Source organism: Protobothrops mucrosquamatus, unplaced genomic scaffold (genome assembly GCF_001527695.2).
Source record: "Protobothrops mucrosquamatus isolate PMUCROS unplaced genomic scaffold, P.Mucros_1.0 scaffold_13, whole genome shotgun sequence".
Taxonomy (NCBI): Eukaryota; Metazoa; Chordata; class Lepidosauria; order Squamata; family Viperidae; genus Protobothrops; species Protobothrops mucrosquamatus.
In genome coordinates, this window is record NW_015386089.1 from 865,663 (window position 1) to 937,751 (window position 72,089).

General features: G+C 43.8%; 2 protein-coding genes across 2 annotated transcripts in view; both read left to right on the top strand.

Annotated features, from left to right (window-relative positions):
- The first annotated feature begins 17,554 nt into the window (after positions 1–17,554).
- CFP (complement factor properdin) lies at positions 17,555–44,064 on the top strand. Its single transcript, XM_015826375.1, has 10 exons — positions 17,555–17,660; positions 24,127–24,277; positions 26,387–26,553; positions 28,548–28,718; positions 30,023–30,220; positions 31,021–31,194; positions 31,750–31,938; positions 33,688–33,799; positions 37,047–37,186; positions 43,173–44,064. Exons 1-10 carry the CDS (start codon positions 17,579–17,581, stop codon positions 43,175–43,177), a joined length of 1,389 nt encoding a protein of 462 aa, XP_015681861.1. The 5' UTR covers positions 17,555–17,578; the 3' UTR covers positions 43,178–44,064.
- A 27,901-nt stretch (positions 44,065–71,965) lies between these two features.
- Positions 71,966–72,089, top strand: part of SYN1 (synapsin I) — an 88,323-nt gene continuing 88,199 nt past the window's right edge. The window contains exon 1 of the mRNA XM_029286349.1: positions 71,966–72,089. This exon is cut by the window's right edge and continues 28 nt beyond it. Coding sequence (XP_029142182.1) covers positions 71,966–72,089 — 124 coding nt within the window.

Here is a 72,089-nt window from a genome sequence, read left to right on the forward strand (position 1 = left end):
ATTAACCAGAATGCTCTCCTACAAGAAAGAAAATTAACGGTGAATAGGCTGCAGTTCCTCACCAAATTAGACCTTCCTTCCCTACAGGGCAGCAGCCATCTGCTCTTTCGCATCCAGCACAACAGCTTCCCTGGTTGTGTTGGGATTACAACTCCTACATTCACGGCCGGCTGGAGATTCTGTAAGTTGTAATATCAATCACATACAGCAAGCACCAGGCAGGGGAAGAGGAGGAAGAGGCTGGTGAACAATAAAGGGAATGACGAGAATGGAGTCAGAAAGCAGAAGAAATGAACGCAGATGCAAGGTCAAACTGCCCAAGGCCTCCTAGACTCTGGGAATTTCATTTCACGGACTCCTTCGAGCCAGCCTTGCCCTGTGGCCAGTTCCTCTTTTAAAACTTGGTCCTCCTTTCGGAGTTTTACCCAACTTTGGAATCCCAGTCAGGCCACAAGTGGTCCTTCTCCCCAAAGAATTTTAACGAGGGTCAGGTTGCCTGAAGAGCTTTCCTTCTTAACCCCACTTTTAAAGGAGGCTGAGTTGGGGGAGGGGGGAGATGGCAGGAAGTGAGAGACCACGCAGCCATGTCCTTCTTTGATGCAAATCATGCATTGCAGCAGAGTTAAGTAATGGAGTTACTTAAGTATGCACTGGTTGTTGATACAGCATGCCCTTCATCGCAACCTGGGATTGTTCAATTAATTCTAAAGCCCTTGACATTAAAGCAAGGCGAAATGGGCTTTTGCATGGACGATCAAATAGATGAGAAGCAACTATATGCCCTTAAAAATCAGAAGAGGTTGGCTAGGCATCTTAGCATGGTGTGTGTGTGTTGGTGGGGGGAGAATAGAAGGCGGGGCCCCCAGTCATTATTGTCCCTCTCTGCTGCAAGGATTTCTTCTAGCACTCTTCCCTCTAATTCGGCTGCCCTCCCTGCTCTGACTTTCCTTCAGGAGCTCTCTACAGAGAGATCCCAGCTGGGCTTTCTTCAATGCCAAAAAGGGAGCCGCTTAACAATTACCTCAATCTTTCCCACAGCCTTTCCGCTTTCTGTGCCTGTGGAAGAACGGCTCAGGCTAGTTCAAATTCTTAATTCAGAGAGAAACAGTTTGTAAGAACAAGCAGCAACTCCAGGGCTATGTGAGGTGTTGGACCATGCAGGCGGCTTAGGAGCTAAACAATTTCCCTGCATATTGTCTTGGGACCAGGAAGTAGAGTTGGGGATGATGCACCAGGGGGAATGAAAGACCGAGCAAAGGAATGGCCAAAAAAGCACCAAGGAAGCCCAGAGGAGCTAGAAGGAAGATGCTGGGCTCCAAATTAGAGGGCTGAGAAATTAGGTCAGCGAGAGGACCAGACGAAACGGAGAAACTTTCCGCCTAGCTGCTTCCCCCTCCCACCTCCTGCATCCCGTCTCCCCCAGCAACTGCATCCTTCAGCAGCGGCATGTGGTACCCAGAGGCTCACTCACCCGCTTGCCTGTGACTGAGTCGGGCTGTCTTCCTCTCGCTGGGGGTTGGTGCCCAACTCCGACTACCAGCTGTTACGCTCTGAAGTCCCAGATCCAGGGAGGGAGGTTGTAGGGAGAGCGGCGTGGGGCCGCCTACTTCTGGGAATGACAGGCAGCTCCTGATGGCCAATAGGGAGACGAGAGCCGCCCAGATGGAGAGCACCATTCGGTGAGGTGGGCAAAGTACGGGGATGATGTCATGATGTATGGAGGGGATGAGGGGAAGCGGTGACTTGGGTCCCCCCTCCCTTTTTTTCGGGGAAGAGAAGATGTTGCAGTTACTTGCTGGAATGGGTGGTGGGGTGAGCTGAATGTCTTTGGGCACCGGGTTGCTCTCTTGGGTAAATGGATCTATTGGAATTTGGCAGGCTTCCTCAACTCTGGCACTCTCCGGATGGGCTGGATTGCAAACCTCATTGTCTAAGAGGGGTAGGCGTTCACCCAAGACAATTGGAAGGCACCAATTTGGGGAAAGGTTGGATTTGGGAACAGCAAAAGAAAAAAGAAAAAAAAAAGTGTGATCCAGAAAGGGCTGGATGCTTACTAAGAATAACAGAAGGGTTACCTATGTTAGCGATAGCTTAGCTTTTAAAGGATACAGAAGATGCTCTTTCTCTGAGAACAAACTGTTTAAGAATAAAAATGATTAAAGAAGCTGTGTTGAACTCAGTAAAACTTGCTTCTAACTTAACCTGCCCGAGTGTGAGCTAGGAATCCCAAATGAACCTGGGGCCAGGGAAGAGGGTGGAAAACAACCAAAGTGGGTCTTCAGATTTTCCTCACATTTCTATTATTTTACTCATATCCTAACTTCTCTGAAAAAAGGCAACGATTTTGGAAGTATAACGGGAGATAGACTGACAGATAATAACTGATCCAAAATTGCCCAGGGAAGTCTGCCATGCACTGGGGGCTTGGCTCTACTTCACCCCATATCACCTTTGCATTCAGCAAGCCCATCTGCATTGCAATTTATGATGAAGAATTCTTGGAAATATCTGAGTGCTAGCATATTCTTATGATGAGAGTTCTGTGTAAGTGCTTGGAGAGATTTAGATCAGGGATTTGACTATCAGAAACATTATCTGGGAAGAGAGCGTACTCTATGCCAGTGTTTCTCAACCTTGACAATTTTAAGGCATGTGGACTTCAACTCCCAGAATTCCACAGCCAGCAATGCTGGCTGTGGAATTCTGGGAGTTGAAGTCCACATGCCTTAAAATTGTCAAGGTTGAGAAACACTGCTCTATGCTAACAAAGACCTTGATTAGGACACTGTTCAATTTTAGAAACCGTTCCAGCAACTGTGAAATGTACAACAGTGATGGGGTTGGAGATGATTTCATACAGATGACATCAACATATTTTGATGTTTCTTTGTCCTTCTGTTGGGGCTTCATAAGAAGGTTAGGTTTAAGGTCTGAAACTCCTGGGGTTATCCAAGGAGCAAGTAGCCCTGCAGGAATTGGAGATATGAGTAACTAATGCCAAAGAAGTCCTTGGCACAAGCTGATCAAAACCATGTGGCACAAAGCAGGGCTCCCCAACCATTTGGGGACAGTGGGAATATTTCAAATTTTAATAGCATGTCATAACGCTCTCACAAAATGGTTGCCACAAAGCATCCATTTAGTGGCAGGTAAACTGATGAGGTCACTCCTTGCTGCCTCCTCTAGTCCTCTTAGATGCTCTCTGAAGTCCCCTCAGCTACCTTCTTCCTCTTTTGAGCAGGAAGGGCACATTTCCAAATAAAATGCTAGGCTGCTGTCACTTACCCTTTTTAGTTTCTAAAAATACTTCTGGTGTTCACACGAGACCCAGATGCATTCTTGGACGTAAATCTTTCTGCAGATGTTGGCATTTTGCTTCTTAGCGTGCTAGCTCCCCTTTAATTTTTATTATTATTGTAATTAAAACAGTTTAAAAAAAAATCAAATGGGCCATAGAGCCAGAGATATGACACAGAATATATTAAGAGGGGTTTTAAAATATGGATTGAAAAGGCTATCTTACATGAAGTTAGGAAATGAAATTATATACTGCTGCTTAAGAATGCATGATGATGCTCTGATGTTTTTAACTTAGCATAATGACTAGTAATAAATGACTGTGGAAGGTTTCAGGTAAAATCCACAAGGGACCTTTTACATGCAAAGCCAGGTACTCGAGTGTTAATCTAGCAGTCTACTATAATGCCAAACTGCAAGGTCAAATGGAAGAACGGTACAGAAGAGTGGTTTAGAAAGTTCTCTCAGGTGCCATACTGGGCTGCATAGCTGGAGGTGTTCTGTAGGCGCTGTAGCAGCAGTCAGATCCCTTCATCATAAACATGGAAGCATGGTTTAGATCAGAGGTCTCCAAACTTGGCAGCTTTAAGACTCAGTATGGCTGGCTGAAGAATTCTGAGAGTTGAAGTCCACAAGTCTTAAAGTTGCCAAATTTGGAGACCTCTGGTTTAGATGCTGGTAGGAAAAGGACACCTGAAGATAGAAAGTTTTGAAAACCATTGCTCTAAATCCTAGTTTCTGGAATAACCAGATATCCTCAGATGGTCTACATTACAATATCCATCAGCTAGATCTGGAAATTCTAGATCTAGATCTGGATAAGGAACAATCCTTGTTACCTCATCCAGACTACTAGCTAGGAATTATGAGACCTGTAGTCCACTAGACCGGGAAGGTGCTGAGTTTTGGTTTTTTTTTTAAATAGAAGGATATATTTTTATACTGTAAGAAAAAAAGGGGTTGTATTTATGGCTGATCATTGTCTGCAGGACTATATTTTATATTGCTAAGTTCTCTTCAGTGATTTTTTTTAGTGTTTTTCCCTCTCCCTCTCATCCATCTCTTTTTATTCTTTCCAACTCAGAGGAGTGTTGGAAATAAATTATGGGATGGGGTTCAAGACTTTGTTATCAGGACAGGTCCCTGAAATCAGAACAGAAAGGGACACTTTTGACATGTGCATGTCTTTGGGATGGAAACTGAGAAAGGCAAAATCAAGTTTGGGAAATGGGCCAGGTTCAGACAAAATCCAATCAATTTTTATTAGGGTCATAGATCATCACAAAGAGATGAGGTGGGAAGAAATATAAAACGTTAAAAGTTATATATAGATGTAAATATGAATGGCACAAAACATGCAAAAAGGGAGAATGTAAAAGGAAGGATGGGAGAATGAGGAGGGCTGTGAAGGAAAAGATTCTAGAATGAGGGACCACTAAGCATCCCTAGGGGGGAGCAGCTGATTCCTCCATTCTAAGCCTTTCTCCTTCCTCCTCCTGTCATGTGACCCAGGGCAGAACTGCTTCTGAGGAGTTGGGAAGAACAGCAGCAGCAGCAGCAGCTGTCCTCCACAGGTATTCAGATATGTATTCTGCAGCATGTTTTGCTGCTCTTTATCCAATATTTTATGTGTTTATGAATCTAGATAAAAACAACTGAGATGATGGCTGCCCTGAAAATAGCTCTGAGATTAAAACATTCCTGAAGGTCAGTCTGATTGAATGCCTTAAAGCAGGGGTCTTCAAACTTGGCCCTTTTATGACTTGTGGACTTCAACTCCCAGAATTCCTCATGCTGGCTGAGGAATTCTGGGAGTTGAAGTCCACAAGTCATAAAAGGGCCAAGTTTGAAGACCCCTGCCTTAAAGTGATACCTTATGCTAAACTAGATTAGGTGAAGGACAGGAGTCAATAGGTAGACTATTTCAGAGTTCAGGACCACCACAGCAATTCAGACTTTCAATATTATCCAACAAACCAAGACTGATAGCATTTTGCTCAGCTCTGGCAGCTCTGAGGCTCCCCCTTGGCCATGCAACGCAGGCCTTATCTAGGTCCCAGCCTAGAATTATTAAATCATCACTTCATATCTGGGATTATCTATTGTTTTTCCTGGTAAACCAAGAGGGTCCTCCTACTGTATCGCAACAAAAAAGAGTGTGCAAATCAATGTCTCTTTTCAGGCAACCTGGTCATGTGATCTGCTCTTGGGTTTTGTCATAAGTCTGGACTTTACTCAGAAATTTACTCATGCCCTCTTCCTTTTGGTAACTGTCTGGTACTCCCACTGCCAGTTCACTTCCAGCATTTACCTTCTCGGCGAGGATATGGTCTCAAAACAAAGTTAGAGTAAGTTAGTTCTGTGCAAGTTAGCTCTGTATAAGGCTACTCTCTTCTCTTTTGCCCAACTGCTCCCACCCAAACAATCATCCATAACCACCCACTGGGGGAGGGGAAGAGCATGCAACTTAAATCCTGCAGTGCAGTTTTGCTTGCCTGCCGCTCATCTCCAGCGATGCAGCCTGGTTCCTAACACACCGAGGACCGATCATGGTACCAAGGATTGGGGACTCCTGCTTTACAGAGCCTTAAGAAGTTTTGTGGAGGAACCCCTGTGGTCTTTCCCATTGTACCTCAATGCAATAAAATTAGTGCCATTTTTTTCCCTGTCATTGGATCCCCAGCCCACGAATAAAGCAGATTTAAGTCATCCTAAATTATACTTGTGGTAAAGAACAATTTCTCCCCTTAGTGGATGGCATCAAAGAAATGTCACAAACTGCCTATAACCTGTTATGCTTCGCCATGCCTTATGGTTCTTAATGGTTTAATGTAAGCCTGAATTGCTGGACTGGAGGAATAGTGAACTGGTGCAACAGTCTGAAATAGTGCAACTTTGAACTGATGGCACCGACCTCCCTCCAACTGCCTTTCAAAAAAACAAGAGAGGCTTTGAAAACTGCATCTGTTGCATACATAAAGAAAGAAAGGGGAGTTTGGGAGAGATATCCTAAATAATAAAAAAAAATATGCGGCTTGGGGTTCAACTCCTTTGTGACTCTAGTCCAGGGGTCCCCAACCCCCGGTCCATGGACTGGTACCGGGTCGCGGCATGCCAGCAACCAATTTGCACAAACAAGCAAAGCCACAGGATGTAGGCAGCACACAAAACCACACCACCTCCGGTCCGCGGAAAAACCTCTCTCCACGTAACCAGTCCCTGGTGCCCAAAAGGTTGGGGACCTCTGCTCTAGTCCCATCAGCAACTTTATTCAAGTTCTAACAGAAGGGAGTTTAAGAAAAAAAAAGTCCAGGAAGGACTCTAGAGCTGATGGATAGAATCTTGCAGTAAGATCTGAAGCTGGAGGACTTCAACCTATCCTATGCCAAGCACGCAAAAATGGCAGTGGTTTCATTCTGCAGTGACTCAGAATAGACAGAATGCTGGTAGAGTTTTCTGTTAACCCAAGGACTTGTGGACAGCTCAGCGGTGGAGAACCCCCACCCCCCCAAAAAAAACTAGACAGAAACATTCCCAACCCCAAGACTCCTTGTTAATTTCAAATCATTTTCTAGTGGGATCTAGTCAGTTTTGCTTCCTAGTCTAATGTTCAAGATTTCTGGGCCCACATAAAATACCAGGAACCTTTAATATTAAATTGAGGAAGGGAGAGGGGAATAGAAAGTCATGCAAGAGTTATTGTTCAGAGTTATAGTGTAACTGCAGAGGAGGATTTGGACACGGTCCAATGGTCCAAATCAGAAATGACATAACAGCTGCACTCTTCCTTATGACTACCTCCTGGCAGCAAATGACATCAGCACTTGGTGCCCTCCAGATGTCTTTGATCTCAATCTTTTTAATTCCTAGAGAGGAATAATTCCCAGCATGCTATCTGAGAATCATTATCATTGAAGTCCAGCTGATCTTAAAGATCTCCGGATGAGGGAAGGTCTGGGTGGAATTTAATAAATAGAACATCAGCTGAATCTCGAGGAGAAGGGCTTTGCTCTGAGTGCGACATTCACACACGCTTGTAATTGCAGTGTAGGTAAAAAAAAAAATCTGTCACAATCCGACCTGGCAGGTAGAGCTATTGCACATCACTTTGAATTTAATCTGCAAAAGTGGAGACAATCATCGTGTTTCATTGGAAGGCATGGAGTAAAAGTTGAACTTTTCCTTCAAATGCTAATAAAACAATCTAAAAACTCTTCCACTGTGGCCACATTGTTGCAGATCTCTCTTTCCATGGCTCTATGCCTATAAAATGGGAAGTGATGGGGTGATGGAGGAAAAAACCTGGATCTTCTCCATGTTTGTCAGCCCTTCGATATTTCAGTATAATTGGGAAATACTGAAGATACCAGAAGAACTACTGGTACTCTATTATTAAAGGATATGATGATATGATGACAGAATATTGGAAGCCTGACAAAGGCTTTCATTTCCCCCATCCCTTATATCCAAGAGAATCTCTTATATTCAAGACAGGGCAATCTGAAGTTCCCTTCTCACTCTCTTCTAAGTTTACCTAATGAATTTCTTTTTTGTGGCCATCTCCATGCTTTTTCACAATGTTCCAGAGTTTCAATCTTTGCAGGAGTGGTTGTAATGGTCTGTGAGAATTTCCCTGAGAGGCAGGAGGAGGAGGAGGAGGAGGAAGAGGAGGAGGAGGAGGAGCCAAAGAGATGTGCTCTCAGATTTATAAGATTTTGTTACTGTAACTTTACAATAAAGGCAGCGTTAGTACTCATGGTTAGTCCTTCTGGTCTAGACTACCTCTAAGGCAGTGGTTCTCAACCTTTTTAATGCCGCGACCCCCAACCGGTCGTAAGTCGAGGACTAAACCGGTCGTAAGTTGAGGACTAAACCGGTTGTAAGTCAAGGATGAAACCGGTCGTAAGTCGAGGACTACCCAGCCGGTCGTAAGTCAAGGACTTTCCCTGCCCGGGAGTGCCGCGCATGCCTGGTTCCGCCCCCTGCGCCAGTTGAGGCGTAGCTGGCAAGCGGCAGAGACGGAGCAGGCCAACCACCAGCTGGCCCAGCCCAAGGGAGGTAAGGCACCCGCCGGAAAAGGGGAAAAAAATGGCGGACAAAAAAATGGCGGACAAAAAAAATGGCGGACAAAAAAATGGCGGACAGCCTTGCTTGGCGACCCCCGTGAAATGGTTGATCGACCCCAAATGGGGTCACGACCCATAGGTTGAGAACTGCTGCTCTAAGGGCTGACAATGGTTTTCCTCTGGATAGTGACTTCATGCAATCCAGGAAGTATCCCTGCTTCCTGACTGAAACAATTTCCCCCTCCCTGGCTGGTGACACAACTGTTCTTTGGCTAGCAAAGCAGTAGACAGCACCAGCAGCTTTCACTGCCTCATACTTCCCACCATCTAAGCAACTATGCCAGAAGAAAGGGAAAAAAAGGTTTTAGCTTTTCTTTGGACAGATGTGATGATGTGCCTCTCAAATGCTTGGAATAGCCCTTTATGCGCTAATATTCATGATTATCCTTTCCCGCCCCTCCATCAAATGACCTCAGCCTATATACAAAATACAGTATGACTCAAAAACTCCGTATCAGGCTAATTTGGGCAGCTATCAGAAACACGGTTCTTGCTGTTGTTGTAACTTGCTCTCCGAGGAGGTAAGATTCTACAAATGGTTTATATTTCTTCAAGCCTTCTTTTTTTTACATTTCCTCTGTTACTTTCACATTCTGCCTTTCCCACACAAAAAAATGGGTATGGCAATAAAATACACAAGAAAAATCCCAATAAATACTACATAGAAAACAGCAAGCAAGCTGTATAGAAAACAAATCAGTAAAAGCTTAACTAGAAATATCATTACATAAGAAATTTAGGTGATCCACAAAGCGGTTTAAAACACAGAGTTCCCTTTAAACCCACAGAAATTTGAGGATTGGGATGGTTTTGAACATGCCATTCCCAGTAAATATGGTGAATTCGATGGTTTGCCATCTCCCTCTTGTGGACACCCATGGCAATTATTGGCTCTGCTTTTCAAATATATACTTTTTATCCCCTATTACCGGTACAATGGTGGCGAACCCATGGCATGGGTGCCAGAGGCGGCACTTGGAGCCCTCTCTGTGGGCACATGTGCCGTTGCCCCAGCCTCCCCTCCCCCTGTGACCCCCTCCTCTCCAGAAGCCCCACTGGAGGAGAGTCGCCCCTGAGCCTGGCCCACCCGGAGCAGTGCAGCCAAGGACATGGCAGCCAGGCAGCGTAGACAAGACTCTGCCCTCACACCCCATCATGCACAGTTGATGCTGCGGGGCACGGGCAGAGGGCGTGACCGCCATAGCACTGCTGGGCTGCCTGGGCGATCTGCGGCAGGCCCTAGAGGCGGTGAGTGGCCCTGCGGGCAGGCGGGGCGGGGGATGGGGGGCGGAGCAGGGGCAGGGCAGGGGGTGGAGCAGGGTGGGGCCAGTTTTTGGGCACTCGATCTCTAAAAGGTTCACCATCACTGCCCTATTATGAGTACGGTATATTATTCAAGTTGTGTATGCATTGTATAAAAATATTTAATGATATGTGCTGATTATTATTCTTTCACTCCTCAGACTACTTACTGCAGACAAAAAAAGTCATTTGATAGGATTGAAATATCCACACAAGGTATGATTTTCCATAAGAGCTGATCTTCTATTTATACTAAAACCAGTCAGGGAGTTTTATGTTGAAAAGAGACATAAATATTTAGGTCTTCAAGCTTGGAAAAAAACACTCTATTCCCTGTTCCATTTGCAGTGGAGGTGAGGAATTCAATCACAGTAATTATGATTTCTGATGAATGGTCTTGAATAGAATAGAATAGAATAGAATAGAATAGAATAGAATAGAATAGAATAGAATAGAATAGCTTTTATTTGGCCAACTGTGATTGGACGCACAAAAATATTTGTCTCCAATGCAAATACAGTGTACATACAAGTCAGAAGTGAATGGCATAAAAAAACTGATTCATGTCAGTAGACATTGTATTCATTTTTGTCTAATAACTCTGTGAAACATTGAAAGAAAAAAAATCCTGGTTAAATCAGCCAATGTTTTCCCACAGATTTTGAATACATTTCTGGAATAGATATGCATTCTCTACAAATTGTACAACTCTGTTTGCTGTGCCGAGTCACCCATCCTTTAAAAACAAAGAAGTAAGGATGACCTCCACAGGTACACAAAGATTTGGGAACGCAACATAAAAATTGTGTTCATTTATTTTTATTTTATGTATTCAATTATAAAAGTCTGGGCACCCTGTAGATGGCAGCACAGAGGGTTTTTTATTTTTTAATGCAATACAGTGATCATCTGAAGTTATTCAGCTTGGTAGCCCTAAATGAATTGATAATTGGATTACATGGATGATTGTGGGAATAATTGAGCATAGAACAATTCAATACTAAAAAAGACTAGCATGGAAGTAAGAGATCTTCCAGCTAGGAGGGTTTTAGTTTTCCACTTTAAGAGATCTTTAACCTCATCTGGCACGCAAATTCATTGTGGCTCTTACAAATCTTCCAGGAAATCTGTGTTTTATTCAGGGAAAAAGAAGGCAAACATTTTAAAATAGATCGAAAGTGTCATGACGTACAGTATCTTTCCAGTTTCTCTCAGAGATCCAGAGAGGCCTGAGACATTGCTAGCCTAGAGCTACCAGGCTGTCTGCCACGGAAGACTTGGGTGAGTGGAAGTATCCGTCTGTAGCTTGTAGATTGACAAGTATAAAAATGTTGGGTGAGTTTTGTTCTGGTTCTTAATGAAAAAAAATTTTTAATCATAAGTTTAAGACTTTTTTTAAAATGAAATAAATAGCAATTAGCTAAGTTTTAAAAATTGGACACTAGAGGGAACTAAAGATTTTAGTTAAAGGAGAAAAATACACAAGCTTGATTAACAGCTAATTAACTGGCATGTATAAAATGATGAAAAACACTTTAACATTGAAAATATTGAAGGACACTTTTGAAAAATGGAAACAGAAGTTATTATCAATAATATTAACAGCACTGTTTGCTTCTATGGACAGAGTGTATCCAAAAGATGTTGTGAAAAAATGGCAGATAAGGAATAAGTTTTATTTGACAAGACAGAGACAATATCAAAATAGATTCCCAAAAGGCAGATTATGAGAATAATATGGAAAATGATGTTTTTCTAGACATAGAAAAGAAACTGTTGATGTTTTAAAAATCAAAAGAGAAATACAAATAATAAATCAAGAGAGTAATTGGATAATTCTTTTATACAGTATGAGATTTACAAAAGAGCTTTATTAAAGCTTTGAAGAATCTTGTGAGAAGGGACAGAGAAAAAATGGAAAAAATCAAATTCTATTGCATTATTGGAGTTGGCTAAAGACATTCACTTTTTAAAGGACATTAAATTCACAAATCTTATGTTCTAATCACTTTTGCAAATTGCTTACTAGCCATCTTAAAGTTATAAGAGAACTTTAGAATGATAAGTTTAGCAAGTCATTAAATCAGTTTTATCTTCAACTCTGAACAAAAGAAAAATTAATTATAAGCTTAGAAACGTAAATAATTTGAAATAAAGAGCCAAAAGTCTCAATAAATTTGGAATATTGACTATATTATTTACTATAAGATTTTGGAATTAATTATAAAAATAAATAGCTACTTGTTGGAAACAGATTTACAGTATGTTATTCTTGGCTATTGAAAAAGATATGTTATTTTATTATTTTAGAAACTGAACACTAGAGGGCACTAAAGGCTCTAAGCACAAGGGGGTGGAAAATAAAAGTCTGTTTCTAATATCAGTTAATACAGAAAACTTACCAAATGATACAAAAAGTTATAATATAGGAAACATTAAAGAAGATATTTGAAGAAGGGAGCCAGAAATTAGTAACTACAAAATCCACACTGTCAGTATTAATATCTGCTTCTCTGAATAAACTATGTCAGTGGTGGCAAACCTATGGCACGGGTGCCAGAGGTGGCACTCGAAGCCCTCTCTGTGGGCACACACACCGTCTCCCCGGCCCTGCCTCCTCCCATGGCCCCCTCCTCACCAGCAGCTCCCCCGGAGGAGAGTCGCCCCTGGGCACGGCCCACACGAAGCAGCACAGCCAAGGACATGGTAGCCGGGCAGCCGGGGACAAGACTCCACCCTTGCGCCCTGTTGCACACAGATGATATTGCGGGGCATTGCCATTGTCAATAGCCTTCTAGTCAATAGCAATAAAGTGTCATGCTCATGTAATGTTTTCAACATTAAAGCTGTGGCCATTGCCCCCCCCAAATTGCCTAACCCATCATGAGCATCCTTGTTCTGGATTGAATTTTGGAATGGTGATGGGGACATCCTGTGTTTGAAGAAGGTTTATTGAATGCTGGTGTTCCTGTGTTTTGTGTCCCATTGTGATTGTCGGTTTGTTATGGCTTCCTCTTAGAAATATTAGTTTGGGGGAGGGGAGAGGGAGAGAGAGAGGGGGGGAGGGAGGGAGGGAGGCAGAGCAAATAGTTTCACCTAGCCAAAAAGAGAGAAAGGATCTTCCAGATGCCTGCATTAAAATATTCTCTGTCAGTCCATGAGCTGTCCCAAGAAGCGTGCCAGCACAAACTGTGCTCCCCCATTTTGCCCCAATAAGCAAACTGGGGAATGGAGCTGTCCTTAGAGACAAGGCTTCATTCCCCACCCTGTAGGTGCCACATGCTAGTGGCAAAAAGACTATCGCCTGCTCTTCTTCTTTTTTTTTTATTAAAAAGTTTTTTATTTATAATACAATTAAAACAAAAATGGACATANCTGTCCATCTCTGCACATGATAAAATTTTATACAGGATTTCTTCTTCCGTTGGAATTCCCTTATTCCTCCAATTTTGAGCATAAACCAATCTGGAAGCCGTTAGAATGTGTAGCATCAAATAGAGTATGCCTTTGTCATACTTCTGCGTTGTTATACCTAATAGGAAAAATTCTGGTTTTAACTCTACCACTCGCTCTATCACCTGCTCTTCTTAACAGGAGGTGCGGATAGCTGCGGTCAGAGGATGGTAGGCAAATGCTAAGAATGGCAAATTTAGGCACTTGCAAAGTTGCTTGTTTGAAGGGTGGCAAAGCACTTAGGAGAGGGGGGGGGGTTTCTTCTGCAGGCTATGCAGGTGTACCTTCCAGCCTTCTCAGGTCATCGATACATTCACCCAGGAGTGTCTGTTTACCCTTTTCTGCCAGAGGTCCCTGCCACATTGCAAGAGGGCAGGTCAGAATCTTGTAAAGCAGAAAAGCAAATTAAATAAGTAGGGGGAGGAATTACCCAGTTGTGTGCTGTCAAAGAAAAGCCTCTTAAAAGAACGGAGAGTTCTTTGTCTTGGCTGGGCCCTGGCAGTGATGGGTCTCACCCCACCAACATTTGGGCAGTGAATTATTCAGGGGGATTGAAACTCTGCACCAGGCAGCCGGTATGCCGGACGTTTAGGAAGGCCAGTCTGTATAATGCAATATACATGGAAGTGTATGAAAAAACCCCTATTTCAGATGAAACAACTAAGGCCAGCCTTCTCTAGCCCACACCTCCAAATGTCTTGTATCAACTCTCATCAACACCAGTGAGCGCAACAATATTCATAGATTGTAGCTATTGTGGCTCAAAATATTGGAAGGCCAATGCTGTGCGATCCACTTGGCTATTTTCATTACAGTCCTGGGGAAATGCTTTTAATGTTAACATAGGAAGTCCTGTTTGATCCCCTTTTCTTCCTCATTTTTGTCTCCCTCTGGAGCAGCTTTGCCTCAACTTTTTCTCCCAGGTGACCATAGCTCTTTGAGTTTATTTACGAGCCAGGATTCTTTTACCCTCTGTTATTTAGTTTTCTGTATCTTGGATACCCATTCCTGATAAAGAAGCTGAATTTCTATTGTGGTTTCTGGGAATAGCTGAGTGGCACTGGTTTTACCACTTGCCTCTTCACTATGCAACATGAGGAAATAAAAGAGGGAAGCCAAGCCAAGTTAAGAGGGCGACAGATTTAACCTCTCTTTGCCCAAATGGAAAATAATGGGGGCATGTTATTGCTCCTAACAAATTCACTTATTAATTATTTTGATTCTTAAGGAATCCATATATTATATTTCCATATTAAGGACTGGAATCTCTGTTCCAGTTCTATATTCTCTTTTTCCACATCAAAGCCGTATGCACACTCAGGGACATTGCAACCCAGTATGCAAATTGTGTGCCACACGAGGGTGTTATGTGGGAGGGCCCAAGTTTAAAACAATAAATAATGACCGAGTGTGCATGTACACAACTGGAATATTTTTTTTTCAAAAAAAATATATTGATTGGTGGGCAAGTGTGCACGTGCATGGCTAGAATATTTCAAAAATATTTCGGATGGATGTTAAGTGGAATTCTGCAGAAAGGCGCTTTGTATGCCATTTGTGATTGTCCCAGTTGGCTTCTGACAAGCATGGGGGAAAGCCGGATTTGTTTAACAAACACAATTTGCTTAACTAGAGTGATTTGCCTAAACAACCGTGGCAAAAAGGTTGTAAAATTGGACATCTCACTTAAAAAACACCATGCTTAGCAATGGAAATTTTGATCCCAGCTGTGGTTGTAAATTGTAGTCAGACCCCTGATTTGAAAGAAAAGCAATCCAGAGAATTGCTATGGCAGACAACAGATCTCTTTCACAAGGCTGCTGTAGTTGTATCTTTAACCCAGCCTTATTTTCAGATCTTACCAAATAAATATATTATCTTCAAACTGTATAGAGCAGAGCTTCCCAACTTGGATCAGACAACAGTTCTTGCCATCATAACTTCCAACTCTCCACTCAGGAATTGACTAGGAATAACAGAATGGCAGACTTTGAAAGGACCTTGGGGGTCTTCTAGTCCAACTCCCTGCTCAAACAGAAGACCCTGTATCATTCCAGACAAGTGGCTGTCCAGCCTCTTCTTAAAAGCCTCCAGAGATGGAGCACCCACAACTTCTGAAGGCAAGCTGTTCCATTGGTTCCACTTAGTAAATGTGGTCTTACTAAGACTTTACAAAGTGATAATAATACTACACTTGATATTGATTCCATCCCTCCGTTAATTGGCTCTTTTGGCGGCAGCTGCACACTGCTGGCTCATACTTAAGCGATTGTCCACTAAGACAGAAAAGATCCCTCTCATATTTATTACTATCGGTATTGAGCAAGGTTTCACCTATACATTTGGGTTTTCTTGCCTAAGTGTAAGAACTTACTTTTGTCTACACTGAATTTCATTTTGTTGGATAGGCCCCAGTAAGGCAGGAGGACCTGGGTCATAGAGCGAAACGTGAAACTTAAATGCATGTATTACAGTCATAAGACAAGACATGAGTTATAAAGAGGAACATGAGTTCTAAATAAGTGTATTAGTTAGAAGGAGAACAAAAGGAAATGGAAAGATGTCAAGCCCCAGGTTCAATTGTTGGTCGCACAAAGGTGTCAGAATTGCTGCTCGGCTCAAGCTAACCACATAGGTCTTTATGTCTCATCTATAGCTAACCACAAGTATGCAAGATATGTTAGCTACGGAAAGGGGGGCTGTATGCTGTAAGGGGGCTGTGATTCGAAACAACCAATCCATGTTATCAGTTACATTTCCGTGTTTTGCTGTTTCTGACGAGAATATATAAACTTGTGTTTTGTTATGAAAAGCTGTTCAGGTGTGGCTACAAAGATAGTGCTCTGAACCTTTGCGCAAATAAATCAACTTCTTTTGATTCCGTGGTCTGAGTCCTGTGATTTTCTGCAATCCCAGTGTTCAAGTCTGTTGAGATCCATCTGGATCTTGGGCCTGTCTTCTGTGGTGTTGGCTATTCCTGCCAGTTGAGTGTTGTGTCTGCAGATTTGATGAGTTCCCCTTCTATTTGTTATTTTGCTGCCCCTTTAGGGAGAAAGGAACTTCAAGGGGCAAGGAAAGGAGGGAAGGGAGGGAGGATTTATCCCGTTCCTATCTTGGGGTAAAGGGAAAAGAAAATAGAAGTAAACTACTACTTCAGAACTGAAAAACTGCTGGTAGTAACCAGGGTCACTTGGCATAGAAAATAATGTCTGTTTGCTGCCATATAATGGTTCCCTTGATCTGTGCAGTCCACTCTTAAGCCATACAAGCTGCTGCCAGATTCACTGTGGCAAATCAGACATTTATGGTACCTTCTGCATGCAAAGATGGTGAAGTCTGCAGGCTCTGAGACCAAACTTCACCTGGGAGGAGCTTCTACTCATAGACGGAGCCAATACAAATGTGATGGGAGTAAAACAAGTGTGTTGCAATTATGAAGATATCAGGTCAGCATGAAACTTCCTCTTAATGTTACCAAGAATTCGTACACTAGTAAAATTATTAATACAGGCTGCATGTCTTCCCCCCCCCCCCACTCATACAGTATATGCCTGTTCAGCATTATACATTTCCTTTTTCATAAGAAGTAATCTTTTGGGCAAAAAAATCAATATTTTTCTTTGCCAAAATATAAAACAGAGACAATAGTAAAAATGCTGAGGTAACTGTATTTCCCTTTGTATGTCAGTGTCAGATAGTTCATCAGGAGGCTAAATTTCCGTTAGTTGACAAATTCCAAGCAGGTCAGGGTTGTAAAACCCTTCCTGTCCATATCTAAGGACTGGCAGATTTCTGTTAATGGCAGAGAGGAATCTTCCAGATGGAAAGTTCAAAAAATACCGCGTAAAATGGGACAGTGACTTCATCTTTCCATCATTAACGGATTCTTCTCTTTGGAAAAAAAAATAGATGGAAGAAGCAGTGGGAAAGTACAGAAGGGTCTCACGTGGAGGACAAGGACATTTTGATGCTCTGTAAAATGTTGTGAAGGAGGCAGAACGATGGTATAATTGAGGTCTCCTATGGAAGCCCTGATTTGTGGGGCATCTAAAGATCAGCCAGACTAATTACAGCAGTTTTGAGTTGATCAGAGTAGAAGTTTCATTGGAGGCAGAGAGGCTATTTCCTGTTACTGCATTTTAGAATATTGACGATCTTATATACTGTGCATGCACTGTTTCTTTCTGTGGACACACACCAGAACTCCCTTGCAACATCCCTGCAAACTGTCCACTGTCCCTGGCCAGGACTGGCCCTGCCCCTTGCTATAGTATAGAGGCTTCCCAAAAGAGAGATCTTAAAACCTCAAGATGTCCCACCTACCAGGGTGGAGTCACACCCTTGCTGCTCATTTAAAAGCCTTTCCATTGTTCTCATGCTTCTTCCTGGAGTGAGAACTCATGATGGGGACTCTGGGGTGGAAGAGGCTGCAGTTCCTCGTGATAGTATGCTGGTTTTTTGTGAGCCTGGAAGTTCCTACAGGTAAAAGGGGAGAGGGAAGAGAGGTCAGGGGAAGGGTTTTTATATAATAATAATAATAATAATAATAATAATAATAATAATAATAATAATAATAATAATAATAATAATAATAATAATAATAATAATAATAATAATAATAATAATAAAAAAAAAATAAAAAAATTGGAAGGGACCTTGGAGGTCATGTATCCAACCCCCTGCTCAGGCAGGAAACCCTATACCATTTCAGACAAATGGCTGTCCAGTCTCTTCTTAAAAACTTCCAGTGTTGGAGCATTCACCGCTTCTGGAGGCAGGTTGTTCCACTGGTTAATTGTTCTAACTGTCAGGAAGTTTCTCCTTAGTTCTAGGTTGCTTCTCTCTTGGATTAGTTTCCATCCGTTGCATGCACCTGTGACCTGTATCTTTAACATCACATTCAGAAATTAAGCCCCTTACCCTATTCTTTTCCATCCTTGGGGGGAAAACTTTATATCTATGTACCGCCAGCTAACAGAAGCACAGGAACAAATCCAAGTTTTAAAAAGCAGCAGCCCCGATGACACTTTGCACTGGTTACTAGTTTTCAGTTGCCATAGCAGAACTGGTGTACTTTGGATTAGTTCCATTGAAGGCGGGGCTTCAACCAGTGTTTCCTCCTATACAGCTCCTGCCTGATATGCACCTGTTAAATAGAGGGAGAAAGGAAAGGAAAGGAAAGGAAAGGAAAGGAAAGGAAAGGAAAGGAAAGATTTATGTGGGGGGAGTCCTTGGTGCTTGGTGCTCTCTGAGCTTGGTTGTTTTCTTGCAGATGTTTCATTACCAAACTAGGTAACATCATCAATGCTAGAGATGTGCTGCTGTTACCTAGTTTGGGTAATGAAACATCTGCAAGAAAACAACCAAGCTCAGAGAGCACCAAGGGCCCCCTCATTTCAACCCTGATCTACAAATATGCTCCTTTAAAGATTTATTGATACCCCACCTTTATTATGTTTATAAATAATGAAGTTGTGTTATTTTCTCCACAACAATAACCACCCTGTGAGGTAGACTGGGCTGAGAGTGACTGGCCCAAAGTCACCCAGCCCACTTTCATGCCTAAAACAGGACTAGAACTCATGGTCTCCTGATTTCTAGCCTGATGCCTTAACCACTAAACCAGGGGTAGGCAACCTTGGCTCTTTTATGACATAGCTGGCTCAGGAATTCTGGGAGTTGAAGTCCACGAGTCATAAAAGAGCCAAGGTTGCCTATCCCTGTACTAAACCAAACTGGCTCTCTGTTCAAAGTAGAATGCTTTTTGGAGGGTAACTTAAGCCTGCAGGAATGAAACTTAGGCTAAAAACCACAGTGAAAAATATTCCCATGGAACTTGAGATGTCACCTCCAGTTGCTTCCCACGGATATATTGACTCTTTTTAAATCTCTTAAGAAATTGGATTAATAGTTTTAGGTGAGACTGATTGCTGCCCAGGCAGAATCGATGCAAAATCTCTTTAGAAGTACATAGTTATTTAAATATCTATTTTTAGTGTAAAAAATCTGTAAGGCAATCATATCAGTTGTTTTAGACTGCTGTATCTGCACAGGCACTGAAACTGAAAAATAAGACAAATTATTCTGAATTATTATCTGAAATATCTAGAATTGTAGCCAAACTTTGTACTATAGCAGTGGCAATTAGATTTTCTGAACTTGGCTACTTGCCTAGGGATGCTTAGCTGAGCCATAAATATTTTTTTAACAAACACACCTATTATGCACTTTTTTTTGCTTTTTAAATTTTTGTGTGTGTTTGGTCTGAGATCATTATGATCTATATTTTAATAGGCTAAAGTAACAGATATGGAAGAGAGTTTAGACAATATTAAGAAAGGCTTTTGTCTGTGAATGGAAACCTCCTTATATAATGTTATTTTTTTAATATGATATTTATTGAAGGTTTTTGGAAAAGGAAGATAGAAACTAATAGAAACTAATATAAAGTAACAACAAGAAAAGAAAAAGAAATAAAAGAGAAAGCTAAAAAGTATAAGAAAGGGAGAAAAAGTAAAAGTAAAATAAAAAAGGAAATGGTACAAAGAAGTAGTTTCTGATTTTATAGCAGATATAAGTACAATCCTTACCACTTTCTATAGAGTAATGGTCTCCAGCCTTGGCAATTTTACGATTTGTGGACTTCAACTCTCAGAATTCCTCAGCAGCCACAAATTACTTCTTTCAATCCTGTCTAATCATCAAAACATAAACCGTAAGGTCATTTTCCCTGGCATTAGGTATGCTTCGTAATTTCTGCCAGTCAATATTCCTTGGCTGATGGGATCCAGAGCATGCCCATCCAACTGACCAAATTGGATGGGGAGAAACAACTAGGAGAAGATGGTCCCTGAGGTAACCCAGTCCCAAGCCATGAAGGGCTTTAAAGAAGACAACCAGCACCTTGAATTGCACTCAGAAGCACATTGGCAACCAATCCAACTAAAAAAAAAAGGTGTTACATTTGCCAAGTATCTGATACCATTTGCTATCCATCAATTTTTCATCAATTGGATTTTCAAATGCTCTTCAAGGGCAGCCCCATGTAGAGCAGGTTGCTATCACCTAGATGGCAAGTCACGAGGGCATGAGTGACAGCAAAACCAGGAATGGCCACAACTGACACGCAAACAAAGGGCGTGCAAAAGCCCTCTTAGCCATGGCTACTACTTGCTCTTCCAGTAGAAGCTGTGAGTCCAAGAGGACCCCCAGATTGTGCACCAGTGCCACGCCATTGAGGAGCAAAGATAGAAAAACCTTGACACTGGAAGGCATAAATACCCAAACCTCCACAGTCTTACTTGGATTGACCCAAAGCCCATTGTGCCCCATCCAGGCCCCATGCAGCCTCCAGGCACTGGGACAGGACATCCACAGCATCGCTCAGGCAGCTGGGGTGGTAATAGAAAGTTGGGTATGATCAGCATACTGATCACTCTAAACTGTCAAAACACCTCACCCAGCAACCTCATGTAGGTTTTAAATAAGAAAGAGGACCAAGCCCTGCAGCACCCCACAAAGTAGGAGCTGTGGTCTGGACATCCTCCTCCATCAACAGCAGCTGGAATTGACTTAAGAAAAAGGAAGAGAACCAGTGGTGGGATTCAGCTGGTTCGCACCAGTTCGGCAGAACTGGTAGCTAATTTTTTGTTGCCCAGGCCCAGAACGGATTTCTGGAAGTGGCATCCACACAGACAATTGGCTGTTCACATATTTGAATCCCACCACTGAGTGTCACCCACTCCCAAGTTCCAAAACTGCTTCAGAAGGACACCATGATCAACGGTACTGAAGGCCATTGAGAGGTCAAGAAGAGCAAGGATGGATGCACTACCCCTATCCTTCTCTCCAAGAATGTCATCCAAGAATGTCATCAATGCTGTCTCAGTCCATACCCTGGCCTGAATCCTGTTTATTTCATTCAAAATAGCCTGCATTTTTCTTGATTTTTCTAATTTTGCTATCATGTTATACAAGCTAACCTCTCATTACTGGCATGCAGCCAAACCATTCTTAAATCAATACATTTACATAAACTATTTTTGACTTTTAATTTCTTTTTACTTTCTTCTTCTTCTTGTGCCATATCTGTTATCGGATGTTGGCGATCATGTTGGCGATCCTGTTTTTATCAGCAGTCGCACGAAAAAGTGCTGTTGAGTTTTGTCCAAACCAGTCCTTTAGATTGCTTCTTTCTATGCCAACATTTTATTTAGTCTCCATCTAAAAGAATTAGATTTTCTTATCAAAACCAAACTCACAGGATTATGATCTGAAAAACTCTTCATAATATCTCTATTTTAGAAACCTTAGTAGCCAAATTCTTGGAAATTCAAATTATGTCTTTTATTGAAAAGGATTTATGTCTTTCAGGAAAATAGGTATTTTCTCCTAAACTGCCATTTTTCTGTCTCCATATATCAACCAGCTCTATGTTGTCCATCAAATAATAATAATAATAAAAAACTTTTGATAATTTGCCTAGAGTAACCTTAATATTTTCCTCAGAATTTCTGTCCAGTTGTGGGAAATTGCTACACCCCAATTCCCCATACAACATGTGTATAATGTTAGATAGAACTGTAGGATTTCATGTTAATTGGAAAGGCTCTCTAGTAGTTCAACTAATATAATTGGTAAAAGTCTGGCAACTCACTCTATTTTAAAGGTTAGTTAAAGATTATTTAATCTAATTCTATATTGGGTAATTTTATTATTTATTATTTATCGGGTTTACAGTTTATGAGGAGCAGCGCAATGGCTCAGTAGTTAAGATGCAGGGCTTGTCGGCTGGAAAGCCAACAGCCCGGGTTTGGGACTGAGCGCCACATGGATGGGGTGAATTCCATTACTTGCCCCAGCTCTTGCTCACCTAGCAGTTTGAAAGCAAGCAAATGTGAGTAGATAAATAGGTACCACTTCAGTGGGGAGAATGACCACGGAAGGGTCTTCGGAGAGCGCTGGCTCACAGCCTTGAAATCGAGATGAGCGCTGCACCCTATAGTTGGCAACAACTAATGGAGTAAAATCTGCAGGGACTCCTTTCTTTCCCTTTCCTTACAGTATACACCACTGGAGCCAACAGAAATTACTCTTGACAATAAACAGTATAATACACTATGAAGTTCTTATGAATATTTATTTTTTGATTGCGACATTAGCATATAGCCTTCCAGCAAACAAATCATAAGTAGTTAAAGTAAGGATATCACAATGATAAAAATTACAATCCAAACCCATTATTTGAACATTATCTGTTTTTTGAACATTATTTGTAGAAGAAAGTCCAATTAACAGGAACTAAAAAGATAAGTGGGTGTGTTGTGTTGGTAATGAATTACAAACTTCTGAGAATATAAAAACCTGGTGCAAAAGTGTAAACTTCCTGCTTTTGATTCAGAAATATATTTTTCCCGTGTTGCTTTTTTTTATTGAATGCAAGCTCTCCTCTTTATTGTCTTGTGTTATCAGGCAACTGTCAACAACGTAGAATTAGGATTTATAAATTGTACTCTGGAGCTAGCTTCCATAAATCCCACCTCGAGATCTTCACCATCAGAAATAAAATAAAGCATGATGAGGTTTCATAGATCAATGTCTGCTTCCTTAGGCACATGAAATGTTACCCTTGCTCAGCTGACAAGGGGAAGGGGAACAACGGATGCATTGCAGAGACATGTAAAAAGCGCAGTTGGTGAGCATTCATTAAAACTGAAACATCATAGCTATCAAACGCCTGATCACTGCAGGAATGAGGGCAACTGTGATTCTGCTAAGAAGACCCTAATCTGCCTCAGGCAGGTGGAGAAGGAAAGATAGAGGACAAGGAGCAGAGATCTTCTGGTCCATTTAAAAAGAAAGGCCCAAATGGTGTAGTTTGGAGCGGTTGAGACTAACCATCATTTAAATCCCCCCAAGTACTCAGAAATGTTCCTATCTTAGTATCTTCTGGGAACTTAAACATGTTCAGCAGTTCGAGACGATGGTGATAACTGGAGGGTAGGGAGCAGTAACGGTAGACTTTCCCTTCAGAAGTTCTTCCTAGACCTCCTCTTTTGCTTGGAGAACAGAATGGGTTCTGCCCGTTGGCCTTCCAGTGCCCCACAGGGCAGTTTTTCAGCCTTTAGATCGGCTTGTAGGACACCATCCCATCACCAGAATGGACAGAAAATTCAACAGCCAGTCAAGCAGGCTCCCAAATGAGAAGGTTTTTATATCCTCTTCTGCAACTATGCCTCTTGAATCTACTCCTTCATTCATAACAAATCTGGTCCTTTCTGTTTGGTAAAGCAAAACGTGAGGCCTTGGGTTATTCTCCACATTGATAATCTGGATGTCTATGGAGAGCAAGATCCAATCTGGCTCACACACTGGGATCGCAGAGGTTTTGCCTTCTGAGCTTTTGGACACGTGCCGGAGCCCCGAGAGAGAAGTTCCCTGAGAGATAGGCTCCAGCACAAATCCGAAAGCTTGGAAGGCAAAAACCTCTGGTCCCGGTGACTGGCCCAGATTGGATCCTGCAACGTTATTGTGGGACACGTATATTTGCCTTCCTTCGCCCATGGAGAGCATTCAGATGGGACTTGTTCCCTTGTATTTTTTATATGTCTATTTTATTGGTGTCCTAGGTAAATTGCTTTTTAAAAATGCAGGTATTTGAGCAAAACTGACACTATTGGTTTTGAATGCCTAACTGACTAAGGGACTAATTGCTATTGCGGACAAATAAATGCTCATGTTGAGTATAGTTATGAAAGGTAGAAAAAGGGAAATGAAACAATCACTTTAAGAAACAAGCATCCTCTCAGCTTTCTGATTTTTATTTTGCTGTCCCCTCCTGTCTCTTACATCTTCCTCTGGACTGTTCTCATGTGGATAAAAATGTGTATCTCTGGGAAGTGGCTCTCTGTTTGATCTCAGCTGATCTAAACTGGGCTCCCTTTTTCAGAGGCTCAGAATATTCTGTGCTACAAAATCTTTGACGAAACCTCAGGGACCTGCAGGAACCTATTGGGAGGTGGAATTTTTCAGGAAGACTGCTGTCTAAACCATCAATATGGTTTCCAGGCGGCTCCACATGAGCCCTGCCAGTCCTGCCGGTAAGTGAAAACCCAACAGTTCTAATTAACTACATTTTTGGCATGTGCTGCACAAATGGTCCTAAGCCTCCTTTCTTTGAACCCTCCAAATATTGTTTGAGTGCTGGGCATCTTCCCTTAGGATTGCTTATCCCATCTCCTGTATAGGAAGAGAGGCTATAGGGTAGCCGCAGGTAGTATGCATATCGCAGCATGCCGTTCTCAACTGCAACCCTGCTGTCTCCAAGCAGGGCTAAATAAGTTTCTACCCAAAGATTCAAAAGCTCCTATTGGTCACTGACAACAATATTCCATCACGTGCTCCATTGACAGAAGTGTTTAATTTATACCCAGGCTTCCTGTTTATACTTGAACCACCATTAAGGGCAACTTATTTAAGAGCCCTGGTGGCAAAGTGATTAGAATGCAGTATTGCAGGCTAACTCTATCTACAGTCTAGAGTTCGATCTTGACGGAGCTCAAAGGTTGACTCAGCTTTCCAACTTTCCAAGATTGGTGAAATGAGCATCCAGATTGTTGGGGGCAATATGCTGAGAGTGTAAACCAGACATGTCAAACACAAGGCCCAGGGGCCAGATGTGGCCCGCGAAGTGGTTTCATGTGGCCCGCGAAGCCATGCTGGAAACAGTGAGGGAACGGCCCCCGCTGCCTTGGCCCTGGCCCAGGCCGGCCGGGAGCCAGTGTACAATTTTGTGACGACCATCTATGCCGAAATGCATTCAGTCTTAGCTCCATAAGGCCATCCAGAAACAGCGAGGAACCAGCCCCTGCCGTGTTGGCCCCACCCCCTGGGTGCATGCTGGGGAGGTGTCACCCTTTGTGAGGAATGAAGAAATGCACCATGCCTTGGCGCTTGCCCCGGTCCCACCCCCTTCTGCCAGAGACCCTCAGATCTGTCCCACTCCTGCCCAGACCCTCACAGGCACCCTTGACGCGAACGACGTAGAGCTGGCCATGCCCACCCAGTAGGCCACACCCACCCTGGCCACACCCACCTGGCCCCCCAAGGGCAACCACAATGCTGATGCGGCTCTCAATGACACCCCTGGTGTAAACCACCCAGAGAGTGCTGCATAGCACTGTGGGCCGGTGTACAAGTCTAAGTGCTATTGCTATTATTTCAATAAAAATGTGGAGTATAAACCGTAACAAGAATATTGATGCAGTTAGAATCAAAACCCAAATTAAAATCAGTTATTAAAATTAATTAAAATGGTTAATTTAAACTTTGATCTGTGTCCATGAATCACGCTAAGCCAGGGTTTTTAAACGATGATTTACTGAAGCCATTATGAGCCACAAGTATCTGTAAACCCAGACTGTATAAGGCAGTTTCCTACATTTCAATATATTTTTATTTAATATATTTTCGTACTTATAACTTCCAGACTTTTTTTTTAATTCTCCCTGCCTGTTGTTTTATCTAGCACTGGATTTGGTTAATACATTGATCAATATATTGCTTTCTCTACGTCTGAGTATAGAGAAATACCTAGAGAAACAAAACATTCTATTTTAATTTCAGATTATCCCTTCTAAAGAATTGTGACAGTAGATTTAACCAAATGTTGTTCTTGTCCATTGAATTAACACTCTGGCAATCACCTCCTCCTCCTCCTCCCACTCCCACTCCTCCACCTCCTCCTCCCCCCCATGTTCTTTGTGGAATTATGGAACACAGATATAAACATACTCTTAGATACAATTCCTAGTTAAGTTGAGGAATATGCTAACAGAACATGTCATGATGATCAAAAATTTGGACAGCTTTTTGACAGATTAATAATGGTTAAGTCTACCCTAAGTATGAGCTTGCTCATATCTTGCACTCCTTGGAGGCATCTGGATGGCAGCCACTATGGGATCAAAATGCTGGGGGGGGGGGGAAATGGCCCTTTCCTCTAATCCAACACAGTTCTTGTTGGCTTGTATTTGGATCCCACTTCTGAAGTCCCTTAAGTATTTCCTTTGCTGTTAGGAAACAGGATGCTGGGCTAGATGGACCCTTGATCTGATCTAAGGGAATCCTTCATGGTTGGATTTTACATCATGGGGAAACCCTGATCCAAGTCAGTTATTACATCCCTCTTTGTTCTTCTTTTCCTATAGTGAAGCTAGGTGGAATGAATGGAGCTCGTGGAGTGCGTGCTCTGTCTCCTGCACTGAAGGTGTGCAGCGACGCAGTCGGGTGTGTTATGGCTCCCGTGCAGGGACATGTCCGAGGGATACACGTGAAAGGGAAATGAAATCCTGCCTCCTGAAAGAGTGTTGTCCCGGTAAGCATCTTTCTCTACTCTTGATCTTTGTCCTAAGCATGAAGCTAGAAATGAGCCAGGGTCATTTCTTTATCCTTGCATGACCTTGAATTTTGAGATTTTGGAGTCTTATGAAGTAGGACTCTAAATTAGCTGGCCGTGTTACCTGTCCTAACCCCACCCACCACCACCACCCCCGCCATTTTGAGTGATATTTTGAGAATTTCCCCCTCCAAAGCACCACCTGAATACTTATTCATTTAGGCCGTCTTGCTTTTCCGCATTAAAAAAAACAACAACAGAAGTTGTGGGGGAGGTGTGTTTGTGACATCACAAGTGTTAGTTTGTCAGCACCAATCACAATCAACTTTTAATGCCATGTTCCAGAATATTTCCTTTTTTCCTTTTTGGCAGAATGTACCCTGTAAAGAAAAAGGTACATGTAAGTTGGATTCCATGAGGGTCCTTCCAAATTTAGGCACTGGAGGGATTTTTGTCTCTCGCCCACTTTAGTGGCAATGGCATCCTATCTGCCTAAAATTAGATTCTCACAGTAGCTGCAATTTTACATCCATGTATCTGGCAGCTAGTCCTACTGAGCAAAACCTGGGCTTGTTTCTGAGCAACTGGACTGGACACAGTCGAGCTTAGTTTCAAGCAGACCCACATCTCATCTCATTTATTTGAAATATAGGTAATCCTCAGTTAAGAACTCAAAACTGATAACTCTGTCACGAAGCAATGTGGTTGTAAAGCATAACGTCATGTGGACCACGCCAAAATTCAACAGTAATTGTGGCAATTTCAGGGGCCATCGTCAAATGAATTCCACGTGGTTATTAGGCGTGACATTACGTGATTTGCCGTTTGTGACCTGTTGCCAGCTTCCCCACCGACATTGCTTGCGGAAAGCTGGCAGAGAAAGTCACAAACGGCAATCACGTGACTGCTGGGATGCTGCAACTGTTGCAGTTGTGAACCAGTTGCAATCACTACTAGAGCCATGATCTTGTGACTAGGGGGTCACTGTGATGGTTGTGAGCACTGGTTGTAAGTCTTCCCGTTCAGCACCGTTGTAACTTCAAATAATCACTGAAGGAGGGGTTGTTAAATGAGGACTTAGATAAGGACTTAAATAAGCTTAAAACATTTTAGTTAGATCCATAAATAACAATAGCACTTAGACTTATATATCACCTCCATAGTGCTTTACAGCACTCTCTGGGCAGTTTACAGAGTCAGTGTATTGCCCCCAACATGAGTTCATTTTACCGACCTCGGAAGGATGGAAGGCTGAGTCAACCTTGAGCCCCGTCAGGATTGAACTCCCGGATGTGGGCAGAGTTAGCCTGTACTAGGGCATTCTAAGCACTGTGCCACTAGGGCTCTCAAAGAGATAGATAGTCAATGTCTGAGGCACCCACTTTCAGCAATAGTGGATAATACTGGCTTTGACAGAATTTCTATAGTTTATGAAATAAAGTTATTAATTAACTAGAAGGAAGAAAAACACCACAAGCATTCTTACTTCTTCAGGTCTTCAGCAATTATTTTGATGGGCAGAAAAACAGGAGACAAGTGGTGGTTTTGGTTGGAAGAGATAGCAGGCTAAATTGTTTTTAAAGAGAATTACAATAGACAATTGAAAGCAGGCAAACAACCTTTTTTGTTTTTGTTTTTCAAAAAATTCTATTGTTTTCCTTTAGTGCCTGTAATCAGAAAATTTAAAGGCAGATTTCTTTAATGATTTGTACAGCACGTTAGTGATTTTGTGTGGAACAATGATCCCATATTTCTGCATGTTTTGGTACAGCTCCAGAAAATAGTGGCTAATAAGCCCACAAATTACTGTTTCCTACATGATAACTTGTTTTGATACTTTCACTTCCTCATGTATGTAAGTCTTCGGGAATTCCCTCCTAAGGAAATGGGATTATGCAATTTAGAAATTCCCTTGGCTGATGGGTCTCCAGCATGCCTGAACCTTGACCCCCTCAGCTGTTCTTTCCTTCCAGTGATGGGTGCATGGACAGAATGGAGCGCCTGGCAACCTTGCTCAGTGACCTGTCTAACTGGGACCCAGATAAGGGAACGAACTTGCACCAATCCAGCCCCTATCTGTGGAGGCACCTGCTCAGGAGTCAGCAAAGAAACTAAGAGATGTGATACCCAGCAGATTTGCCCAAGTAAGTTGGGATAGAGAGGCAGTTTGGTGTAGTAGTTAAGGCATATGTTGGAAACTGGAAAACCGTACGTTCTAGGCCTGCCTTAGTTCCAAAGCCATCTAAGTCAGTTTTTTTCTCTTAGCCTTAGGAAGCAGTTAATGACAAACTACTTCTGAAATCTTGCCAAGAAAACTGTAGGGACTTGTTCAGGTGGTTTCCAGGAGTTGAAAGCGTGTGTGTGTGTACAAACACATACACACACTCACACACACACACAAACATTGGGGTAATTAAATACTTGAAGAACAATCTAAGGTGAAAAGCAGCGTGATGGAGAAAAGGGAAATGTTTATTAGAGATTATATTTCAATCTCTAATTTAGAGTGGGTAATCTGCTCTGCATACGGATTCACTGAAGCTCCCTTCTCAAATGTTACTGGATTTGGGCTGGGGAGCAACCAGTTGCTGAAGACTTGACAACAAACTGTATGGATTCCAGTTTCAACCCTGACTGAAGGCACTAGACAGGAAAAGGTTAATGAACAATTTCTTAATTATGCAAAATATCAGTGATCACTTGAGTTTTACTAGCAGATCAGTACAGAACAGCTTTATTTGAAGTTGTTGACAAAAGTCAAATTCCTCTTTAGAATTGTAAGATAAGACTCAACCAATAAACTTTACTTAGGGTCAAAAGACCTAAAAGCGATAAGGATACAGTTGGCAATTCCATAAGGAAGCTGTGTCATTTTTCTGGCCTGGCTCACAATCTCAGGATTTGCAGCAGAATTTCCTTCCAACCATGAATAGAAATTTTTGGTTTGTTAATTTTTAAAATGTTTCCACACTTCCTTTGCTATGGAAAGAAAGAAAGAAAGAAAGAAAGAAAGAAAGGAAGGAAGGAGGGAGGGAGGGAGGGAGGGAGGGGGAGGGGGGGAGGGAGGGAGGAAGGAAAGAAGGAAGATTTTGAGAATGGGGAGATAAAAGGCAATAAGAAGAGATAGAAAAAATATGAGTGTACTAAGACAGTAATTTCAACTCCTCTAACTTCAGCTCTCAGGATTTTGCAAAATGAATTTGACCCTTTTGGGAGGAACCAGCTAGGGAAACCTGAATTAAAAGAAATCTCAATGATAGATCAGTTTGATCAGATCAGGCAGGTCGAGGGGAAGAGACATACTGAGGCCTGACAGAAAGAAGAAGAAACGATGAACCCAAGATAGCAGAAACAAATATGACTGATATGAATTGTACTCCTGGTCTCTTCCACAAGTCTTTGACCCAGCATCCTTTGACTCTCATTCATGTTTTTCTTTTCAATGTAGCTCACGGAAACTGGGGCAACTGGGGACCTTGGCAGCACTGCTCCCATACTTGCACTATAGAAGGCTCAGCTGCAAAGCCTCAACAACTACGATTCCGCTTGTGTAACAACCCTCCACCTTCTATCAATCCTCGGGGCAAGGCATGTCCAGGAGGAAGCCAGGAGTCCCAAAGCTGCACAGGACTGCCCTTCTGTCCACGTAAGAGAAGGAAGCCACACTTTTAGTCAGGTGTAGCATTCCCACACTTAGCATTCTTAGGAAGATGCTCTTTCCCTTTATAGCAGGCCATAGGATCACCCTCTCAACAAAGGAGAAGAGCAGAGGCTGTGCTCCTTGGGGTCTTGGGCCAGCTAGTTCCAGATGAATAGACCCACTGGCCCGTTCGGATTTGCTCTTATTTTGAAACATGCTCATTTGGTCATCTTGATTTGGCTTGATGAGAGTTGCCCTCCAGGACACCTGGAAAGCGCCAGCTTCAGGAAAGAAGGTCCTGGTTACTTTTTAAGAGCAGGAAAGGTACAATATGCCAGTGATGGCGAACCTTTTAGAGACCGAGTGCCCCAAAACTGCCCCACCCCTTGCCCCGCCCACACACAGGGCCACTCACCGCCTCCACGGCCCATCGCCCAGGTGACCCAGCAGCCCCATGATGGCCACGCCCTCTGCACTCCATGCATCATCTGTGTGCGATAGGGTGTGAGGGCGGAGTCTTGCTCTGCTGCCTGGCTGCCCTGTGTTTGGCTGTGCTGCTCCACGTGGTCTGTGCCCGGGGGCGACTCTCCTCCAGGGAGGATTCTGGTGAGGATGGGGCTGTGGGGGGAGGTAGGGCTGGGGCGACAGCACGCGTGCCACAGAGAGGGCTCTGAGTGCCACCTCTGGCACGTGTGCCACATGTTCGCCACCACTGCAATATGCTATTTATGGTGTGTCTTTGAACAAGCCTGTTATGAGGATCCGCCTCTTTTCTCTTCTGACTCCACCCCTGTTTTCTCCCACAGGGGATGGCAACTGGGGCAGCTGGAAACCATTCAAACCCTGCAGTGTGATCTGTGGGGTCGGCCAAACGGAGCAGAAGCGTCTGTGTGATAACCCTGCACCGAAGTACGGAGGGCAGAATTGCCTTGGGGAGGACATACGTAAGCAACCCTGCACTGTCAGGGTGCCCTGCCCAGGTAATGGGGAAAATTAAGAAGTTGAAGGAATAAGTAGAGACTGTGAGGGGTAATCCACAACCTGAAGACAGAGAGCTGCTTCTAAGGTAGCTGAATCCAGTGAGATGCTCCCCACCCTACAAGTTATACAACTGTTCTATTCTAGAAAGCTTTACCTAAGTTGACTTTGGCATAAATTGGAACCTAAATTAGATGTGATTTCTGAAAAACTAAAAGATGGGGCAAGCTGAACACTGGAAAACAGGACTGATGGATTTAACAGGTTCTCTTGAGTCAGGACAACATTTTTTGCAACAGTCCTTGGTATTTCTGGGCAAGCAACATCAGGTATCTTCAGCAGAAGTGGCACTGCTATTCCTTCGCCCTTCTGGGTACACTGCCAGAGATACTGTAGGACCCCAGATATACGGGGAAGGATGATTTTGTTCCTGTAAAACTGTTGGTGGCTTTGGGCTTAGATTCTTCTCTCTCAGAGGATCTGGCTGGAGAACTGCCCTCCCCCCGACCTCAACCCTTTTCTGCACTGACCAGATCTTTTTTAAACATTTCCCATAGTGGATGGTTATTGGAAGGAATGGACTCCTTGGAAGCCGTGTAACTTTCATGACATTGATATTGACTGTAAGGACATTGCTGGCTCTCAGATAAGAACTAGGACCTGTACTGGACGGCACCATGAGGGCAAGCGTTGTGGGGGATTATTCAGCGAATCCAGGGCCTGCTACAATTTCGAAGGATGCAGGTGTGAGTATTGGGAATCAGAAGAGGTACAAAGAGATCTCATATCCCAAAGCAGTCTTCCCCAATCTGGTAGGCTCCAGGTGCCTGGCAATTACTAGTCTCATTTTGCCCAAAGAGCTCATTGTCTGGGAATTGAATTCCGGCACATCTGGAGAAGCGAGAAGGTGGCTTAATCTGTTTCTCTCTTACACAATCCTGAGAAAGTTCTAAGAAGTAACAGGGATTCCACTGAAACCTGTTCTGAATATTAAGATCCTCCTAATTCAGGTAGAATTTATCTTTTTTACCTTTTTGTGAGCATATTGATTATCTTCTGAAAAAGTTCAGGGCTCCAGTATTTTGTGCATTGACTGATGCAAATGGTGAGGTAAAAAAAAATGCAGAAAATGGAAAGAAAGAACCTTATAGAAGTAGGGATTAATTCTGAACGGCCCTTTCTGCATCTTTGCAGCAGAAGCTAACTGTAACACTCACTGACCGGTGTCCACAATGTCATTCTAAAAAACCTTCTACCTGCAGAATTTTGTAGTTAATATGGCATCAGAAAAAGATTATTTTTCAGTGACAGTTTCATCAGTAAATAACACAGTGCTTTTAAAACAGCAAAATGTGGATAAGGAGGAAGAATTGGTATAGGGCAGTGGTGGCGAACCTATGGCACGCGTGCCAGAGGCGGCACTCAGAGCTCTCTCTGTGGGCACACATGCCATGCCCCGGAGATGGCGAGGGACTGGCCCCCGCCGCCCTGGCCCCGCCCACCCAGTCTGCCATGACCACCGCGGCCACACCCACCTGGCACCCGGTGATAAATAAGTGGGTTTTGGGTTGCAGTTTGGGCACTGGGTCTCTAAAAGGTTCGCCATCACTGGTATAGGGTTTCCTGCCTGAGCAGGGGATTGGACTAGAAGTCCTCCAAGGTCCCTTCTGACTCTGTTATTTTGTTATTCTGTTATTGCTCGCCAAGCCAGCACTGTATTCAGTTAACTGCTCCTTTTGTTATTCATAACACAAACCTGGGAAGAAACTGCTCACCTCATGGCTGACAGACTTTCCATGACTTCCCTTTTTGTTGTTGTTAGTTGAGAAGTCGTGTCCATTCACAAATGTAGGGCGATTATGCCACCCTAATACTGTATACAGTATGTGTTTGGCATATAGCCCCCATCTAATTGCACAAGAAATTTGTGGTTGAGAGATAACAACTGGCCTAAAGTCTTTGGGTGCCTGTGTTTACGTGATACCTTTAGCTAGCTTACAAACCCAGAAGAAAAATTCAATAAGCTTGTTTACTATTAAACTGGATTAGATTTTTATGGGAGGTTTATTTTATTGGGCAAACATAACTCATGTGGTTGATTAATGCAAAGCCATAACGTTGCTTGATGTAGTATTCAAGTTACACATATCTGAACTTTATTACAGTGGCCCCCAACCTTTTGGGCACCAGGGACGAATTCCGTGGAGAAAGGTTTTTCCCCAGACCAGAGGGAGCTTGGTTTTGCAGGCTGCCTGCGTCCCATGGTTGGGGATTTGCTTGTTTGTGCGGCCTGATTTCTGGCATGCCACAGCCCAGTGCCAGTCCACAGACTGGGGGTTAGGGACCCCTGCTTTATGATAAGGCAGAGATTCCCATTCATGTCTTTCTGGGCCCAGCCTGAGATGTCTGTCATGGTCCTATAAGAGATAATGGTCAGTGGTGAAGGCTGCCTGGGATGAAGTCTTGCTGGTTTTGATTGGTGTGGTTTTTCTCAGTGCCGGGAGCCTGGACAGCTTGGAGTCCTTGGGGTCTCTGTGAGCCAGCCTGTGGACCTGAACCTAAAAGATCTCGCAAGAGAGTCTGCGCGCCCATCTACCCTGATTATTCGTAAGTCTGAAATTTGGAAGGAAGGAGGGTTGAAATAAGAACAGTTTCGGACAAAAGTTAGGACCGCACTGAAATTTTAACCTAGTTCTTAACTTTTGGGATTTGTGGGTACAACTCAGTCTACTTGGTTTCATGAAGTTAGTTCAATAACTGTCATTGCAATGGCCGTCTAGCACAGTGGTTCTCAACCTATGGGTCGCGACCCCATTTGGGGTCGATCGACCATTTCATGGGGGTCGCCAAGCAAGGCTGTCCACCATTTTTTTCCCTTTTCCGGCGGGTGCCTTACCTCCCTTGGGCTGGGCCAGCTGGTGGTCGGCCTGCTCTGTCTCTGCCGCTTGCCAGCTACGCCTCAGCCGGCGCAGGGGGCGGAACCACGCATGCGCGGTGCTCCCGAGCAGGGAAAGTCCTCGACTTACGACCGGTTGGGTAGTCCTCGACTTACGACCGGTTTAGTCCTCGACTTACGACCGGTTTAGTCCTCGACTTACGACCGGTTGGGGGTCGCGGCATTAAAAAGGTTGAGAACCACTGATCTAGCAGAACTTACAAGGAGATCCTGCTCACACCCTCATATGTATGAAGAGCACATTCCTGACTGGGGATTTCAGCATTCCTAAAAAAGTTCCCAAAGCAGCTTTTACTCCTTTGGAACCTTTCCAAGTGGTTGAGAACTGATGGGGATTGCAAGGCTCAGGATTTCCAATGTGCTGGAAGGTGCCATCTTAGAGAAGGCAAGTAAGAAGGAACATTTTGGGTGGGATCTGGCTTTTCTGCATCTCGTTCTGAAATATTTTCTTTTACTTTCAAAAGAACAAGGGAAGCCATAGTCTGGGGTGCCCTCCCTGCACCCCTTAAGTACTTTATCCAAATGTAAAGGATAATGCTATCATTTTCCCTGGGCTGAAGTATTACTGTACAGCAATCAGTTGCTAATTTGGGATTTTTTCTGTTGGTGGAAAAGGCTGCCTTCATAGTATCCAATTTCTTGGGCCAAACAAAAGGGTAGAACCTGGTAGGCTTCATGCTGAATATAAGGATTGCTACATCCTTTAACAGACTTCTGTTTCCCCTGTGGGACTTTAATAATTGCTGGACTTGCAGAAAGCAACCCCTCAATTTGGTTTCCAGGTCAGAGCTTCCTTTTTGGGCAGTGCAGCTCCCAATTCTGAATGAGAAGAGTCAGCCTGGCAGCCATTCTGGAGTCTTATTATGAGCACCACGTCTTGATCCAATCAGTTAAAAGCGAATCCCAACCAATTACAAAGGATTGTAGGTGTGACAACCAACCTCTACTCTGCCTCTCTGACAAGGGCAGCAGCTAAAGCTTTTTCTCAGAGATATGGTGAGGGACAGGTTAAGGCAGTGGTTCTCAACCTTTTTAATGCCGCGACCCCCAACCGGTCGTAAGTCGAGGACTAAACCGGTCGTAAGTCGAGGACTAAACTGGTCATAAGTCGAGGACTAAACCGGTCGTAAGTCGAGGACTACCCAACCGGTCGTAAGTCGAGGACTTCCCCTGCCCAGGAGCGCTGCGCCGGCCGAGGCATAGCTGGCAAGTGGCAGAGACGGAGCAGGCCGACTACCAGCTGGCCCAGCTCAAGGGAGGTAAGGCACCCGCCGGAAAAGGGGAAAAAAAATGGCGGGCAGCCTTGCTTGACGACCCCCGTGAAATGGTCGATCGACCCCAAATGGGGTCGCGACCCATAGGTTGAGAACCGCTGGGTTAAGGAAAGTATGGGTAGATTTCTTGCTGGTGGAAGAAGCCTTAACTTGTTGCTCTCCTGAACAACTTAGCCTTAACGGTAATCAGTTCCTGTGATAAATGATTTCTGAGTAAAGAGCAATTTCTGCAATCGCTCTTGGCATCTCTCAGTTCCTGTTGCTCCCTGTCCATTTCTCCCCTTCTCATTCATTTGCTTGCTTCTTTCCCAGAAAACATTGGCTGGGGATGCTCTGAGCTGGCTTTCTATACTTTGGGGCAGGAGTGCTTGGTGCCTGCTTGGTGATTTTCTTCTCTTCTTCTTTCTTTTTTACCTGTTGCCTTTCCATCTGTTTGGTCTCCTTGCTTTCCCCCACGGCTAGTGTCTCACCCTCCCTGATGTCACCGGAGCAGTGACATTTGAGTCCCGATGCTCAGAGCACAAAAATGAAACCAATACCAAAAAAAAATAAAAAAATGGCGAGTTGCCTGTGCAGCTTGAGCCAGAAACCATTTTTGTGCCCCAGGGCCAGCTCTGCCATGAGCCCCAATGAAACAGCAGCTGCTAGAAGGTGGGGAGCAGCAACAAATTGTTGGAAGGTAGGAGCAGATCTGACACACGGCCTACCTCTGGCTCAGGAGAAGACAATACCTCATGGCATGACAAAAGGTCAACTGCTCATCTAATCAGGTTCTGTAAATGGAAATAGGGTGCTTCTGTGTACCATCTTGCTCTGCCCCAGGCAGCCAGTGGGAGGATTGTGTGGGCTCTCTTGGTCTTCATCTGAGGGATGGGTGGTCTAGCATATCTGGTTAAAGCTGCCAAGAATGACATTCAGGTTTGGGGTGTCTGGGGAAGAGGTCTTTAACTTTGTCCCCATTAAATCCTGTCACTAGGCAAGATTAGGCCCCTTCCATTTTCTCAATGGTGCTGATCAAACTGCTCTTACCAGTTTCTTCTGTTAGTAGTGGAGATAGTAAATTTGAATCACGGGAGGGAGCTAAGACCTTGCAGGGAAAGACCATAGTAATCTCTGCCCTACAACCTATGGCATCCTTTAGAGTCAACCAACCATTGTCTTTTCAAAATAACAGTAACACAAACAGGCTTTATATCTGGCTTGGTGATATTACAAAGGCATTATAAGTTGCTGCTAGTGCATGAATGATGCTTTTATGTTCTGTTTCCTTAGCACTATCCTATTCCCAACAGCCCATCAAACTTTTTAAAAGGCTGGTTGGGATTCCAACTCTTTTTGGAAGAGGGTATTCAAAAAAAGCCAACTTTATGGGATTTTTGCCTGAGCAGCTTATTCTCTCTGGCGGGGTGGGAGGGGAGAGGGCCAGGAGTGATTGGATCACGGTAATGGGAAATTAAAGAGGTGATGGGTAAGGTCTCTGAGTGCCATATAAAACCTAGATATTACTCATATCTGTCCTAGACAAATAAGATTGGGGCACAAGGAAGAGAAAATGTACCATTCAATCTTTCTAGGATGTTGGCTCTGATTTTCTATTTTTTTTCTTTTCTCTTCCGGGCTGCAGGAAGGTGGTGACAGGAGAGAACGGGAAGCAGTACAACGCAACGTTTACGGGAAACCCAAATCCTCAATGTAAGCAACTGGAAGGACAAGACTTGGAAGTGGTGGAAGAAACACGGTGCCAAAATGTGCCTCCTTGTGAAGGTGAGGAGGTGACAGTGAGGTTCCCTCATGTGTGTGCCCATCTCAGGAGCCAGAGGGGAAATTGCACTCCGAATTCTGGGTTATCTTGGGAAGTGTCATGGACAAATCTGCAAGGGACCATCCTGTATTTAGGAATGTTTTGAAGTTGCTGGCATTTATCTGTGGTTATAGAGAGGATGCTGGTGTCAAGTATTAGATGTATTCCAAGTATTCCAAATACAATTTTTCTGCAAAAAAATGGAGGAAGGGGAAGGGAAGGTTCGATCATGCACACAAGAATGCTCCTGTTCTCCATTGGATTAGAATTTTGCAATCCTAAGTGTTAGATTCGCAGGTAAAAAGCATTGCGAGGAAACGAGTAGTGTAAACAGCAAGTCTTCTTTATTGATCACTCCAACAAAACAGCAACAGAAAAAATGGCGCGCAGGCCTTTTATAATGTCCTTGCACTGGACAGTGTCAGCCAATGAAAACCCGGCTGTTTTCGCGCCTTGTGCATGCGCGCAAGGCTGGAGACAGCCAGTCTGGTCCCGGGCAGCTTTTGGTCTGCCCAGGACCCTTTGCAACATTTCTGAGCCTGCTGAACGCTTCAGCAGGCTCAGGACATAACACCCCTCCCCCCTGGATGAAACAATAGTACCCTGATTGTTATAGCAGCACAGGTACATGTGTTCAATTGACTGGATGTTATTGTGAAGCACAATATGCCTGCACACAGGCAGAGCACTCTTACATTTGTAATTATACAAAAAAAAATACAACAAAATAATATGCTGAATATAACACTCCTTCACCTGAGTGTTTGTTCTGCCTCTTGTTTAAGAACTAGCAAGGTTCCCTTGACTTGACAGAAACCTCACATAGTCCTCAAGGTGTTTGGGTGGGTCCTTGGCCCGCTGTGACCTTCTTATGGGCGGTGTGTGTGCCTGGCCTGCCAGCTCGCCTGCCAGGCTAGGCAGACCAGGACTTTGGTGTCGCAAATAGCCAAGTGACCCACCCAGCTGCTGACTGGCTGGATCCTCTGAATCCAAGTCAGAGTTCCTTGGGGGGGTGGAATTCCCCAACTCCAGTGGTGGGCTGGAATTCCCCAAGTCCACAATGGACTCCTCTTGGGAGCACTATCCCTCGAGCCCAAGACCAGCAGCTGGCCTGAGTGGCTGACGGCCCCCGTGTATGTGCCGGAGGTGCCAGAGTCAGGAGCCGCCTCTATGGCCAACTCCCTTTCTGGAGACTCCCTGTCTGGAGCAATAGCTGAAGTATGTGAATGCCCCCATTCTGCAACTGGAACATGTGCGGCAGCGTGTGAGAAACCGCTGGAGCGGGGAGACTGTGGTCCAGAATTGTGATTACGGTCCTCCTCCCCCCCGAGAGCAGAGCCAGGAGCAGAAGTGTTGCTGGGAAGCCTCCAGCGCAGTTGGTCTATATGCCGTTGGATGATGCGCCCATCGTCCAAGGCCACTTCGTATAACAGCGGCCCAGAGACCTTGCATACCACTGCTGTGACCCAGAGATGTCCAAGACCATAGTTCCTTGCCCAGACCGGATCGCCCACCTGTAGTCTTCTAGGTGCCCGCGGCTGTGACACCTGTGAAGCCACCCGGTCTGGGTGCAACCTGTCCAGTTTGGTGATGAGGCGGCGACCCCAGAGGAGTTCTGCTGGGCTTTTTCCTGTGACTGTGCAAGGTGTGTTGTGTTGTGAAAGAAGGAAATCAGCTAACCTGTGATGCCAGCTGCCATACGTAATTCTCTTGAGAGCATCTTTGGTAGTGCGCACCATCCTCTCTGCCTGGCCATTGGAAGATGGGTGGAACGGTACTGAAGTTGCATGCCGGATCAAGTTGGCCTGTAGAAAATCCTGAAATTCAGAAGAAGTAAATTGGGGGCCGTTATCTGAGACCAGGACATCTGGAAATCCATGGGAGGCGAAGATTCCTCTCAACACCTGGATGGTCCTAGAAGTAGTAGTGGAGGAAACAGGCACAACCTCTAGCCACTTGGAATGGCTGTCAACGAGGAGAAGGAAGAATTGCCCCTGAAAGGGCCCAGTGTAATCTATATGTACCCTTGACCAAGGGGCTTGTGTTTCCTCCCACCTATGTACAGGGGCCTGAGGCATTTCAGGCCTTGACTGTTGGCACACTTGGCACCCATGCACCTGGGCCTTGATGGCTTTATCGAGCCCAGGCCACCAGAGATGGCTGCGCACAAGCGCTTTCATCCGGACGATACCCGGATGTCCCTCATGCAGAGAGATCAAGATTCTAGTCCTCAATGAGGCTGGAATGACTACCCTATTACCCCATAACAGGGACCCTTTGAATGTGGAAAGCTCTTGCTTCCTTTGCCAGAAGCTTTGAAACTCAGTATCTGGACACATGTCAGGCCATCCTGACAACACTCTTGTCAGCACATGTGTAAGCGTGTGATCAGTGGCAGTTTCTGCAGCCACGTCCCTAGCATTGAGGGGAGATTCAGGCAACTCCTGAATGGAGAGAATGTTAATAGCAGGAGCAGGATCTGCCTCTATCTGTTTTAGAGGTAATCTGCTGAGGCCATCTGCATGGCCCATTTCTTTTCCAGGTTTGTGAATCAGTGTGTAGTCACATGCTGACAGGAAAATTGACCATCTCAGCATTCTAGGAGATATTATGTGAGGGGTTTGCTTGTTTGTGGTAAACAAACCCAGCAGAGGCTTATGGTCTGTGTAGACTGTGAAGTGGCAGCCATATAAGAAATCATGAAATTTCTTTATGCCAGCCACTATGGCCAAGGCTTCTCTGTCAATCTGAGCGTAATTACGCTCTGCAGATGACAGAGTCCTTGAGTAGTAGGCCACAGGGACTTGTGTCCCATCAGCCTTCGGGTGACTAAGTACTGCTCCCACCCCATTAGGGGATGCATCACATGTGATGCACACAGGCAATTGCTCATTGAAATGCGCTAAAACCGCATTTGAAGAGAGCAAGGCCTTAACCTCATTGAAACTCCTCTCATGGACCCTTGCCAAGGAGCCTGTTTATCCAAGAGCCGGTGTAACGGCTCAGCCACTGCAGCCTTGTGGGGAAGGAATGCGTGATAGAAATTTAAGAGTCCCAGGAAAGCCTGAAGTTCGCTTTTGGACTTGGGACTTGGGGCCTGCTGAATTGCTTGAAGCTTAGATTCAGCAGGATGGATGCCTTGAGCATCAATTCTGAAGCCTAAGAATTCAGTGGAAGTGACTCCAATTTTACACTTATCTTGCTTCAGTTTCAGACCCGCTTGGCGGAAACAAAGCAAGACAGCCCTTAATCTTTCAGCTAAGTTTAGAGATGACTCCCCAGCAATGAGGACGTCATCGAAGTAGGGACAGACCCCAGGAATACCACGGAGCGTGCGCTCCATTACACTTTGGAAGATGCCAGGGGCTACATTAACCCCAAACTGCAGTCTTTTGACCTTAAAGGCTCCCCTGTGTGTTACAATTGTTTGAGCCTCAGCTGTTGCCTCATCAGCAGGTAACTGTTGGTAGGCCTGTGCCAAATCAAGTTTTGCAAAAATTCGCCCCCCTTGAGGGAGGCCAGAATGTGGCTCACCACAGGCACTGGATATGCATGCTGTTGCAGCGCTTTGTTCAGTGTACATTTATAGTGCGCACAAATTTGGACTTCTCCATTAGCCTTTAGAGGCATTACAATGGGGGTTTCCCATGGACTAGAGTTCACGGGTTCTAAGATGCCCTGCTGGAGTAGCTTGTCCAGCTCTGCATCAATTTTGCTTTTGAGAGCAAAAGGCACCCTTCTAGGCTTAATCCTAATGGTCTAAGTGTAGGGCAATGGGAGGCCCCTTGTATGAACCAAGCTCTGTGCTAAACACATCAGCAAACTCCTTGTAGACGTCTGCAAGGCCTAACGTTTGCAGGCTGTGAAGCCCAGTCACTTGGATCCCAAGGGCCTCGAACCAATCGAGTCCAATGAGACTCGTGCGATCACCCCCAACTACCACCACATCTAGTAGGCCTTCAAAAGCCCTGCGCTGCACCTTCAGTGTAGCCTCCCCCTTCACGCTGACTCTGGAATTCTGGAAGTCAGTGAGAATTAAGTTTGATGGCCTGAGTTTGACTCGAAGGCCACTACTGCTGCAAATCCTTTTGAAGGTGTCATGCGAAATGATCGATAGAGCGGACCCTGTGTCCAACTCCATTGATAAGGGAACCCCTTGTAACTTCATGTCAATGCAAAGTTTTTTCTTAAGGGGCTTGTGTGTCCCTGTCGTCAAAATACTCCTGCGCGATATGCAGAAACCCACCCTGTGTTGGCTGGGGACCCTGGTACCTTTCTGAAGCAATTCTTCCCGAGATTGGACCTTCTGGCGACCCAAACAGATGGAGGCAATGTGGCCTTGCCTTCCACATGCCTGGCAAATGGCAGAGCGGAATTGGCAGTCAGCGCGCTTGTGGCGTCCTCCACACCCGAAACATTGAGGAGATGCTGGGGCCTTGTATGGACACTCCTTCAGCTTTCTCTCCGCTGACTGGTGCAGCCTATCCACCTCCTCTTCAGGATTCTGTTCTGGATCTTCTCGAGCAACCTCTTGATGGACGGTCACGGTGGCTGGAGGGTTCCTGGCGAGCCGCAAGGCCTTCATAGTGCCGCCCACTGCTTCTTCAGCTGCAGCCTCTCTCAAGGCATCTTGCAACGAAACAACTTCCTTGGCAAAGATCTTCTGCTGTAGCTCACGACTCCTTAGGCCACAAACGAAACGATCCCACAGCCTCTCTTCCAGGTTCTTGAATTCACAAGGCCTCGCTGCTTGCTTTAAGGCAGCAATAAAGTCCGCAACAGACTGACCAGGCCTCTGGTCCCTCTGCTCGAACGCGTGTTGCCAAGCAATCAAGTCTGCATAAGACACTGACTCCAAAAGCGCCGGGGCCACCAGATTCTCTGCTATGTCAAATGTTTCCTGTCCACAGACACATAGCAGGGTAGCCACTTTAAGGCCGTCTTCTCTTATCTGATTGACTCTGAAGTAATTCTCCACCCGCGCCACGTACAAATTCCAGCGTTCCGGGTGGGAAATATCAAAGTCTGACAACCGGCCAATCTTAGACATCTTAGCCTTCTGCAACCCTCATTAATGCCATTGCTGCGAGCCTTGTATTTGGGAAGGGGTCCTTCTGCCAAGCTCACCTCCAGCGATGCTATACTGGCAGGTAGAGTTGCGATGCTAGACGCCGAACTTTCCCAGGCTTCAGGACTTCTTGGGTGAGTCCTATTTTCTTTTACTGTTTGTCTTGCTTGCAGCGATCCCACCTTTGTCGCCACTGTTAGATTCGCGGGTAAAAGGCATTGCGAGGAAACGAGTAGTGTAAACAGCAAGTCTTCTTTATTGATCACTCCAACAAAACAGCAACAGAAAAAATGGCGCGCAGGCCTTTTATAGTGTCCTTGCACCGGACAGCGTCAGCCAATGAAAACCCAGCTGTTTTTGCGCCTTGCGCATGCGCGCAAGGCTGGAGACAGCCAGTCTGGTCCCGGGCAGCTTTTGGTCTGCCCGGGACCCTTTGCAACATTTCTGAGCCTGCTGAACACTTCAGCAGGCTCAGGACATAACACTAAGGATTGTGAGATCTTTCTGGGCCCTCTGCCCAGATTTCTGGTTCCCATTTTACAATACAACTTGGGTGGCAGGTTAGTGATGAATGTAAAGGAAGCATTTGGGGGGGGGGGAGGAATCTTTATTCCTGCATCAAAAATTAAATCCTGTTAAAGAGTACAGTGTGGAATTCTGCATGAATTGCTCCAAAGCAGCAAGGACTTGATTCCTGGTTATTTAACAAAGGCATTTCCCCAATTCAGTATAAAGCTGCTAAAGTAGAAGACATTTAAGAAAACTGTTGCTTTTAATATAATACTCTGAATTCAAATGTGGCACTGAATAATCAAAGCAGGGCCAGCAGTTTATTAGACTTCCTGTTTACTCCAACTTCTTTTTTTTAAACTTTCTTGTAGATTGATTCTACAGAACTGGAGGCTATAAATTGTCCTGGAAATTCCTGCAAACCACAATATATGCAGCTGTGAGAAATGCTGACTGTGCTTCCTATGATTTTTGAACCCATCATCTGCTGCTTTTTTAATGATTAAATAATCATAGGGTAATACATTACATTGGACTTTTGTCTCTTCTATACACAGTAAAGAAGAAAAAATGCACATGTTCTGTGTTATGTTCCGTTTCAAATATAAGGCAAACTCAATTTTAAATATTTTTTAGCATGGCATCTATATTTACAGTTTAAGGTGTACAGTTCAGTGTGTGTTAAGCCAATGATCTCTCATTTAAGAGTTCCACAAGAGTTAAAGATATACTTTAGCAAAGGAATCAACTTGGCACCAGAATGTTTTACTTGTAGATACAATGAAAAAAGCAATGAACATATAGATGTGCTGAAAAATAGGCTAGTCAGTTTGCTTTAAAGCCATAAACATTTGTAAAACAAAAAATCTATTTTAGAGATTTCATTATTAAATTAATGGCATTGTCAGCTACTACCTCATGCTTGCTTGTGCTTTGCTGCTATGCAGTAACAGACTGCCATAAACTGTGGGGAGAGAGAACGAAGGGGAAAATGCTTGGGGAAACAAAAGTAAGTGCTGCATCTCCTTGAGATGCTGCCTCAAGGTCATCCAACTGGAAGGAAAGAGCCGCATACTAAACTGCACTTGGACTGTTACAAAAACATCTTGCCTGAACCTGATTGGTGATACTGGGGTGGGCAATGAGAGATAGTTAAGGGAGAGAAAAGTAGAACTTAGGGACTTTGGCATGTGATTCTCAGTTCTGGCTTTGCACTACTGCAACATACTTGGCCTGTAATAAAACTATATCTTTCTCAACAAACTGAGCCAAGGATTGTTTCTATTTAGAGGTTTAAGTTGTGGCAGGTCTGGCAGGCATGTTCTGCTGTTATGGAATACTTAGCCACACTCTCAGTTTGTCCTGGAGAAGTCAGATAATAATCTATTTGAGAAGTGTGTGTATGTGTGTGCATGTTTACCAACATACTTCCTCTTTCTCCACATATTATTGATCCTCCATGCAATCCCGAAGCCTGATTTGCAGCAGGCTAAATTTGCAGGGCTACGAAATGATAGAATGGAGTGCATTGCTTTAGACCGGATGGATGCTTTAAAAAAAGCTTGGCCAGATAAATAATAAAAAATAGTTCCAGGGAAAATAATTTAAGAACTTTTTTCCCCTCCCATGTTAGTTGTTTTTTTTTTAATGTTTATTTGTGGAGTTTGATAGGAAGCCTCAAGAAAATGGTGTTCTATCCTCGCCACAACCTCCCATCCCTTGCACATAGACACAGTTAAATACTACTTTATTGACATTCATGAATTACAAATAGGATAGATGTAGGTAGGTACATATAGGCAGAGAAACTACTCTCCAGTTTCTAGGCTGTGGAAGTTCCTCATCTGACTCTTCCCGTGTCAGAGGTTACTAGCGGTTTCCGATTCTCCAGGCATTGCTAGGTCAACCACAGTTTCCTCTTTCCAGTATTTTTTTGCAAGTCATCATGTGTTTTGTTCTAAAGATTTCCCCATCAGAGTGCATGTGTATGGGAGAAAGTAAGAATTCGCTTGCAAGTGAGAACAATTTGCACCTGCTGTATTGTTTCTACTTCATTACAGGTGGTCCTTGACTAACGGCCATAACGGAACCCAACATTTATGTTGCTAAGTGAGAAATTTGTCAAGTGAGTTTTGCCCCATTGAACCTTTCTTGCCACAGTCGTTAAGGGAATCACTGCAGTTTTTAAATTAGTAACACCGTTGTTAAGTGAATCTGGCTTTCCCCATTGACTCTGTCAGAATGCCTCAAAAGCTGATCACGTGACCCTGGGACACTGCGACCGTCATAATTATGAACCGGTTGCCAAGCTTCCAAATGTAAATCACATGAGCATGGGGGTGTTGCAATGGTCATAAGTGTAAAAAATGGTCATAAGCTGCTTTTTTCAGTGCCATTGAACGGTCACTATACGAACTGTTGTAAGTTGAAGACTATCTGTACTATTAGCCCGGACATGCCTCTTACACATATCCTGACACCACGCACACTGCTATCATTCTTTGATGGATGATTGCTATGACAGGTAGGATCTGCAAGAAAATGTGCTAGGTTCCAGATAGCCATGCCATTTTCTTTTTCTAGGAAACTCCATTTCATTTCCTCCAGTTTTCTGTTCCCCTCTTTCTGATGTTCCTGGACCATGATTGTGTTTGGTTAATATTATTGGGCTCGGTTTGTCTTCTCCTCCTTAGGCTGAGGTTTTTCTTTGACTCCTAAATCCCCTTCTTCTGCTGGGAGGATGTTATTTTCACTCCCAAAGGATTCTGAGATGACTATTGGTATAGAAAAGGATTTCTCAAACCTGGCAACTTTAATGACGGCTGGGAAAATTTGGAGATTCAGATCCACACATCTTAAAGCCGAAAAACATTGGTAGAGACAGCAACGAAATGGACCTTAGTATATAAAGGTATACCCAAGCACCACATGGCAAGGACAAAGAATGTCATCTCTTGCCTGTTGTGAGGCATACGGCTGGTTTTTACTGGAACCAAAATGCTGAACTAGAAGATTGCTCACCTGTGGAGATTAGCAAGACAATTCTCTATTTTGAGGGGAGCTTTCACATACATGGATTTTTAAAGTCAGGGATGCAGCTACCACCAAGATGCCTAAGCCAGGTTTAGGGTGTAGGAACAGAGTAGGCTACCAAGATACAAAAAAAAAAAAGGGGAAGAAGTGAGCATGATTTTGGGGCCCAGTCCTAAGAAGGACGGGCTGCTTCAGGGGTAGAAGAAGACTCCCCCAGGCCAAGGACAATGACTACTAGACTATGAAAAGCTAGGTTAGAGATTCCTGTCTGCCTCTTTGATTGTCTGCTTGGGAGATGCTGCTCTGCTGAATGAAGCCGAGATGCTGGTGTTCCATGGACAAAGCCTTTGAGAGCGAGGAGAATTGGAGGTCACGTTGTTCTTCTGCTTGGCTGGGGAGAGCTAGGGAGAAAGGGAAATAGGTTAGTTGGGAAACCTTGACTTCTGGTTTCATTTATCTAAGATTACATCTATCCTGGATTAATCTGAAGTCCGGTTATCAGCCACTGATGGGAATGAGGAGTTCATTACGTGTTGCAGCATCAATGGGAAGGCCATGGTTCCACATCCTCTTTTCTAAATGTCCTCTTTCCCGCTTGCTTCCTCCTCTGATCTCTAAAAACGGATCAGTCAAGTACATGGTCCTTGACTCTAATACGGTGAAAGACACAGTAGTTCTGCTGAGGGATGGCTCTTTCTGACTTAAGTGATCTTGACTGCTATCTAAACCCAGAAACTCCATGGAGTGGGGTTTGCTCTTTGTTTAGGGCAGTGGTTCTCAACCTTTTTAATGCCGCGACCCCAACCGATCGTAAGTCGAGGACTAAACCGGTCATAAGTCGAGGACTAAACCGGTCGTAAGTCGAGGACTAAACCGGTCATAAGTCGAGGACTACCCAACCGGTCGTAAGTTGAGGACTTTCCCTGCCCAGGAGCGCCGCGCATGCGTGGTTCCGCCCCCTGCGCCGGCCGAGGCGTAGCTGGCAAGTGGCAGAGACAGAGCAGGCCGACCACCAGCTGGCCCAGCTCAAGGGAGGTAAGGCACCTGCTGGAAAAGGAGAAAAAAATAGCGGACAAAAAAAATGGCGGACAAAAAAAATGGCGGACAGCCTTGCTTGGCGACCCCTGTGAAATGGTCGATCGACCCCAAATGGGGTCCCGACCCACAGGTTGAGAACCACTGGTTTAGGGATCTATCAAAGAGATCTTTGGTAGATGCTCTTCTCTGAACAATCAAGAAATTTCCAAGGAGAAAACAACACCAACAGGGCAAGGTACTGTATATAAACAGAAAAGAAATCCCATTCCTTTCTAGCACTGAAGATGCTACCTAGTCTGGTAACAAAACGTCTATAAACGAACAACCACGCTCAGAGAGCACCGAGGACTCCCCAACAAGAAAGGTGAACTTGATGGATATAGATAGTCCTTGTCTTACAACCACAACTGAGGCCAAAGCTTCTGCTGCTAAGCAAGATAGTTAAGTGGGTTTCGCCCCATTTTATGACCTTGCTTGCTGCGGTTGTAAAGTGAATCAAATTGCAGTTACTAAGTTAGTAACCCAGTTGTTATATGAATCTGGCTTCCCTACTGACTTTGCTTCTCAGAAGGATGCAAAAGTTGATCACGTGACCCCGGGGACACTGCGACCGTCATAAATGCATCCCAGATGCGAAGCGTCCGAATTTCGATCACATGACCATGAGGGGGGGGATGCTGTAGCAGTCACAAGTGTGGAAAACGGTCACAAGTGACTTTTTTCAGTCAGTGCCATTGTAACTTTGAATGGTCACTAAACAAATGGTTATAAGATGAGGACCATCAGTCTATGCAAGAAGGGTAATCTAGGCAGAAGGTAAGTGGTTTATAGATTCAGCAATAGGCCGACTCTGTAAACCGCTTAGAGAGTGCTGTAAAGCTCGATGAAGCGGTATATAAGTCTAAGTGCTGTTGCTGTTGTTAAAAGGGGCCGAAATATTTTTTTTTCCAGTCCAGAAAAAAGAGGCAACTTTTGGAAGTCAGGCAAATACCAGACGCCTCCTTAATTCACTGAACTATAAGGAGGGGTATACAAGTAGTCCTCGAACTTACAACAGTTCATTTAGTGACTGTTCAACGTTACAACGGCCCTGAAAAATGACTTATTACCATTTTTCACAGTGACGACCTTTGCAGCACCCCCAGAGTCACGTGATCAGAATTCAGACGTGTGGCAACCGGTTCGTACTTACAACTGTTGCTGTGTCCCAAGGTCACGTGATCAGCCTTTGCGACCTTCTGACCAGCAATGTCAATGGGGGGGGGGGAAGCCAAAAGATCGCAAAGTGGGGCAAAACTCGCTTAACCAATGTCTCACTGAACAAGAGAAATTTTGGGCTCAATTGTGGTCTTAAGTCGAGGACTTGCAAGATTTGGTGATCCGAGGGCTCAAAGTCACAACAGTGCAGGATGAGGAGGGGGACTCATGAAAGTCCTTGTAGTTGCAGCCGTGGTAGCATCTCTGCTGTCTAGTGATCGCAACTCAAGTGCTCGGCAACCAAAAATGCCCCAGCCGTCCCCACCAGAGACGGCTCTTCCCCAGTCCCTTTGCAGGGTGGGAACTCCCAGTCGGTAAAGGAGACGTGGTCTCGCAGGGCTCAAAGGAACGGAAAGGAAGCGGGAGTGGGGAAACGGGAAGAGACTTACTGGGGAACTGGGACTTGGCGGCGCCTCCGGGCAGCTCCGACGCGGGGCACAGGTGATGACCGACGGTCGCATCTGAAAAGCAAGCCAGAGAAGGACGTGAGGAGTCAGAAAGAGCGGTGCAAAAAAAAAAAGGGGGGGGCACTGAGCCGACTTACCTGCTGCAGCTGGGCGACTGTGAGGGTGGGCTCTGAGAGGGGCGCCCTTGGGGGGCGTTTCTGTGCACAGGAGGGGAGAAGCCCCCGGGAATCCCTGCAAGCAACAGCGCTGGAAGTGGAGACGCAGGACACGGCAATGGGGGCCACGGGGACGGCTGCAGGAGGGGCCACCTGCTCCAGAGAGCTGGAGAGGGAGAGAGAGAGAGAGACTCACAGAAACTGTCACTCATCGGCAGGGAGGCTTTCTAGGCTTCACCGAGCTGGATTAATTGCATCTTTCCCATAGCCCCCCTTTCTCCCCACCCTTCCAAACTCAGAGGAAGGGTGATTGCAAGAGAGAAAAATAAGCAAATCGATTAAGCTTTTTCCAACCGGGATTGCTCCGGAAATGACGGAGGGGGTACAACTGGGATGATTACCGGGTTTTTAGAACCTATAAACCAGAACGGTATCAGATCGGTTGGGGGGGGGGAACGATATAGCAAGTCTGTTCTGTGACTTTAGGGTCAGTCTCATCGCTTGAGTAGTAGCAATAAAGTGCTTCTGAGCCACGTGCAGAGTGTCATATCCGTACCAAGGACTAACACCAAGGAGGCCTCATCGTGCAGCTTAACGTTGGTAGATTAAAGAGGAGTCTTTCCTCCCACAGCCGCAGGAAAGACTTCTCTTTGGTGTAGCACCACACCGTACCACAGTGAAGATAAAATATTTGGTCTAGTCCAGGGGTAGGCAACCTTGGCTCTTTTATGACTCGTGGACTTCAATTCCCAGAATTCCTGAGCCAGCTATGCTGGCTCAGGAATTCTGGGAGTTGAAGTCCACGAGTCACGAAAGAGCCAAGGTTGCCTACCCCTGGTCTAGTCGCAGGGGTAGGCAACCTCGGCTCTTTTATGACTCATGGACTCAGGAATTCTGGGAGTTGAAGTCCATGAGTCATAAAAGAGCCGAGGTTGCCTACCCCAGGAGCTATTGAGTTCTAATCCTGCCCTAGGTATGAAAGACCACTGGATGATTTTGGGCCAATTCCTTTCTTTCAGTCTAGCCCGCCTCACACGGTTGTTGTTGTTGGGGGGGGAATAGGAGGAGGATGGAACGTTAGGTATGTTCATTGCCTTGAGTTATTTATCAAAATAGTACTAATAAGTAGATAAATAAAAATATGGAGGGAAGACACCTCAGTTTATTATTTCAGACACAAGATAGGATAGGTCACCTTTGTGCATCAACAAAGGAAATCGGGGACAAAAGATCTTAGATTATGGCTCCGTGCTTTGATACAATTGCTACCTTTTAAAACAGAGATAGGGATGATATTCAAAACAGAAAGGCCTGTTTCCTCTCTTCACACCCCCAGCTCCTTCCAGTAATGGCCTGATCTCTGTTCCAGGGATGATTTATATATTTTTGGAATGTAACTTCTAGAACAGGAAGAGGCATGTCATGTATGGATACAGACCTCTGCGTTGTGTGTGTGTGTGGATATTACACCACCTTCTGCACTTGGTGTGGCAGTCGAAAAGGTAAGGAGGGTAGCTAGGTCTAAAAATGTGGACCGGACCAGGACAAATATTAAATTTGATTTAAGATTTATTATATTTAATCATGTTCTTTTTTGTGTCACCTTAAGAAAGCATCCATTTATGGCCTTTTTTAGATAGGCTGTGGAATTTCAAGGTGTGCTTTTCTACCTTAAGATAAGATAAGCCCCTCAGTCCTTGAAGCAGTTCCCAGAATAGTTTTGCAGCTTAACACATGGCTCATATCCAACTGGTCGGTCTCTTTCAGGGTTCCCCCCCCATTAATTTAATATAAACAGAAGTGAAATGGATCTAAGATAGCCTACATATTTTAATCTTTTATATTATTCATGAGAAATTGAAGTTCAGAGATTAATGACTCACCCAGTGCAACCGGATTTAAAATTCACAGTGTGCCATTTAAACTGGAATGTTATTAAATTGGAAACATTTGCCTCTAGACAACGGCCATATATCAATTGGAAACTAGAATTTTAAACTTTTGAAAAAAAGAAAAGAAAATAATGTCAGGTTTGCTAAAGTGGGTCCTTTGAGCAAAGAATACCTTCAACCCGCTTCTGTTTTTTCTGAAAGGATGTGTGGATTTTGACCCACCGTTTGGAGACATGTTCACAGGGGAATTTATTCACTGGCATTTATCTATCCTAGCAGCTATGGAATGAAGGAGAGGGTGAAAAAATTCTAGCTGACATCTAGAAACCCGCCATTTGGACTTTTTCTAGGGCTTCTCCAGAAATTCTGCTTTTCAGATAAACGAAAAAACTAGAACAAAGCCAGGTCTGAAGTCACTGCCTAAAGAAAGAAACCTCTTAAAACAGGAGTATCTCTTTGAGGAAGAAGAAAATTAAATCAGATTAGCCACTGTCCTGAGGAACCAGGAGCAGCTTGAAATGACAAGGCCGTACGTTGGCAGGTTGTGATGTGACTGGCATAAAACGGAGTGCAGGTAGTCCTCGACTTTCAACAGTTCTTTTAGTGACCATTTGAAGTTACAATGGCACTGAAAACAGCGACTTATGACCATTTTTCACTCTTATGACTATTGCAGCATCCCCATGGTCATGTGATTTACATTTGGATGCTTGACCGCTGACTCATCTTTACGACAGTTTCAGTGTCCCTTTGGCAACCTTCTGACAAGCAAAGTCAGTGGGGAAACCAGATTCACTTAACAACTGTGTTATTAATTTAACAACTGCAGCGATTCACTTAACAAACGTGGCAAAAAAAATTGTAAAATGGGGCAAAACTCACTTAACACATTTCTCACTTAGCAACATAAATTTTGGGGCTCAGTTGTGGTCACACGTTGAGGACCATCTGCGTGTGTCTTCATGTAAGAGGATGAGAGAGACCTCCCCAGAATTAATGCTGCTATAGGTGGAAAAAAGTTTCTAGGCGATAGAAAATAAACACAAACTGTGTTCCCAATAGGAGATTTCAACTGTGGGGTGAAAAGCTGAGCTATAAGCCAGAACATTTTTACCCTAAATTTCGTACTGTTCTTGCAAACTCCAATAGGCAACTCTCAAAATAGGTATGCTTCTTTATGTATTTTTCCTCTTATGGTGTTTTCCCCCCCTCTTATAATCAAAGGCACATGTTGCATCAAGTCCCTCCTCTTTGTCCTCTCTATGCAATATAGAAGTGATACCACTGAGCTACCTCGCAGGATCGTTATACACAGAAAATAGAACAGAACCCCTAAGCGTCCCCAAAGGCTTGTCATTCTTCAGTGTAAAGTATCTACGGAGATTCTCATCATCCAGGTCATGGTTGTCCTGAAAAAGCACCTTTGGGACTTCAACGCCAAGATTCAGTCCATGGGGTGGATTTTCTCTTAGGGCTGCACTGCCCTCTACTGTGCAACTAAAGTATACTCACGCGGCAACAGGCAGGCATGACAATCGCCTGGCTTTGGATGCCTTCTGACCCTCAGGAATTCTTCTCCCATCAAGGCTGGCCTTGCGCTTGCTGGGACACGTGGGCAGCCGGTAGGGTGGGAGGGGGTGGAACCTCTGCTGGTTCTCAAAGGAAGAATGGCCTGGCAAGAGGAAACAGGATGGCAGCTGAGAAAAGTGGAGAAAACTTGGTGGGGGGGGGATGGGGGGGGGGGAATACCACTGTATTTCAGTGCTAGAGAAGGCTGCAAGCAAGCGCTAAATTGGAACTTCTGGGCTGTGTTTTTAAACCCTCAGTTGATGTTACGAATGTCACCCATTGTTTGAAAAGACCATGTTTGGCACTGATATATTATGGCTTTAAAAAAATAGTCTGCTCGGTTAAAGATTTGTGGGTTCTTCCAGATAGGAGAGTCTTCTTCAGTTATTATTTTTCTCCTGTATTTTTACTATGTCAAGAAATAAAATTATCTATCTATCTATCTATCTATCTATCTATCTATCTATCTATCTATCTATCTATCTATCTATCTATCTATCTATCTATCTATCTATCTATCTATCTCAGGGGGAAAAAAGCCTTTCAGCAACTCCACTTTTTTCTCTTTCGTTATTCATTCATTATTTCATTATTCATTATTCTCTTTCAGTTATGATTTTTCTCTTGTATTTTTACCATATCAAGAAATAAAATTATATATAGATATATAGATATATAGATATAGAGATATAGAGATAGATAGATAGATAGATAGATAGATGATAGATAGATAGATAGATAGATAGATAGATAGATAGATAGATAGATAGATAGATAGATAGATAGATAGATAGATAGATCGATCATAGGAAAAAAAGCCTTTCAGCAACATCTTTTTCTCTTTCATTATTTTTTTTCTGGTAAGAGAAAATAATAGGAAAACAATGGGAAGACAGGTTCACATGGACCTTGGGGAATTTGAAGCAGGCAGCTGCATAGAAAAAAACCTTCCCCTGAAACATTTGATTTCCCAAGCAGCACTGGAGAATGAAATGGTGTTAAAACTAACAAATGGATATCATTTCATTTCAGTTCCTGTCAAAGAAAAGCAAGTACTTTTGGCATTTATTGCTTTTGACATTAAGGGTTGAACTGGGTGTGCGGGAAACAAAAAATGTCAGATTGTGCCATGGAAGGGAGCTATTCCTAATGTACCACCTGTCTCTATTCCCAGAGGTCCTATTATTTCTGGAATAGACATTTCATAAAACTGTCATAGATTCCCTCCCCTTCTTTGTTGAGGCTATCTAAGCCAATCAAGGATGATTGCCATCACCTTTACTAAGTTTCCTGACAATGTTGTAAGGGCCAGACTACACCAAACTGATTCACAGGTCCCCGTTTTCATCCAGAGTGCATCTAACTTTAATTCAGTTCAGACTTTTTCAATATTCCCTGTCAGTTTAAACTCAGCTCAAGTTCCAGCTGTGAACTAGAACTTCTATCCCCTCCAGAGTTCAGATCATGTCTTTGATTCGTGTAGAATTAGGCAAGACATGACTTTTCCAACTTTTCTGCCCTGCTCCCAGTATCTAACAATGATAACAGTATGGTGTGCTATGGCAGGGGTCCCCAACCCCCAGGCCGTGGCCCACTACTGGACTGTGGCTTATTCAAAACCAGGCCACTTGAGAGGTGGGCTGGTGTACATGGACAGACACGCCAGCCCACTGCTCATACTAGTGGAGCTGCGTGTGCGTGCGCACCAGCCCACCGCTCACATAGCTTGGTTCCCCTCTTCCCTCCCAACCAGCTCACCAAGCTGCAAAAGTTGGGGATTGCTGTGCTGTGGTATGGTATGGTAAAAAAATATTATGATATGACTATATGAGCATGTCCATGTAATTTTCTTGACTATAGTATGTAAGTACTGTAATTCACTATTGCCTTCATTTACAATGTTTTTTTTTCTGATTTCCCAGTCCAGTCTATAATCTTGGGATTTCCTTTTGGTCTCCCATCCAAATACCAACCAGTTCCAAGCTCGGTTAGCTTTCATGGATCAGCCAAGATCATCTAAATACTTCTCTCTGATATAGGCAATATTGCCAGACTGACTGAAATAATGCATTGGGAGAAATGTCATGATTTTGCCACATTAACCAGCAACATTGCCCAGGGTGGGCATGCAGCATGTGCAGAATTAGGCAATTTGAATTCATGGCATCGGAATTGCAGAACTCCACATTGCTATGGCATCCAAAGGAATGGAGATGAGTCATAAACACAGATGTTATAGGTTTACATGACATGTAGCATACATATGGAACACCAGAAAAGTACTTAGTTGATCCCTCCTGCTTCTTTCTTGTTTGTTTGGACATGGTCCACTGGCGTAACGCTTGGTTTGTTCAAGCAGGTAGCCTTCCTCACCTGCATGCTAAGGAGATCTAATGCATTTCTTGGCAGGCTGAGGCATACACTTTCCCTGAATTTCTAAATTGCCCCTCCGGGAAGATGTTTAAGCTGAACTCTCCTGCCCTTATTAAAGTAGGTGGCATAATCGCTGTGACGAATGATTCCTGTTCAGACAGGTTTGGTATGGCGTTTGACACACATTTATAAGATGTGCATCGGGACCTGCATTTTTACATCTGGGATTTGCTAATTAGTGGTGAACTTTGGCCATTTTGCAAGCCAGATTTCCTTTGTTTCAAAGAATTAGGGGCCTTGGTTGGTCGAAATTTGGAGAAAGAAAAAGAGTAATTTTGGAAGAGCCCTTTGTAGCCATAGAGGTTGAAGTCCACAAACAAAACATGGTGTGCTGCAAGATCTTCACTTGGTGCTCGCTTGTGCATGACTCGAACGGTGAGATTCTTCAATACTTGGTTTCCCTTCTACAGATGCTAAATCCGAGTGCTTTCATTCCACAACGAGGATCCCCAAAATCATTATTTTCATAAAGAGTAAATAAGAACCACAGCAAGAGCAAAGAAAGACCACTCTGAATTTAAATTATTAACACCTTCTCAACCCATATCAAAAGGAACTTTTACACAGAAAACACCCCCCCCCCCCCATTCATCTGTTTTCATGGCCATATCTTAGGGAATCTAAGCAAATTCTCCCAATTTGAAAATAAATTCCTTAGGGAAAACACTTCTTTCTTTCTGCTAAATATATAGTATTACGTGTTCTCGCTCAATGAGCTTCCAATTCAAATGTTAGCCCTGCACAAGGCAACCCATGGGACTGATTACAACAGCAAGGTGACAAAGAAGTTGGAGATCCAAAAGTAAACACAATGAGGTTGAAAAAAAATCAGTATTAACGAAAGCAAACCTATTAGAATTTGGATTATGCACTGGAGGCTGTTGCATCTCCAACGCTGATTATTTCAGCTTAGAGGGTGAACAAAAAAAAAGACAAAATGGAGTGAGATGGAGAGTGGATTTGGTTGCTTTGGTGGAAGGAGACATGTTTGGGTGGCAATGGATAGTATTTTAAGTAGGATAGCAGTTGGTCCTGGGAAGGAACAGGGGTGATAGAAAAACAGAGTGCTGGTCCAAGAAGGCCTATGGTCAACTGGAGCCTCATGAATGAATTTTCATGCCCTCAGGAGATTGTCAAGCTGTCTTCCGCAGGAGTAACAGCAGCTGCTGCAAAGAAGCTCTTCCCATTCAAACTGGACTTTCCTGATCTGATTGATCCTCAGGACTGGATCACCCAGATTCAGTGAAATGCACACACGCTTGAATCATTCTACCCCAGTGCCCTCCGGGAATTAAGGAGAAGGCTGGACATTGGAATTGACAGATTCTGATGGGTCTTACTCTTCAATTAATAAAAGTCTCTCACACCCCTCCCCAATAACAATTTTTGGCCCCTGAGCAGATGCCAGTTCAATCCTGAATTATTCAATCGAAGCCTGAAAATTGCCAAGCACCATAGAAGAAGGGGGGGGGAAAGGTTTTCAAATACTCACCTTCCAAGATATAGACTTTGAATCCACTGCTGATCCCTGTGGTGTAATGAAAATCAGCCAAGGCCATCACTGCTGGATGAAGGGACTGTCCACACAGGATAGATGCTGACCCCAGACAATTGCAAAAAATATCAACTCTGCTGTAGAATGGGGGTATCCGGGAGGTGGTCCCCAGAATCTAAATGTTTCAGGCCTTCTTATGCTCACGGAGCAGGGACTTGGGGAATGTCAGCCCTAAATCCTTCTTTCTCTCTCTTTCCTCCCACCCTTCCTGCATTGAAAGTGTCCCCTTTCTTCAGAGAAGGGAAGGGATGACCAACTGCCTGGGCCCTGCAGGTTGTTCTTTCACAAAAGTCACACCCTTGCAGCCGCATGCCACTTCCCTTCTTGAACTTCTGGAGTGTGCCTCTGAAGGGGGTGGGGCTTCATTTGGCCAGTCACAACAGGCCCGACACACGCCTCTCCAAGCCTGTTAGCCCCCTCCGGGCAAGTGCGTGTGCCTGGATTGTGCCATTCCCTTGCGGGGCGTGTGTGTGTGTTTGTGTGTGTGTGTGTGTGTGTGTGTGTGTGTGTACAGGGCGGGGTTGGAATGGAAGTAAAAGGCAGAGGCAGGCATGGTGGGGGTCCAAAAGGAGTAGGAAATATTGGCTCTATTAGGGAACATGTGATCAATTTCAGAGGAATGATCTGCATTTAGAAGTTCATTGCTGACAGGAACAAAGAGAAGAAAGGAACTGCCAGAAGAGCTCTTATTATTTTGGGGAAGACTTGCTAATCTAGTATTGGTGGTGCCGACAACTTTTTTATTTTTTATTTTTTTCATGGCCTTACCCATACACCGATAATACAGTAAAACAGAATAGAACGGAGTAATTTTGCAGCAGCTTAATTTCATTTTTTAAAATATTGCTTTCTTTTTTATGAATGATAAGTAGAAAGAGTGGGCTCTTTTGAAGAATTCAAGAGTCATTAATCAACTAATCAAATGGACTGGTTCACATGATTATTTCAAATGCTAACCTACATTTTGAATTTGGAAGAGGGGGTGGCTCCTTTACTTCCCCTGCCCCCAAGACCCTGAAAAGACTGGTGGAAAAAAAGAAAGCTATTGGTTGGAAGGATACCTTACTGGTATAAATCAAGAAATGAGAGAATTGTTATTCAGGATTTTCATGCATGAGAGTGTCAAGGGGCTTGGGAGAAAGATGAGAGGATTGTTAGTTCGACATGGGATACATTCTGGAAAGCTTTCTGCCACAAGCTATAGTTTCTCTTTAAAATGACACGAAATCTGGGTAACAAGATTCATGCATCTTCAGTTGGATTGGGCAACAAGCAATGTGTGTGTGTATGTGTGCACGGATTCTCGCACCTGTATGCATGTGGTTATCCACATGCATGTGTGTGCATTTGGCTATGCAAATGCATGTATGCATGTGTGCACATGTTTATTTCTGAAGTCAAGGGATGTGGAAGAGTTTTGAATAAGAAGTGGACAGAGGTCTGACGGGAATGGAGGATGCTTGGAGAAACTGCCTAAATTGATTTTGGAGAAGCTCGGATATACACTCTATTTTAAAGAAAACTTTCCCAATTTGATGCCCTCCAAATGTGTTGGACTTCAACCAATTCAATAATTCTTTAGATGGATTGTAGCTTGCCGTGCTAACTGAGCATCCTGGGCAACTTAAATCCGGTACATGTGAGAGGCACAAGGTTGGAAAATCCTATTTTAGAATTTAACAGTGCTTCAGATGCGGTAGCTGAAATCTTTCCCAGCAAATCCTGATGGGCAGCAAAGCCGAGTGTGCATTAGGCTTGCCAAGGGTTTTCTTTTCCACAGCACTTTATCCCTTTGTCTGAAAGGCTGCCTAGTTTAGTTGAAAGGCAACGAATTCTAAGGAGATGCTTCGAATTTGCTCATCCAAAATGAACATCTGGTATGCTGACTGAGCAAGAACACTGCCCCTAGATCAGACATGTCAAACACAAGGCCCGGGGGCCGGATGCGGCCCACGAAGTGGTTTCATGTGGCCCGTGAAGCCATCCTGGAAACAGTGAGGGAATGGCCCCTGCTGCCTTGGCCCTGGCCCAGGCCGGCCGGGAGCCAATATACAATTTTGTGCTGGCCATCTATACTGAAACACATTCCGTTTTAGCTCCACAAGGCCATCTAGAATCAGTGAGGAACCAGCCCCTGCCGCGTTGGCCCCACCCCCTGGGTGCATGCTGGGGAGGTGTCACCCTTTGTGAGGAATGAAGAAATGGACCATGCCTTGGTGCTTGCCCCGGTCCCATCCCCTTCTGCCAGAGACCCTCAGATCTGTCCCACTCCTGTCCAGGCCCCCACAGGCACCCTTGACGCGAATGATGTAGAGCTGGCCACGTCTACCCAGTAGGCCACACCCACTCCATCCACGCCCACCAGTAGGCTGCACCCACCCGGCCCCTGAGGGCAACCACAATGCTGATGCGGCCCTCAATGAAATTGAGTTTGATACCCCTGGCCTAGAGAGGTGGAGGAAATGTTTGGCATGTCTGCAAATGGGTGGAGTAACTCATACACTAGAAGACAAAACTCAGTTTCACAAGAATTTGATCAGAGAAGTGAAAATAGCAACATGAATTTTAACAGTGACAAACGCAGGTTCTTCAGTGAGAAAGCAAAATCTTGTGTTCTGTGTGTCTGTGTTTTTGTTTGTGAGGACTATCTGGTTTTATAATGGTACTTGTGAAAAAAAAAATCTCAAAACAAATAGGGAATATTGTCCTCTTCACAGCTGCCTACATAATTCACATTTTTCTGTGGTTCCTGGAAAAAATGAATTTAAGTCTGAGGGATACTTCCCAAATGTTCTCAATAATAATAATAATAATAATAATAATAATAATAATAATAATAATAATAATAATAATAATAATAATAGTAGTAGTAGTAGTAGTAACAACAACAACAACAACAACAATAATAATAATAATAATAATAATAATAATAATAATAATAATAATAATAATAATAATAATAAAGTTGGAAGGGACCTTGGAGGTCATCTAGTCCAACCTCCTGCTCAGGCAGGAAACCCTATACCAGGAGTAGGCAACCTTGGCTCTTTTATGACTAGTGGACTTCAACTCCCAGAATTCCTGAGAATTCTGGGAGTTGAAGTCCACGAGTCATAAAAGAGCCAAGGTTGCCTACCCCTGCCCTATATCATTTCAGACAAATGGCTGTCCAGTCTCTTCTTAAAAACTTCAAGTGTTGGAGCATTCACAGCTTCTGGAGGCAGGTTGTTCCACTGATTAATTGTTCTAACTGTCAGAAAATTTCTCCTTAGTTCTTGTGTCCTCTGAAACACCATTTCCTCTTCAGATCCAGATTGTTGAATAGCCCAATTAATTAGTATGAGTTAGCAGTGTGATTTAGCTACAGATGAAGGCAATGCAGAATTCAAACAGCATCAAGCAGCATCACAGGCAGTAAATATTTTCATTTTATTCTGCTCTTGTACAGTCTGGTTTGGTGCCTTACAGAAGAGACCACAGAACGAGAAATGAAGTGAAGAAAGATTGAGGGAGCTGGATATGCTAAGCCTTGAGTAGAGAGGACTGAGAGGGGAATAGAAAGCATTCTTTACATAGTTAAAAGCAAAAGATGTCACAGAGAAGAAAAGTAAGACCTGTTCTCTCTTGTTCCAGAGGGCAGGACATGGAATAAAGGATTTCAATTAGAAGACGGCCTAACATTGTGAATAGGTTCACTGTGGAATTAATTACCGGGGGGGGGGCATCGACTCGCCTTCTTGGGATGTGTTCAAACAAGGACTAGACAGCCATGTGTCTGGGGAGGGGGCTTTAATTTGGAGCTGGGGGAGGGAAAATTGATGGTTCTTCCCAACAAGGAGGCTCTGGTTGTAAGCTGGCCAATCTTTCCCATTTTGATGGGATGCACTGCGTTTCTGTCCATTATATAATATACATTTCCAGATTTGCGTTTTTACACATATGGATGGCCATAGTTCTATTTTATATACATCTGCATAAGCCTCCTTGAGACGGGGGGGGGGGGGCAGTCTATTAAGCAGATACCTTATTATCTCTATTTTGAGTTTAAGGGGCTGAGAGCCAGCAGCTGGCCTAAGGCTATCCACTGACAAATTTTAATCAAGCTAGTCCTGCTTTAGAGTTTAATCTCCCTATGTAAATGGGAAGAAAGGGCTGCTCTGGACAGGAAAAGCTATTTATGCAAAAATCCCACAATAACTAGCTGTGAAACTCAGGGATTGGTAGTAGGATCTGGCGTCTCCAGGGTTAAAGGGGAGAGGTGGGGTCCACGAGTCCTGGCGTGAGGGAGCCACGAGCCAAGCAGCTGGGGGCGCGTGTCAAGGCCGGCTCCCTGCACACCCCAAAGCAGTCGAGCTGCATTCCATGGCCTTCCCCACCCCACCCAACCCAACCAACTACCTGAGGGAAGGAATATCCACCAAGGCGGGCAGGTCTTGGTTGGTGCACTGGGATCTGCCTCGCCCAGTGCCTGGCACGCCTCATCCTGTCTCGGCATTTTGTAGGCAAGGAGGGGGAAGCTATGAGTGAAGGCTGGCCCGAGCTTCTACGTGGGCTCAGTAAAGAGCTGCCAGGGTGCAGCAAATTGAATCTCAGCTGGGGAAGCAAGCAAAGGAAAGGCTGAATAGGAAGAAAAACCGGGGACTTGCCCAAATTGGCTCACTCAACTCAAGCTGCTCTGATTTTCTTCAGTCCCCCTGCAGCTAATTCCAAATCAGCCTTCTCTATATTGGCGCTCTTGACTTCTAGTCCCATAATCCTGCAATCAGCTTGGGACTAGGAGTCCACCTGAGATGCAAAATCTAGGAAAGCCAAGTTAAGAGGGCATAATAAGACCCAGAAATGGTCGGTAATGAAGGACACTTGCTTGCTTGACTGACCAGAGTTGCCAATTTCTTTTGTTTACTGGATGCAGCTCTTCTACCATCATACAGAGTTGACGATGTTTAAGTGGTGACCAACCAAGGCCTAGACAAATGGAACCCTGTCCTTGAACCAGTCCAGTTATTTTTAAAGAAGGGAGTAACATTATTTTTGCTTTCTATGTCCAAATGTGTGGCTGCCTACAATCACCAGGGAGGTAATGTATAAATGTGGTTATGCAGCTAAACCTCAGGGATTAAACTAAAGCATCATCTTGTATTCCAAATTTCCAGGATAAAAACCTAGCACTTATGAGAGTTATGAGAGCTGAGCCTTCTTTAAATAGATTCAGTGCATTTAGGGATGCCCACTTACTGGTAGTGGATTATGGAGATAGCCTTGAGGAATGAATGCAAGAACTGCTTAGTAAATATCAATTGAATCCTGGGAAGGAAAAGTGTTGAGACAGAAATTCAATCTCACTTTGATAGTCCTTGACTTATGACCACAATTGAGCCCAAAATTTCTGCTGTTAAGTGAGACATTTGTTAAATGAGTTTTGCTCCATTCCACGACCTTACAATTGTTAAGTGAACCACTGCAGTTGATAAGTTAGTATCCCAGTTGTTAAGTGAAACTGGCTTCCCCATTGACTTTGCTTGTCAGAAGGTTGCAAAAGGTGATCACATGACATTGGGACACAGCAATGGTCATAAATAGGAACCAGTTGCCAAGCATCTAAATTTTGATCACATGATCATGGGGAAGCTACAAAGGTTGTAACTGTGAAAAATGGTCATAAGTCACTTTTTTCAGCACCATTCTAACCTTGAATGGTCATTAAACGAACTGTGGTAAGTTGAGGACTACTTGTTCTCCACAAAGAGGGGGGGGGAGAGGAAATTGACAGGCTTTTGAGATTCTGTTAGAATACTCTACTACAACAGGGGTCTTCAAGTTTGGCCCTTTTATGACTTTTGGACTTCAACTCCCAGAATTCCTCAGCCAGGCATGCTGGCTGAGGAATTCTGGGAGTTGAAGTCCACAAGTCATAAAAGGGCCAAGTTTAAAGACCCCTGCTCTACAACAATAGAGTTGGGGTAGTCATTGCATTGTCTTTTCCCTCACCTGGCCCATCTCAAAGAGCTGAAACTTCCCTTTCTCCCCAGTATAGTTGTCCAGGAAAACTAAACTGGGTAGCAGAAGAATATAAGGCACTTTCTTCTCCATTCCTGTCTGTGTACTGGAGGAACTGACTGAGTCATTCTAATTTTTAAATCTCTGTTCTATGAATAATTGTCTGTATTATATGAATGTAAGCAGATTTTTTTTCCTGCCTGATCATCCCACCCCCACCCCCATCTAACACCCTCTGTACGTGTTGGGGTTCCAGTTCTCAGGATACCCAGCCAGCATAGCTAATGTTTGAGAATGATGGGATGGTACTAGTAGATTTTTCTTCAATGAGAACAGTTTCTGATTTCTCCTGGAGCAATCATTTTTTAAGGGGTATCTCTTTCCATCATCTCCCATTTATTGCTCTGCAAAGTTTTCCTCAGGTCTCTGCTTTTCTTTGAACTGCAGAAAAATTAAACTTCTTGTAAAATGAAACAGTGGCAGAGCTTCTGGAGCTTAGCATGGCTTTCCTGTTCTTGATCAAAAGGCAGGTAAAATAATAACAAGAATGTGTTGAGAGCATGTGCCGTTTGAAGTATTTTGTAACGAGGAGCACACAGTAAGGTGTTCTGTGTGTCACAACTCCACAACAGCTTCTTGAATGGGCTATCCTAGGAATGTATTTTCAGGTCTTACTATGTTGGAAAGGAAGATACTGCAATGAAAGCTCAGGATGTATTTCTAAAATGGTTTGTGCTGTTTGGCAGGAAGAATAAGAAGTGAGACAGACAAACAGCATCATCATACTGACTAAGATGGAAGTGGTTATGTATATGAAATTAGAAGTAGAATTTCTGCTTTCAGCTTTTCAACCAAAACAGCCACAGTCTAAGAAGGAAAGAAGGAGAATCTTTGATTTCCCCACTGTAGGCAAGGTCAAAGACTTAAACATTGCAGAAAAGGGTGGGTGGGGCATAATTCCATCTTAGAATTGGGAAGCAGAATGTCAGTTCAAATCCTTGAGTTGAAAAAGGATTTGAAGCTGATTCCCCACCTTTGTATATAATGCACATGAGTAAGTGACACAGATATGAATGAGAAAAGAGAATTGATTTTTATATACAAAAATAATATAATACTAGCGGTTGTTTGGATTCTTGGGCTTCAGAATAACAGAACAACAGAATTGGAAGGGACCTTGGAGGTCTTCTAGTCCAACCCCCAGCTCAGGCAGCAAATCCTACACCATTTCAGACAAATGGTTGTCCAATCTCTTCCTAAAAACTTCCAGTGTTGGAGCACCTACTACTTCTGGAGGCAAGCCATTCCACTGATTAATTGTTCTAACTGCCAGGAATTTTCTTCTTAGTTCTAGGTTGGTTCTCTCCTTGATTAGTTTCCATCTACTGCTTCTTATCCTGCCTTCAGGTGTTTTAAGAGAACAGTTTGACTCCCCTCTTCTTTGTGGCAGTCCCTCAAATATTGGAACACTGCTATCATGTCACCCTTATTTCTTCTTTTCATTAAACTAGATTCCAATATTCTACATTTTGCAATTCCACTTTCACCAATATAGTCTGTATTTGGTTATTACAATAGATTTCATCTTTCCTGGAAGATCTTAAAGACGCTCATTCCCATATTATTCTCACAACAATCTTGAGAGGTAGGTTGGGGGATAATGGCTGGTCCATCATTGTTCAGTGGGTGTCATGGCTGAGGAGGCAACAGAATGCCAGGTCTCGCATTCTAATCCCACCACCACCACCACCACCACCACCACCACCACCACCACCACCACCACCACGGAGCCTCTCAGTTCCCCCCTTTAAAGAAATTTGTATTGTCTCCTCCTCCTCCATCTGAAGTCTTCCTAAATCAAGTGGAAATTTCCCCCCCTTTCCCTTCATCTACAAGTGCTGCCTGGAGGCAGCTGCATTTTTGCTCACCAGCTGGTGCCTCTGCAACACCTGGTGAGGCCTCCAGATGTCTGGGCCAAGAGTTCAGGACGGGCCTGTCAGAACCTGTTGAAAGTGTCTTCCAGGGGTCTGTGTTTAGGCCTGCTTAGGTTTAGCCAGGTGGAAGCTGCAGGTAGAAGCTACAAAAGAACTACCGAAGGGTTTTGTGTGGTGCGAGAAAAGGACTTAGAACCCCACAAGATCTGGATTGTTTTGGGCATGTCATAATGTTTTTCTCTGCCACCCAAGATCATATCTCTCTAGCAAATGGTACAGAACTTCTCTTTGCTTGGAGGCTGTGCCAGGCTTTTGCCTAATGTGATGACAGCTCACTCCAAAACAGAGAGGGGCTTGGAGCCTGAAGGGTTGAAATGCATGTCTTAAGGATGACTCTCAGTCCAATATTTTACAGAAATGCCCCCACCCCCCCAACTGAAAATGTGAGGTCCGCCCTTTCTGAAGGAATTCTGGGGACTGGGAAAAAAAAACTCCCCAGATTTTTGCATTCCTGACCTGGTAGCCCTATCAATGTTCTCTTTGCAGATATAAACTTTTTATTTTTATTTTTAAAACACTGCTTAAAAGTAATATGTGAAGCCAACCAGATAATTCAATTAGTTTTTACTTCTAAGTGAGCAAAAAATTGCATTTAGAGCATGCTCAAAATACAATCCTATAGTCAAATAATGGGAAAGAATCTTCCTTGAATTTTGTGGGACTGGCTTTAGAGTGTAAGTGATGCACTTTTTTTTTAAAACTGGGAAAATAAAATGAATGGTTTGCTAACATACCCTGATGAGGAGCCAACTGAACAATATTGATAGATATATAATTATTGATGTACCTTTCTATGTAGTTCTTTGCCTTACATTGGCTCCACCTAGCAATTAAAGCAATCTCAAGTTACGATATTACATACGAACATTCTTCTGCGACACGTAATCCAGGGCAAACTTGTGGAGTGTATTTGTATTCATTCATGACTTCATTTTTCTGGATGTGTGGAATAAAATCTCCCTGCATGGGCCAAGTTTGCACAGCATGTTGAAGTTCAAAATGCCTACCCAGGAGAAGCATGAGCTAACATGCTGGCTGATCTGGTTTGCCTGGGTGAAAAATGCAATGAGTCATGTACAAACCCTGTCTTTCTTGAATGATTATTTCTAGATCTTGGATGAGTTGGCACTACATGTCAGGAAGTGGGCTGAAACTATTAGAGGGAATTTGCAGGGTGGGGTGGAGCATTGGAGGGTTTGGATCCAACCTGCAGCCTTAATCCTACCAAGCACCCCCATTTTGATACTATGTGTTCTCTCCACTTGTCCTCCCCCCATGTCTTCCATGCAATACTCATGAGTATTTAATTACACAATAACAAGGGATTTAATAAGAGAAAGTTCCCCATTGTACATCTGGATGGAGGAGAGCTGCTTGATTTGTTTCCAGGAAAACTTGGGGGCCGTTCAAACAGACAGAATATTTGGAAATAAGTGTATATTTTGGAATACCTTTGTTGGACTGTTTGATGACTAGAGGGTTATACCTGATAGATGGCACACTCAAAGGTAGGTTTCCCCAATGTGGTGCCCTCCAGATGTGAAGCTGGGATGAAATCAAGTCGGGAAAAGCTGCCTTTCAATATTCCATGTGGTTTCTCCCAGCAGTCAGATATGGAGCTCCCAGAATTCCTGGAAACCAAAGCCCCAATACATCTGGAGAAGATTGTTTTGGTGAAGGGCTGATGCAAAAAAGAGTTTGCCCTGTCCTTTGTTCAACCAGATGAAATCAGGACATCAGCGACATCTAGTGTCATCCGTAAACAAGACCCAGCTTCTATTTATTATTAGGTCGTTGATGGAAAACGTGCTTCCCAGCTTTTCCCATCTGTCCCTTGGGTGACAGAAGTAACCATCAGCTTTTATTTAGCTGTTGTTTTTTTCTTGCTTCCCTTCATCTGCCTCTTTCTCTCTCATGCCTTGCAAAGGAAAGGAGGCTAGAGAACGGGATTTCCAGTTTCTTTCAGAATGGTTGCCATGGTGATGCCTGATCAGACAATACTCCATCTCCATTCCACGCATTCATCCACCCGCCCACTGCAGTCTCAGCAGCCTGGATGTTTGCTAAGGCGCCTGTCCTCTAATGCCATCGGATTAGAAAATGTGAGCGGTTCCACAAAAAGAAGCAGAGCATCTTATGTGAATAACAGCATTTCTGCAGTGGTGGGCAATTTGCATATCACCACAGATTTTTCTTCAGGAGTATACATAGGGATGCACCGTCATGCATACAGTCGTGGCTAGATGACAAATTATGTTCAGCAGTTCAGATTTATTTAACTGAGACCACTTTTCCATTCGAAATGCCCAAAGCAGCTGGGAATAAAATTAAAAGCAAAATACAAAAGTAAAGCAGATCTCTGCCTGGGGCCCATTTCTCCCATTCCCTGGAAAAATACTGCTAATTGTTGCACTGATATCTCTGTGTGGCTTAATAAATATGGACAGTTTCATACAAGATGTTTTGCATGAACTGCCTTAAGTGTCATAAAGTCATACAGACACCTCCCCACAACGCATCACAGACAAGGCCCTGTAAAAATATGAAAACAAAACCTAGATATACCTATAGGAACTCCCTGTTCTTCCTGTCCCCTCTCTTAAAGCAATCCAGTCAGTTTAGTAACCGTTCAGTAATCAGTTCTCTAACAGCATGATGAGGTGTAATTTAAAATACAGCCAGGGCTGGCAGACATGCAACCAGCTGTGGGTGTTATTAACACCTAAAGAACTCCTGGCAGGTCTGGAATTGAGACATGCAATTACCACTTAGTATGGAGGGAGGAGACAAAGCAAGAACAGGAGACTATTCCCACAGGGCCTGTGGGCGAGGCAATTGAATTTACTGTCAACATCCACTTTTTTAAAACACAAAACCACAGCAGGTTCAGATTCTTCAGGGCTTCAGCTTTCCAAACCCTGAGCTTTCTGAAAATATCCTATCAGATTTCCTGCCTTGAATATAACACTGAATTATTGTTTTGACTAAAGGGCCCCACCTCTCAACAACAACCCCTAAAGTCATTTTGTAAGCCCTCCAAAAAACACACAACAACAATCACTTGACTATGAGCCAGCAGTGTACAGCAGCAAACAAAAAAGCTAATACAATCCTGGGCTGTATAAACAGAGGCATAGAATCAAGATCACGTGAAATATTAATACCGCTTTATAAAGCCCTAGTAAGACCACACCTGGAATACTGCAGCCAATTTTGGTCACCCTATCACAAAAAAGATGTTGAGAATTTGGAAAAAAAATTAGAGGAGAGCAACTAAGATGATCAAAGGCCTGGAGACCAAAACATACGAAGAACGGCTATGGAACTTGGGTTTGGCTAATCTAAAGAAAAGAGGAAATAGGGGAGATATGATAGCAGTGTTCCAGTATCTGAGGGGCTGCCACAAGGCAGAGGGGGGCAGGTTCACCAAAGCACCAGAGGGAAGGACGAGAAACAATGGTTGAAAACTGATCAAAGAGAGAAGCAACCTGGAATTAAGGAGAAATTTCCTGACAGTGAGGACAATCAACCAGTGGAACAGCTTACCCCCAGAAATCATGGGTGCTCTATCGCTGGAAGTTTTAAAAAAGAGACTGGACAATCACCTGTCTGAGGTGGTATAGGTTCTCCTGCCTGAGCAGGGGGCTGAACTAGAAGACCTCCAAGGTCCCTTCCAGCTCTATTCTATTTTATATTATTATAGGAATGTTAATAATAACAGATACATCTCATAGGGTCACCAGTTCTCTAGAGTCTCCAGGCCTGCTGGCATAACAAGATTTGAAGCACCTTTGCAAGCTCAGGAATGATGAGGCTGACCTCATCTTTGCGGGGAGAAATTCTACAATGTGGACACAATATCAGGCAAGGCCTGTTGCCCAAGGCCTGCCAAATATAGTTTTCTAGACAACAGAACTCATAACACACACATTCTGTTGTATCTGCTGGGATGGTCAGATGAAAATTGGAAGAGGCAGTCCCTCAGATAAACTGATACTGGCCATGAAGGCCTTTAAAGGTCAACACCAGCTTGAAGTGAACCTGGAAACAAGCTGGTAACTAATGCAACCTGCATAGCACAGATATGAATAGAATAGAATAGAATAGAATAGAATAGAATAGAATAGAATAGAATAGAATAGAATAGAATAGAATAACAGAGTTGGAAGGGACCTTGGAGGTCTTCTAGTCCAACCATCTGCTTAGGCAGAAAACCCTCTACCATTTCAGACAAACGGTTGTCCAATCTCTTCTTAAAAACTCCCAGTGTTGGAACATTCACAACTTCGGAAAGCAAGTTGTTCCACTGATTAATTGTTCTAACTGTCAGGAAATTTCATTTTAGTTCTAGGTTGCTTCTCTCCTTGATTAGTTTCCATCCATTGCTTCTGGTCCTGCCTTCAGGTGCTTTGGAGAATAGCTTGACTCCCTCTTCTTTGTGGCAACCCCTGAGATATTGGAACATTGGTATGTAATGTAATGTGCATTCTACCTGAAATACACATAACTGCTGGCAATGTTGCATTTTGCACCAGCTGAAAGTTTCTGAATACCCTCCAGGAGAAGCCACCTATAGAGTGAATTGCAAAAGTCCAACTGGAGATGACTAAGGCATAAATCTTGGTTCATGAAGAAGCCTAATTACTAGTTTTCTAACCTGTCCATTTGCAACCTGTCCATTAACACACTGAATTTCCAGAGTATAAACTTCAGTCTAATGCATTCCTTTTGTTCTTATATATTCCTTTCACTATGTAAGCATTAATATAGGAATTAAAGCAGACTTTAAAAGAGTCATAAGTATTAAGTTCGAATGGTTACATAGATGGTAATTTGTTTCTTGATCTGTCTAGCTATCTTCTCAGATGGTGTTTGGTAAACTAGAAAGAGCATTTTAGAACAAGGTAGTCAACCAGTAGCCCCACCAGACACTGCCAACTTACCATTCCCTGGATCGCTCATCATTGGATGTATTGGTTAAGACTGCTGGGAGTTAAATTCACAACATTATGAGAATCACAGATTTCCTACTTCTGAAGCACAGAGGATTAAGAGTTAATCCACGGACAAAGATACTAACATTTTCAGCACCATGGACAGTACTCCAACAATCCTGTATTTTGACCAGCTGCCTCAATTATTGTGCCATTAAAATGTTATAATGCAGCTTAAACTTTATGAACCAAATGAAACCCCCCCCTCTCTCTGAGAGAGAGAGAGAGAGAGAGAGAGAGAGAGAGAGAGAGAGAGAGAGAGAGAGAGAGAGAGAGAGAGAGAGAATGTGAGAAGTGAGGAGGTTTATTTTATTTGCAGTGTATACCTCAAAATGTTCTGCTTTTTAATGATGTCTCTGCCATGTTCCATCTGTGATAATAATTTTTTACAGATATTGACTGCTTCCGTTTTAGATTTCTTTACCAGCAATATGAAGACAACCACAATAGATCAATACATTTCTCGAAACTTGGGTAAAATATAAAAATAGGAAAAGTAAGGATAATAAAATGCCCAATATTTTGGAAGATATGAAATTACCGAAACAATAAGCCTAACATCACATATGACACAGCTAAATTTTGTTTTGCAAATATTAAAGCATGCAAGTAAATTACTGTAGAATTAGATATGCTTTAGCAAAGTATAAATATTATGCCCAGACTGAATTATGGTTATGTATTGTGTTATTAACATATTAAAATATTAACATTATTAACATTAATATTAACATATTAACATCCATGGCCAGTTTTAAATCAGTTTATGCTATATTATTGTAATATAGCTTTGCTGTGCAACTCTTTTATTGTCCCAATATAAAATACATTTGTAATAAGAAACCAGCTTTAAAAAGCTTTTTAATATTTTAAAATATTTGCAATGGACAGACATCAGGCTTCAGGGATCTGGGTTTTTTAAAATTGATATATGAAGATTTAATAACTAGAGCCAAGTGATTTAGCAGCAGACTGAATAAAGAATATGACATTTAGCCCAATGATTTGTTTCCAACCCCAAAAGTGAGTTCTATCTCTTCAAAAAAACAGTTACATCCAACTTTTCTCTCAGGTTATCTTAATTTCATCAGTCAGATTTGTCTTACATTTAAATTAAATTTTAAAGTGTTACATAGCCAAACAAACAGAATTACACTTTCTGACCCGCTGCAAATCAGTCAAAGATTTTTCTTCTGCCTATCCTTTAAAGCATAATAACAATTTTGGCAGCAGTAGTGAATTACCTTCTGTTGCTGCCACCTATGTAATTTAAATCTTTTTATGTAAAAAGAAAAACAGTAAGCAACAACAGGACAAAAAAAGGAAACTAAGACATATGTTTTAATTTCTGTCTTTTGTCTTCTTACTGTATATAGTTGGCCTGTATATAGCCCAGCTCTCATACTTTCTCTTGGTCTATAGTGTAATGATGAATCCTTATTCCTACTTTGTCCATCTTTTCTGCTTGGGTCCATTCTGGAAAACTACTGGCTACTGCAGCTGCCTAATGTATAGATCTGCACCATTTTGAAACTTGAAAGATCAAGAGAAGAAACTCTTCCTTTTTTTTTTTTTGCTCATGTTACTTTGCAAAGCATCTTCTTGTATGCTTCATATGCTATATACGAATGCATAAATGATGGACATGGAACACAATATTTTTTTTATTTACTACTGATATTTATTATCTTCTTTTTCAGTTTCTGGGTGAAAGTATTGTAACCAGACTTCATTTTTTAGGATCTTGGTGTTTGGGGAGTCTGTTCCTTGAGCCTCTGAAAGTGGGAGGATGAACTCAAAAGTTGATTTTCCTGAAGATGCTTCCTCTCTGAGGCAGACTTGCACCTGATTTTGAGATTTGCAACACATCTCCTGTCCTACGAAATGCAAAGCAGCATTGGAACTAAGATTTCCAATTTGTCTCACGATACCCTGGACATTGGCAATCACGACGACAGCATCAGCATGATGGGTATTGGCGCAACAAGCATCGTCTCCAGAGGGGAACATAGCATCATAAGCATCACCTTCTCTCCCTGTATTCTGCATCTGTGCTGTCGGGTACCAGGCTATACCATTCTCACCTGCTGGGGAGGGGGGGGGAGGAGGGAAGATAAATGTTGAGTTTTCCCCCGATCTTACTGGTTGATGGTGCATCCCTACATTAGCTTTGCAGAAGAGAGGTTGCTCCCATTGCTGCCAAGAGGGTCCAGAGGCGGACCCAATGAACTAGATAGAGCTGGTTGCTGAAGATTGCAGAAGGCTCCAGGACTTGCGAGGAGCCATATCAGGCTGTTTCCCCCCCTCCTATAAATACCCCCCACTCCTTCTCTCCGAAGCGCAGGGGCAGAAGGAATCCCTTTCCCCCCCCCATAGATCCTCCCCGCAGGAGACAAGCAGAAGGCGAGAAAAACAGCGCTCTTAAAGGAAGCTAGTTGGAAGGATTCTCTTCTGCGAAATTCCATCTCCTTCAAGAGCGGATGTCCTCCTTCTCCTTCGAAACAGATCCCTGGTAGGCGAGCGCTCTCCTTTCTGTCCCCACGGCAAGCTGCTTTGCTCCCGGGAAATCAGTCGGAGAAACTTCACCCGGCGATCGAAGCCTCCCACCCCCGAAAGACCCTCTTTCCCGAGGCTGGCTGACTGGGTCGCCTTTTCGGCGGTTCCCCTCTCTAGGGCACCTGGGCAAGCCCCTTCTCGAAGAGGGCTTCTGGTGGAATCCCCTCCAGGGATCATCCCGAGGAAGAGCCCCCCATCTTTCCCCCCCCAGAGACACCCCAATATAGCGACCCCCATCTGCGGGACGCCCGTGTAACCCTCGAGACTTCAAACCCCTCGTCGAGATGAATTACCTCCGCAGGCGACTCTCTGACAGCAACTTCATGGCCAACCTGCCCAACGGCTACATGACGGACCTCCAGCGCCCTCAGCCGCCGCCGCCGCCGCCGCCCAGCGCCACCTCTCCGT

Coding starts and splice junctions, on each gene's coding strand:
- CFP (XM_015826375.1), top strand. CDS start 17,579: ATGATGGGGACTCTGGGGTGGAAGAGGCTGCAGTTCCTCGTGATAGTA. Junction 24,278..26,386: donor GAGCCCTGCCAGTCCTGCCG/GTAAGTGAAAAC, acceptor CTTTTCCTATAG/TGAAGCTAGGTGGAATGAAT. Junction 28,719..30,022: donor TACCCAGCAGATTTGCCCAA/GTAAGTTGGGAT, acceptor TTTTCAATGTAG/CTCACGGAAACTGGGGCAAC.